General features: G+C 42.1%; 1 protein-coding gene across 3 annotated transcripts; it reads right to left on the bottom strand.

The window, feature by feature from the left end:
• Positions 1–6,808: 6,808 nt before the first annotated feature.
• On the bottom strand, positions 6,809–21,374 carry LOC309601668 (nuclear factor interleukin-3-regulated protein-like). Of its 3 annotated transcripts, XM_082334831.1 has the most exons (3): positions 21,176–21,374; positions 20,599–20,746; positions 6,809–8,724 (listed from the first exon to the last, which is right to left on the bottom strand). In XM_082334831.1, exon 3 carries the CDS (start codon positions 8,537–8,539, stop codon positions 7,163–7,165), a length of 1,377 nt encoding a protein of 458 aa, XP_082190957.1. In that variant the 5' UTR covers positions 8,540–8,724; positions 20,599–20,746; positions 21,176–21,374; the 3' UTR covers positions 6,809–7,162. The 3 variants fall into 3 exon arrangements, with proteins under 3 accessions (XP_082190957.1, XP_082190958.1, XP_082190959.1); XM_082334832.1 differs by lacking the exon at positions 20,599–20,746; XM_082334833.1 differs by lacking the exons at positions 20,599–20,746; positions 21,176–21,374 and adding an exon at positions 15,078–15,209.
• Positions 21,375–67,174: the final 45,800 nt, after the last annotated feature.

The raw sequence follows: 67,174 nt of genomic DNA, 5'->3' as shown, positions 1-67,174 counted from the left end.
GCAGACTTGCAAGGAAGCAAGCTAATGGATGAAAGCATCAGAATAGCAAGTGTCACATGGACAGATTGTAATAGATTAGTTATAAAATGGCTCCTGAAGGCTCTCACACTTTTCTTACTACTCAACTTCATTATATCACTTCATATATATAAAGTAATCTTCTGAGAGCCAGCTGACTTTTTGTACATTCTGACATGCTACTTAACTGTTTATCACATCAAACACAATCATAAATAGATAAGTGAGGAGTTTGTAGCAATTTTTTTTTGAAGGCAGATAAGTCAATTTTGTTCTTGGCCACAATCCTGCACTTGTTTAGAAGATGAGACATTTCTGGCAAAACACAGTGGTTTATAAAGAATTCATACTGCAAATGAGTTAGTGTTCCCTCTGGATGCCATTTCCAGGCTATGCTTACATTTTTCCCATACCTGAAAAGACTAGTACATAGATATTATATAAACCACATACTAGGGATCTAATGCAGACATATAAAGTTCCAGAGGAGCCTCAGATATTTTTGTGTCACCATGACTATATTTATAGGAGGTTCTGATATGACATTTGCTGTTAAATTCTGTTTCTTGTTATTTTAAAAGTTCTCACACCTGCCTATGAGTAGCACGCTTGCACCATTCTAATAAAAGATACAAGGCATGGATTTTTCTTCTGCACTGTTTTGCTAGGATTTACAGTTAAATTTGTTGTTGGTCTAGAAATGGATGTATATTAATGCATCACCTGAGAGACTATTTGTCCCTTCTATGCCTGTTAACACTACCTTGCAATACCATCAAATCAGGATTGTTCATCTTTCTCCCACTTTTCTAGTTTTCACTGTCATAAGTATCTCGTGATAAAAGAAGCCAAAAATCTTCTTTTCAAAGTAATCTCACTATTCTTACAGAAACAATTCCTTCCAGCCCCCTACAATATTTATAGAGAATATATGTTGTCCAACTGTCACAGTCTCTTGTCCAATGTAGCTTTTCTTACATACATATCTTTGATGTTTGTATGTTCACATTTTTAACAGGCTTTTAAAAAAATGTGTCACAAGCCTTTTTTGAGAATGGGAACTAAATACTTCAACCTATGTTAACATGTTGTCCTGGTTTCAGCTGGGATAGAGTTAATTTTCTTCCTAGTAGCTGGTATAGTGCTCTGTTTCGGATTTAGGATGAGAATAATGTTGATAACACACTGATGTTTTAGTTGTTGCTAAGTAGTGCTCACACTGGTCAAGGACTTTTCAGCTTCCCATGCTCTGCCAGGTGCACAAGAAGCTGGAGGGGGCACAGCCAGGGGGCTGACCCAGACTGGCCCAAGGGTTATTCCATACCATATGACATCATGCTCAGTATATAAGCTGAGGGAAGAAGAAGGAAGTGGGAGACTTTCGGCGTGATGGCATTTGTCTTCCCAAGTAACCATTACGCATGATGGAGCCCTGCTTTCCTGGAGATGGCTGAACACTTGCCTGCCAATGGGAAGTAGTGAATGAATTCCTTGTTTTGCTTTGTTTGTGTGCACAGCTTTTGCTTTACCTGTTTAACTGTTCTATTTTATTTTACTTCAATTATTAAACTGTTCTTATCTCAACCCACGAGTTTTCTCCCTTTTACCCTTCCGATTCTCTCCCCATCCCGCCAAGGGGGGAGTGAGCAAGCAGCTGCGTGGTGCTTAGTTGCTAGCTGGGGTTAAACCACGACACGTATATTGTCAAGTACATATGATGTTGACATGTATATTGGGGACTAGTTAAATGTGTACTTTTAATTCATGGATCAGCCCTTGACAGTTGATTACTTTACTTTTGCTCTCCTCCGAAATCCCTCTAGTATTTCTAAATCGTTAATGGGAACAGGGCCCAGAGAAAGGAACACTGTGTTCTGCTACAGTGGTTCTCATCACATTTTATCATCTTTTCAGCTATTTTATATGGTATAGTATTATGCTTTAGTACTTTTTGATTGTTATATGTACCATTAACATCCTGGCTTTCAGGGCCACATAACACAAATCCCATGGAAATCAATGCAATGTGTTCTCAGTGTTATTTATATATAACAGAGAATTTTTAGAGGTCCAAACTGTTAGACAGAGACAGAGGTTTAATGTCATGCCTCAGAAATGTAGATATAATGGATGCTGACTCCAGCACATAGAGATATCAGGACAAATTTAGATTTTTACATATGTAAGTTATTTAGACGCCCATTCAGCCATTTGCACATCCAAGAATCTGAGTAGCATGGAAAGGTATAATAGCTGTCTGACATTTTAAGTTGTGTATACATTTGTGCAGGGCGAAAAGGGAGAGAGGAGGAAAAATTGACCATGGTACCTGAATGTCAGTAGTATTAGATGCACGTATAGCTTCCCCAGAACCTCTTGGGCTGATGCAGGTTTTCTCAGATTAGATCTCTCAGATATAGCAAAGGCAAGAAGGATGCTTACAGATGAAAACCCACATAAAATCATAGCAGAGTTGCAGGCCCTGCATTTGGTCTTGTAATCTTGTGGAGCTCCACAGTGTTTAAAGAGGAGAGATGAGGAGGAGGAATTACCATAACATACTTCATACATTAGGACTGGCACACAGATAATAGCTGGCAGAATCATAAAAAGTGTAGATGTGTTCCTGCAATATTTGGAGTTATAAGAGTAAACGTCTTCTGCTGCTTTCTCTTTCAAGAAAATAAACACTATGCCTTTACTCTGAGCTTTTGCTCATAATTCACCCAGCCCTTTTAGAGCTGACATACATAGAATAAATAATAGTTGAAGACCTGGCTGCCTTCTCTTTCTACATGAGTAAGATTTCTGTAACTCCATTAATATTAATTGACTCACATATCACTATTGTGTCCCAAGAGAGTTAGCCTTAGAGATACTGAAAATCAGTAGAACTCTGTGGCATGAGTGAACAGTAAAGATTATGTCCTGGTAATCTTACTCAGTTTGAGTAAAACCCTTATTCCACTCATTAAAAAGTCCCCTTGAATAAGGAAAGTAGAATCTGACACTAAGTTAAAGGCCTCAGGATTTGGCCTAGTATTTTTAACTTTGAACTTGGCATTCTGTAATGGAACAATATTTGCTACTCATTCTCATGCAATAAATACTAAAAATTATTTTGCTGTATTCTTGTAGTTACCAAGCTTGTATTGTGCAATAAACTGTAAAAGCATTTTAAAAACAATATGGTGTTAATAAAGGCCATATTTTAATTACATTCTCTGTGGGTTTTCTGCTAAATTCATTGTGCATTGCCTATTTTCAAAAGCATATTTGTATACTAGCAAGTAGAAAAGATTTGTAGAATTTGGTATTTTAATATAACTTCAGAAATGTGTTTTGGTGCAATTGTACATTTCTGTTAAGTTCTACAGAAAATGAACACTATGTATTCTCATGAACCACTCACATGGACATAAGGGCCATAATGAAAACATACAAAATAATAAGAGAAGATAAATCAGGTATTGCCATTTACCCATCTCCTATTCATGAACAAGGGGATATTTGGCTATACAGAATAATACTAATAAGATTTAAATATATCACTATCCTGTGCAATACATAAGCTTTACTGAAGGCAGAAGTTTGAAGGGATTCAGAAAAGCATATCTATATTCAGTCTTTATATCTACAAAAATATAGATGCTGATGAAATATGACAATATATTACTGTATTTATAAATAATTGTTAGGCAGATTTAAAAGAGGGACTGACACACGCACTTCACAGTATCAATCAACCACTACCTGATGTCATTAGGAAAAAACTTACCTTGTTAATCAACAGTTATTTTCCATGGGCTTTCTTAAAATTTTCTGTGAAGCCTTTCATACTAACAATTATCAGAGGCAAGATTCAGGACTAATCAAACTTATCTGGCATGATAATTCCTATGTTCCCATAAAAAATGACAATTTCTGTATTGATAAATCAATGGGGTTTCCAGTTTCCATATGTGACCTTTCTTAACATTCTCATTTGAAAGCATACCCTACAGAAATTTTTCAGTCACTATAGTTCTAGTATACGCCTAACTTAACCAAAATAAAAGTATCCCACTTCTCAAGTTTGATTTAAGTGTTTTCCACAGGATTTGACAGAGTATAAGAGCATTCATGTTACATATCCTTTTCCAAAATAAGCATATCTACATACCAAAATCACCACTTATATACACATTTTAAACAGTGAATAATTTACTCCTGGGGATGTAAAGATCCTTATCTGTTTTTTTTAAATATGCTGTATATAAACCCAGACACGTGCAAGGGTAACAATATAAATCTGTGGTGTAAACTTACACATAACCATACCCATCTTTTTAAGTGTTCCTGTGAGATAGGACAGGAAAACATATCCTTACTATTTATATTCTAATTTATTAGTCACTGCTGCTGAAAGCTGGAGTATGGGAGCAGAGTCCCACTGCATTCTCTCCCTCCTACCAAACAGTGGCAATTCTTCCTCTTCCTTGATACAACATGCTGGAGGAAAGCAGGCTAAAGATGGGGCTGGGTGAGGAGGTCAGCTACACCAAATTTATTTTTCAGTTGTCCATTTTAGAGGATGAGACTGTAGACAAAAATCTAGCTTTATATGAACCACCCACACTCCTGCATTTTATAACTTCAGTTTATGGAAGATACTCCAAATTTCAGCCATAGAAGTAATAACTTGGGCATAGAATGATTTGTCATCAACTGCAGAATTGTAGAGATAACACCTACTAACCTACATATTGGACTAATATGATGAACATAATAGAAAATCATGTTGTAATTAGTTCTAGTTTTGAACAAAAGACAAAATATTTCTTTTTTCAAATACTAAAGTATGGGGGGGCATAAATAGCATCTGATTGTGCTCCTAAGTTCCATGCTATAGCTTACTTACAATGACACCCTTCAACAAATTAACTACATCATTGCTTTTAAGTATTAATTACACAAAAGAAATACACAAAATAGTGGAAAATATGAGCTAAAAGGAGGATAATATTCTTCAGTTATGACAAACAGTAAGTAACAATAAATTGAAAAAAAACCCCAAAACACAATAGATCTAGGCTTACACACATAGCAACACTGAATTTTTTAAGTCCTCTCCTAGAACACATTACATGTGATTAATAATATACAAAATATTTAAAGAATTTTGTGGTTGCTTACAAAAGGTATTTAGCAAGCAAAAAGTCAGTAGCAGTCACTGCCTGGTGTCTCATATCCCTGTCATTCAATGTATTTATTTTTTTTTTATGCAATAATCTTGATCTTATTTTCAGTAACACTGAAATGTCATCTATATTAATTACCAAATATATAGAGAGCCTGACTATGGGGTCTATTACCTTATTAAGGCATGAGAAAAGAATAACAGGCAATTTTTGAGAAAGGAATCTCTGTGTGTTATTAACTCTCAATGTCACAAATACAGCTCAGCAATTAAAAGGCTCAAAAAAGTTCAAATTGTACCAGTGATTTCTGTGCCAAGGTCCACCCAGAACATGAATGAATCATCAGTGCCTGAAAAAAATATAGAATAAAATCCTGGCCTTGCTGACATCAGGGAGTTTTGCCATTGCCCTGACTGCTGGACCAAACTTCAGAGCTATCAGAAGAGACTCAGACTCCTTTTCATCCCAAAAATAAATCAACAAATTTCCTCTCACTCTAGTCAAATATGAAATTAAAAATCACTAACTCCATTCTGTTTTCTTAATTAGTATTTTAAGTCTATTAATTTCCATGATCTATAATGGAATATTTCCATAAAGAACTTTTTCAGAAAGTGCTTATTTGTTAATCTGATTTATTAGTACTTTAAGAGAATGGGGAATTATCTTGAGAAGGACTTCTGCCAAATCTATGTTTTATTTATAAATTATTTTTATTTTTTAAATGAAAGACTTTGGTAAGCCCAGCCAAGGGGGTATGATGCAATATAATCTCCATGCTCCAATGGCTCTTCTCAGAAAAGAACACTAAAACCCTGTCCAGTCATCATATGAAGAAGTCCTTGTCTATGCAAATTTTAAGGGGCTAGTACTATCTGGATTGTTCTCCACATATTCTGTTTTATAGTTAAGAATTTCTGGCAAAATGCCTTGTAGTCAGCCAGGGTATTCCAGTTCAGTTACCTAAGCCATTAAAACCAAAGTCATATTGGTTGTAAGCTTTATTTCATACTTACAATTCTGTTATGCCCCACAGTGGGAGCTGAAATAGCAGATTATCTCCTCTAATGCTGCTACTTACTATTGCCAGTCCTTACATAGATTTTGCCAAGTTAAGCTCAGAGTTTACAGATCCAGTAGCCTTTGGCCATACTTCTTTCCATGCCTGTACAGGCATAAGCACAGCCCTTGGCAAAGACGACATTATTCAATTCTGTCACTTCAAGGCTCTTAAAACTTGAAGATGCACAAGTCCAACATAACTAATTTAATCTAAAACACAAAGTTATAATTCTGAAAAAAGTTTGTTATAGTAAGCCATTCGGGAAACCCAATACTCTCTCTCTCATTTGAGACAGGAGAAAAAGTTCCTTGATATTACAATTACTGTGTTAGAATTTGTGTGGCTTTTGGTTAATTTATACTAAGAAGTAAGTTAAAGAAAGCTAAGGCTATGAATTAGATACTGTTTCATTTATAAATATCCACTTTATTTCAATTCTCTTCTAAAAAGAGGTCTTAAGGAAAAAAAATACAATGTAAAATATGTGTAAGTTTGGCTGTAAAAACCAAACGTTGAGCACAGTGTAAGAAACAAGCCTTTTTTTTTTTATTAACAACATATTTACAAGTTCATAAAAATCAATTGAACTGGAGTAGATGTGTTTGTCACCAATATTTTATTGTAACTGGTAACTTGTACGCTTTAGAAGAAGAAAAAGAAAACAAAGGTCACTATATATAGCCTTTGTACCAGCTACTTGACTATACACAAGGCATAATGATCATAACACAGCCTAGACTCCATAATAATTTGTGCACAAAAAGACACCAGACATTATGTGAACGTTACAGTGAAATGACATCACAAGTCCAGTGATAAGTCAGCATAATACAAAACATATTGATCTACTGCAAATGACATTGTTTTAAAAAACAACAATAAGCCTTTATTCAGTAGTAACTTAACCAGAGTCTGATGCAGAGATTTGTTGTGCAGTTATAAGTCTTTTAAGGGAAGCAACCTCTGCAGATAAGTTTGTTATGCCCTGCTTCAAATACAGGTTCTCTGACTCAGAGACATGGAAGATACTGTCTTTTATTTCAACAATTTCACTTTTGCAACCACTCTGAATTCTTACATTGAGTTCCTTTTGATGCCAGAGTTCTGGTTTGAGAGACCAGTCTTGGATATTAGTCACTTGAACTGAGAAAGGAGTGCGAGAAAAATGCACCAAGTTTTGTGCAGCGTGCTTTTCAAGCTCAACATGTCTTCTTGATGACATATCAATAGGTGATGATAGTTTCTGTGCAGCATCATAGTCATTATCTACTGCTTCCACTTTAACTTGCATGGCTTTGGCTTTAATTCGAAGCTTGTGAGGCAAAGCTGAAGAACTCACTTCTGGAACTTTAACTGTTGCATGAATATTTTTATGTTCAACTGGGGAATGGATTGGACCCTTAGGAACCTGCTGTTCATCTTCTCCATCAGATGACTTTCCAACTGCACTTTCATCAGTTTCTGAAGTTCTGGGGGAATTACTGGAGGACCTATTGACTTGGAACAGAGGAGGAGAATGTGAGTACATGTTAAAGGTAGTTCCCATGTAGTGTGGATATATGGATGCTTTCTGGGAACTTCTGTCATCTCTTGGCACTCTCTCTAATTCCATGGGCTCCTGTTTTATAATCCGGAACTTATTTTCAGGACTTCTGCAGCTGTTTTGCATACAACTTGATTGAGTATGCTCTACTGATGATATTTCAGACATATCAGACACGGAGCTTTGAGGAGAATGTTTAATGACAGAAATACAACTGCTACCAACTATAGATGGTTCATGTTCATCCACAAATGAGTTAATATTTGATTTGGAACTTTGATAATCTTGGAAATACGCAGCTGTTGAGCTACTGAGTTTCTGCATCTCTTGGGCATAGGCTGCAGAAGTAATTAAACCAAACTTCAGCTTCAAAGAAAGCAGCTCTGCCTTCAAAGTGGCATTCTCCTCTCCCAGTGCAATTAGTTTGTTCTCTAAGACAAGGTCATTCAGTCGTCGTTTTTCACGAGATCTTTTAGCAGCTTCATTATTTTTCCGCCTTTTCTCCCAATACATAGCATCTTTCTTTTCATCTGGAATGAATTCTCGCTTTCTCCGGCAAGCTGAAGATTTGTTTTTTCCACTACTTGCTTCAGTGAGTAGTATCTCTTCATTTGTAGACAATTCTTCAGACAATTCTGCTAAAGTAGACTTAAGTACCATGATTTTGTCCACATTGCTACTTGTGTCAGCAGGTCCGTGTTCCTTTTTAAGGGTCTGCATTTTTCTCAGCTGCATCAGAAACAATTTGTAATAGATCTACAACGAGCAACAGAGCAAACTATTTCCCCAATACTTCTCATACCACAACTTAATGCAGTACTTTGAAATCCATGCATATTCTTCCTTTTGTTTCATATTCTCAAACGGAAGTGTCTAGATCCAATTTTCTTGGCAGAGGTGATGAGAATCTTCTAAATAACCTTCAATAAATAGAGAATTTGATTAATGTTTAGGAATTGCTGGTTTGAGGCATTCAAAAGTAACTTTCAATAAAAAGCTTAGACTAGCATTTGATTCATTAAGCCTGCTGTAATATGAAGGAAGCTTGACACTGAAACAACTGATATTCTAAGCTTTATGATAACTTTATGATAACTAGGTAGCAGATTTGCTTCTAAAACAAATACAATATGATCCAAGCAAAAAATGAATTAAAAAAATTATATATTTGAATTTTGATCTGACAATAATGTCACAGAACTTCCCATAATATCACTGACCAACTTAAACCTAGCACTTAACACTGCTGAACACCAGACATGTTGATGAGCAGCACTGGAAAGTATCTTGTCCTTCCAAATTAAAACATCTCTTCAGAAAACAGCTGTGGTGTGTGATTTGGCAATGCTATATATTTGGGTCCTCCACAGATTAAAAATAACATAAGCTGATTTAGAGAAGCTAGAGTGCTTTCTATTGTCTTAAAATAACACTGCTATCCATTAAAGTTGTTAAATATTTAACTACTGCTTTTGTATCCTGTAAATATTTATACATATATAAAATGTGTGTTGTGTGCATGTGTGTATGCACACATGCACACAACACACATTTTATATATATATATATAAATATATATACACACACATGCACACGCTTCAAGTTTTAAAATCCCTTTTTGATCAATCATATCAATTCAAACTAGTAAATGCACACATAATTCTGGCAAATACAGAAGCAACATGTTTTCTCTTAAATAAGACTGTTTCAGGACGAGAACTATGTCTTTGTATCTATCTGTATGGTCTCCAGCTCAAAGTGATGCCACTTTGGTGCCTGTCCAACACTACATTTAGGGAAAATATTAGTAATGATAGTAACTGATAATAATAAAGAGCAGAAATGTTTTATCTAAACGCATGCAGACCATGGGCATAGCTCATCAGTATGATCTTCTATTTAATCAATGAAAATGCAATTGCAAGTTCAGTCTTGTGCAGCCAGATACTGGTGTTGACCTACACTTAAAATCCAACAAGCTGCAGAGTTCATGTCCCTTGCTTCACAGGCCTTCTACAGTTTGGGGCATTCAAGGGCAAAATCTGCTTGTTTTAGCACTGGTAACTCCTGGTTTGGCCAGTCTCCCTCCTGTACACATTGTTCCTGGCACAAGTAGAATGAACGTAGAATTGGTAGCTTGTAAGTCTACAGCAAATATGTGTGCATCAAAACAATGGTGGTTTTGCACACAGCATTCAACTCTAATTTCAGCCAGAGTACATCAGTAAAGGAGTCAAGACAAAAGTATAAGCCACATGTTCTGTCAGTCAGACAGCCAGCACGGCTTCATCGAGGGCAAGTCCTGCCTGACCAACCTAGTGGCCTTCTATGATGGAGTGACTACATCAGTGGACAAGGGAAGAGCTACGGATGTCATCTATCTGGACTTCTGTAAGGCCTTTGACATGGTCCCCCACAATATCCTCCTCTCTAAATTGGAAGGATATGGATTTGATGGGCGGACTGTTTGGTGGATCGCAAACTGGCTGGATGGTCGCATGCAGAGGGTAGTGGTCAATGTCTTGATGTCCAGATGGAGAACAGTGACGAGTGGTGTCCCTCAGGGGTCCATACTGGGGCCAGTGCTGTTCAATATCTTCATCAATGACATAGACAGCGGGATCGAGTGCACCCTCAGCAAGTTTGCAGATGACACCAAGCTGAGTGGTGCAGTTGACACGCCTGAGGGACGGGATGCCATCCAGAGGGACCTGGACAAGCTGGAGAAATGGGCCTGTGTGAACCTCATGAGGTTCAACAAGGCCAAGTGCAAGGTCCTGCACCTGGGTCGGGGCAATCCCCGATATCAATACAGGCTTGGGGGATGAAGGGATTGAGAGCAGCCCTGAGGAGAAGGACTTGGGGGTACTGAAAAGCTGGACATGAGCCGGCAATGTGCTCTCGCAGCCCAGAAAGCCAACCATATCCTGGGCTGCATCAAAAGAAGCATGGCCAGCAGGTCGAGGGAGGTGATTCTGCCCCTCTACTCTGCTCTGGTGAGACCCCACCTGGAGTATTGCATCCAGCTCTGGAATCCTCAGTAAAGGAAGGACATGGACCTGTTGTTGGAGTGGGTCCAGAGGAGGGCCACAAAAATGATCAGAGGGATGGAACACCTCTGCTATGAGGAAAGGCTGAGAGAGCTGGGGTTGTTCAGCCTGGAGAAGAGATGGCTCTGGGGAGACCTTATTGCAGCCTTTCAGTACTTAAAGGGGGCTTATAAGAAAGATGGGGACAGTCTTTTTAGCAAGGTCTACTGTGACAGGACAAGGGGTAATGGTTTTAAACTAAAGGAGGGTAGATTTAGACTAAACACAAGAAAAAAATTATTCACTATGAGGGTGGTGAAACACTGGAACAGGTTGCCCAGAGAGGTGGTAGATGCCCCATCCTTGGAAACATTCAAGGACAGGCTGGATGGGGCTCTGAGCAACCTGATCTAGTTGTAGATGTCCCTGCCAATTGTAAGGGGGGGTTGGACTAGATGACCTTTAAAGGTCCCTTCCATCCCAAAGCATTCTATGATTCTATATGATTCTATGATTTATCACCGTCTTTTTAATAAACGAACAACTCAAACCACTATGTAGCAGCTCACATTGATATGTCTGCACATATTTCTAGTTGTTGTTTTCCATGTTCCACATAGGTATCATTAATTATGTTATTGCTAGTATTCTATCAATGGTTATGTATTTTAAAAATTTGTTCACATACCAGGGCTGGCATAGAACCTGCTCATAAATACCCAAACATGACCAGTTTGTACTCTGCACTTTGAAAAATTGAAGAATATATTTTGTACTTTCTATCTACAAAGCATTTTTAAAACATTTGCTAACTACCTCAAGACTTTTATGAGGTACAGAAATAATATTATGCACATACAGGGGAGGAAACTGAGTTTAATTTTAGTTGATGGATACATAGCCTAACTAAACACTGCTTAAACATTTTGGAGCGACCCTACCACTACTGCTTTTCATAGACAAAAAGTATGCCATGAAATTCTGCACCTTTCAGGTCTATAATAACTAAGAAATCCTCTTTAACTGAGGATGTGGCCTCCAAAGCCCAAACCAACCTCTACTGAAATCATCCAACATACTCTTTCTTTCCTTATATCCAGCATCTTCAGTGAAATTCTGTTCCTGCTGAAGAAAAACTTTGATGCCAACTCCACTGGAATGGTGATATTATCCCTAGATTTGTGGGCAAGAGGGTCTAGGCAATGGGGAGCAAATGAAGTTCAAACTTTCTGGAAACACTGGGTAACTAGATGTTATCATAGAATCATAGAATCGTCAAGGTTGGAAAAGACCCTTAAGATCATCGAGTCCAACCGTCAACCTATCACTGCCAAGTCCATTTATACCATGTCTTCGAGCACCACATCTATCCGTTCTTTAAATACCTCCAGGGATGGAGACTCAACCACTTCCCTGGGCAGCCTGTTCCAATGCTTGACCACCCTTTCGGTGAAGAAGTTTTTCCTAATATCTAACCTAAACCTCCCCTGGCGCAACTTGAGGCCGTTTCCTCTCGTTCTATCAGTCGTTACAAGGGAGAAGAGACCGACCCCCACCTCGCTACAACATCCTTTCAGGTAGTTGTAGAGAGCAATAAGGTCTCCCCTCAGCCTCCTCTTCTCCAGGCTAAACAACCCCAGCTCCCTCAGCCGCTCCTCATAAGACTTGTGCTCTAGACCCTTCACCAGCTTCGTTGCCCTCCTCTGGACACGCTCCAGCACCTCGATGTCCTTCTTGTAGTGAGGGGCCCAAAAGTGAACACAGTACTTGAGGTGCGGCCTCACCAATGCCGAGTACAGGGGCACTATCACCTCCCTGGTCCTGCTGGCCACACTGTTCTTGATACAGGCCAGGATGCCATTGGCCCTCTTGGCCACCTGGGCACACTGCTGGCTCATGTTCAGGCGGCTGTCAACCAACACCCCCAGGTCCTTTTCCGCCAGGCAGAAAGGTATTATAAGTTATCCAAGGTCAAAGAAGGAAACAAAATTTACAATACCAATGTTACCACCAATTACTGCTGAATCCATTACAACAACATGGAGAAATACAGAACTATTGCTCCTGCATTAGGGTTCCCTTTTCTTATAACCGAATAGGCATTTTAAGTGTTTATGGTTCCAGGATCAACATGTAATTAGATCAGTGGAGCACTAATGATGATGCTTCATATAAGATAAAGCATTTTTGATAAAATGTTGATTTTCTTTGTCTTGTTGAAATAAAATCATGGTAGGTGTCTACACAATATAATTTATGCAAACATCAAGAATCATTCATTTATTATGACACTTTTCAACCAAATAAAAAAAAAAAAAAGAATAAGCTCATCATGGCACTTGGAATACTATTGCACTTTCATATTATCCCAACTCCATGTTGTATCCAGAAAGTTGATGTCATATGTAATTTATATAAAAGACACTCATTGTTAGGAAAATTAATTAAGTTACTGTTTATCCGAATAACTACAAATTAACTCATAAAAGTATAGTTTTCTTCCCAAAGGTAAAATACACAAATGATGAAAGTAAAATTATTATTTGGAGAGATCTAAACACATGTTAAAAATATCTGTTGCTCAGAAGGATCAGTTAAGGTGCAAATTCAACGTATATTTTCTTCCGTTTTCTTAGAAAGTCAGTATAATTCTAACGGACCTGTTCAATTTGTCCAAAACCAGGAAAAACTTTAAATATTTGTATAAAGTAATATATAAATTAACTTTGCTTTTCTGAGTTTTAATTATACATATATATCATGCCATTTTATTTAAATATCACATCACTTGACAGTAGGAGAAACTAGATTGCACAAAGCAATAACTTAAGAGTAACAATGTTCTGCAAATAAAACCTCAGCATCCCTAATTTCAAATACTGAAATTCATTATTTTGTTTTATTGTTTTCCCCTAATTAAAGGGCCACAAAACAAAAATACAAAATCAAATGTTAATTATTCTGACAAATAGCTTTCTATTATTGAACTCTTTCACATGAGTACCAATGATGTTGCAACAAGAAATCCAAGGTCAATCAAAAGAGACTTCAGGGCCCTGGGAAGAATGCTAAACGATTCAGGAGCACAGGTAGTGTTTTCCTCAATCCTCCCAGTAATGGGGGGAGACTTTGGAAGAAACAGGCAAGCCCAGGACATCAATACCTGGCTCCAGGACTGGTACCTGCACCAAAACTTTGGGTTTTTAAACCATGGAAGAGCCTTTGAGGCACAAGATATGCTGGGGCCTGACGGGATCCACCTGTCCCAATGTGGGAAACGCTTCTTTGCTCATAAGCTGGCAGGACTGATTGAGAGGGCTTTAAACTAGAATCGATGGGGGAAGGGGATACCAACGGGATTGCAGTAGGTAAGCCAAGGGTTGGCATGGCATCGTCTGAGGTTGGCAATGCTAGTGGGAACATTTACACTGCTCCAGGGAGCACATCTGAAATGCTTGTACACCAATGCACGCAGTATGAGAAACAAACAGGATGAGCTGGAAGCGTTGGTCAGCTCCCAGAGCTACGATATCATTGCTATTAGTGAGACTTGGTAGAATGAGTCCCATGACTAGAGTGCTGGGATGGAGGGCTACAGGCTGTTCAGGAGGGATAGGCAGGGCAGGCGAGGTGTAGGTGTCACACTATACATAAGGGAGAGGTTTGATCATACAGCCTTTACAGTTGGGGATGATGTGGTTGAGAGCCTCTGGGTGAGGATTAGGGGGGTGGAAAACAAAGGAGATGGCGTTGTGGGAGTCTACTACCGATTGCCCAGCCAGGATGATAGCACTGATGAGTTATTCTATAGGCAATTAGGAGAAATCTCTAGATCGGTAGACCTTGTCCTTATGGGAGATTTCAACTTCCCAGGCATCAACTGGGAATATAATATTGATGAGACAAGAATGTCTGGGAAATTCTTGAAGTTTGCAGCAGATAGCTTCTTGTCACAGGTACTCAGTGAGCCAACTAGGAAAGAAGCCCTCCTAGACTTGTTGTTTGTGAATAGAGAAGGAATCGTGGGAGATGTGATGGTAGGTGGCTGTCTTGGCCACAGTGATCATGAAATGGTCGAGTTTAAAATTTTCAGTGTAATGAGAAAAAAGGTCAGCAGAATTGCTACCCTGGGCTTCAGGAGAGCAAACTTTAAGCTATTCAGGCAGATACTTAGCAGAGTACACTGAGAATCTGCTTTTGAGGGCTTAGGAGTCCACGAGTGCTTGTCAGTTTTTAAGAATCACCTTTCAGAAGCACAGGAGCAGGCAATCCCATTGTGTCATAAGTCAAGCAAGTGGGGCAGAAGACCAGCTTGGCTGAAGAGGGAACTCCCCGTGGAGCTCAAGAGGAAAAAGAAATTGTGTGACCTCTGGAAGTGACGTCAGGCTTCACAGGAAGATTACAAAGACATGGTTCATCTATGCAGGGAGAAGACACAAAAGGCCAAAGCTCAATTAGAGTTGAAACTGGCCGGTGTTGTGTCACAAAACAAGAAGGGCTTTTTTAAGTATGTTAATAGCAAGAAGAAGTCTAAAGAAAACATTGGACCAATACTTGTTGAAGATGGTCATCTGACAAATAGGGATGAAGAAAAAGCGGAGGCATTCAATGTGTTTTTTGCCTCAGTCTTTACTAATATTGATAGACCTTGGGCTGCCCGGTCCCCTCAGTCAGAGGACTACAAGTGTGGGTACACAGACTTTCTATTTGTGGACACTGAAATTGTAAGGGACCAGCTGTACCAGCTGAACGTTCATAAGTCCAAGGGGCCTGATGGGATTCATCCCAGAGTACCTGGAGGAGCTAGCAGATGTTATGGCAGGACCCTTCTCGATCATCTACCAAAGGTCTTGGGAGTCTGGGGAGGTCCCTGCTGACTGGAAGCTAGCCAATGTTATTCCAGTTTAAAAGAAGGGCGTGAGGGAAGACCCAGGAAACTACAGACCTGTTAGTCTAACCTCAGTTCCAGGAAAAATTATGGAGAAGATCATACTGAATACCACTGAAAGGCATTTAAAGGACAATGCAATCCTCAGGCACAGTCAACATGGGTTCACGAAGGGAAAGTCCTGTTTAGCTAATTTAATATCCTGGTCACCTGCCTAGTGGATGAAGGGAAGGCGATGGATGTAGTTTTTCTGGATTTTAGGAAGGCTTTTGATACTGTCCCTCACAGCATCCTTCTGGACAAGTTGTCCAACTGTGGGATGAGCAGGTACACGGTGTGCTGGGTGAAGAACTGGCTGAAGGGCAGGGCTCAAATTGTTGTAGTGAATGGGGCTGCATCTGGCTGGTGACCGGTCACTAGCGGTGTTGCTCAGGGCTCAATCCTAGGGCCAGTTCTGTTCAATATTTTTATCAATGATCTGGATGCAGGAGTTGAATGCACCCTTAGCAAGTTTGCTGATGCTACCAAACTGGGAGGTGCTGGTGACTCTCTCGAGGGACAAGAGGCCTTGCAGAAGGATCGAGATAGATTGGAGCATTGGCCAATCATGAATGGGATGAAATTTAACAAGAACAAATGCTGGATTCTGCACCTGGGAGTGGCTGGAGACCAGCCCTGCAGAAAGGGATCTGGGGGGGCTGGTTGACAGCAGGCTCAATAGGAGTCAGCAGCATGCCCTGGCAGCCAAGAGGGCAAACCACATCCTGGGGTGCATCAAACACAGTATAACCAGCTGGTCCAAATAGGTGATTATCCCTCTGTATTTAGTGGTGGTGCGGCCTCACCTTAAGTACTATGTGCAGTTCTGGGCCCCACAATTTAAGAAGGATGTTAAGGGACTTGAATGCATCCGGAGGAGGGCAACAAAACTGGTGAAAGGGCTGGAAGGCATGTCCTATGAGGAGCAGCTAAGGACTTTGGGTTTATCTAGTTTGAAGAAAAGGAGGCTGAGGGGTGACCTCATTGCTCTCTACAGCTTCCTGAGGAGGGGAAGTGGAGCGGGAGGTGCTGATCTCTTCTCCCTGGTATCCAGTGACAGGACGCGTGGGAATGGTTCAAAGCTGCGCCAGGGGAGGTTCAGACTTGACATTAGGAAGCATTTCTTTACCGAGAGGGTGGTCAAACCCTGGAACAGGCTTCCTAGAGAGGTGGTCGATGCCCCATGCCTGTCAGTGTTTAAGAGGCATTTGGACAATGCCCTTAATAACATGCTTTAACTGTAGTCTTACAAATGTCAAGCATGGACCAGACCTTCAGTTGATCTAAATTTATATAACTCTATTAAAAGGCAGTAGAATTATGTCAGTAAATCCAAGCTGATGCTCTAAACTTGCATCTTATTATATAAAAACTTTAGTGTAAATATATATAATAAACATTGCCTGTAAAAATCTTGGTCTCTATCACTCACTGCAAATGAAACGGAGAAATAGCAATCTTTAGAGCTCTAATCCAGCAAGATAGTCCAGTAGGGAAAACTACTGCACACACAAAGCCTCATTTTCTTTATTGAGAGTTGAAGTGATCAGTTCTAATCATAAAAGGAGGTCTTGCAGGACTTGCATCTATATTGCTAACCACTGTGAAGCCATCTCTATGGCCAAAACTTGTTTATTATTTAAATACTTTGGGACAGAACTGAAAGCTACACCAAGATGTGGCAACTTACAAAAAAAGGAAAAATATTTTAAATAATGCTTTCTTTCCAACAGAAAAGAATGATTTATATAATATCTGTGACCAGATTCAGTCTCAGAGTGTGCTAACTTGGACATGGATCAATTCAACATGTGAATTAGAAAAAAAAAAAAAGGATATTTAACAAGGTCCCAATACTAATCCATTTCAGGTATACCTTTAACACCAAAAAGTTTTCAGAAACATTGCTTCTATTACATTTTGAATCACATCCAAGTATTCCCTTGTTTACACAATCTTATTTTTGACAGTCATCACCATCAGTATTAGACAGTTACAAATATCTTGTTTGAAATTCCTCCCCCCCAAACACTGTAAAATACTAACACTGAAATCAACTGTCATTTTGTCATAGAATGGGCCACAGGAGCTTGCATTTTTTTTTCCTATTACACATCCTAAGCACATTTATATCTGACTGTAATAATTATGACAAGGTCACCTAGAAAAGTCAATTAAACTGAGGAGTCAGATACATTGCTTAACAGGGTGTAATAAGACTCAATTGTACACGTTATTGCATCATAGTGATGTTATAACAGCAGCAAGATTGCTGTCTGGAAAAGGAAACTATTGCATAAACATAGTTTGGACAACTATTTGTTAAAATAAGTCATTTTAGAATGAGCTAAAGGTTTATTTTATTTATGAGCTTTATTTCACGATAAAGGATTGAAAAAAGCAACAGAGTACTGATATCTTTTCTAGACTGTGCATTCCTTTTATTGTAATAGATAGAATGCACATATGTTCTACAAGTTTCAGCCAAAGCATGGAAAACACTGTTCCTTCTTAGGATAAGATAAGCTGTGAAGGGGTTGTGTAAGTTCCTATTGCTCGTGGGAAGACTCCAAGCTTTTTGACACCTTTCAAATCAGGTCCTTTAAAATAAATAAATAAATTCCAAAAGAAACTTGAAGCCTTGAAGTCAAATTCAGGAAGCTGGATATTTTGAAAGCTACTTAACAGTCCTTTAGAGAATGAGTTAAAAATAGAAAATAAATAAGAATGAAAAATAAAGGCAAATAATTTTACAAACTGTTAATACTTCAACAGTCAAATAAAGACATCTGCAATGTGAGAACTCATAATGATATATTTGGTAGTGCCAATGATATTAAGGATCTTCAATCAGTAATCCTTGATTTGGTTGGTTTAAATCAGGTCTTTGGACCAAAACCTGAAGCCTTATTCATTCAAATTTCTTATGTAAGTCAACATTTTAATTGAATAAGGATGGTAAAACTAATGCCCATAGCAATATTTTAAACTAGGCTCTGGACTGAATTAATTACTGATGAGAACAAAGATGACTCAGAATAGGTTACATACATACTAGTGAACACAATGAAACTGAGTGCAATCATTCAAATTATAAGGACAAGGAAAAAAATATCTTTTTTTAAAAATAACACAGTAACTCCAAACAGCTTTACTATGGCAAAACTGTACTTGACCCCAACAATCAAGTAGCAGAAAAGTTTGTGCATGTTATAAAAAAATATCACCTTTAAAAAAAAAAAAACATTACTGTTACTACCTACAACAGTTATACTGAACATACCACCATGGTTGTGATACTAAATTTCCACCTTGGAGGGTTTAGTCAAAAATACAGTAATTTTGGTTTTGTCTACTTATAAGACTGTTTTAGGTGCATGTGCACACACACATACATACAAATTGCCTCATATTTAAAGACAAATTATCATCGGCAACTTTCAAGGTAGCCTTCTGTCAAGGACAGAGCACAAGATGACCCCAGAACATGGGTCTTCCAGCCACAGCTTTTGCCATTGAAATGTCGAAATGACTTGCCAACAACAGAACTGGGCAATGGACAGTTTTCATTGTTTGTGACTTAAGGAGAAATCCTAAATATTCAGATGGGGGGGGAGGATTTCTACTGCCTATCTGTGAGCCGTACCCTTCCTACAGTGGCACCCAACCTGTGGCAGCGGGGCACGGCGGGAGGGGTGCCCCTGGGCCGCCGGGCGGGTAGTGGGAGGGGACACCTGCCCACGGGCAGGCAGCTCGGGGCTCTCTTTGTCTGATTCACCCCGACTGAAAGCGGCGGTCAGACATGACATCCGCCCCGCCGCTACCCGCCCTGCAGTCCTGTCGCGCTGCGGCTCACCGACGCCCCCACAAGGGGGAGACGGGCGGGCGGGGCGCGGCGTCGAGGCGCCCCCCTACGTGACCGGCGGTGCATGGCGCCCGGCCCGCTCTGTTCAAAGCGGCCCCGCACTATCACCCCTCCTGACCTCACAAGCCTCTGCCGCCGTGCCTGCCCCAGCCCCAGAACGGCGGGGCGCGGCAGTGCCCTCAGCCCTCGCCCGCTGCCGCGCGGATGTTGGAAAGGTCCCAGCCCGCCGCCATCCCCAGCAGAAGGACACAGGAACCTCGGCGCCCCATGTTGTCCAAGTCCTCGGGGAGGTCGGAGCCGTCGGGGCGCAGGATCGGGACCCTCACCTCATACCAGCACTGCTGCGATACTCCCTTCGGTAGCATTCCCCGTGACCCACAGCGCACGCATTCCAGTCGTGATCACACACCAACTAACCGAAGATTAGCGCTACCGAGAACGTCATACTGACCTACTTCTGCTTTTGTGGTGTACCATACTAAAATGCCCGATTTCATGGGACTGGGGTACTCCTCTACCCCTGGGCCTAGCGTTACTTCTTCACCTGAGCCCACTGCAGCTGTCACACGGGCAGGCCATCTCACTTCTTCAGCACTGTTGACATTTTCTTAAGTTTATTCCTCTCTTAAATTACACGTTCCCCTCTTTTAAAAGTGTGACAAGTAAAAGCCAGTACCAAAGAAATTGTTTAGTGTCTAGGTAAAATGCCTTCCTAAAAATACAGCCTTATCAAAAGAGCTCTGAAAGCATAGAGTTAAAAATCCAAGCAAATGGCCTTGAACGTCTATATGCACAGCTCTGGAGAAAAGACCAGAAAGCCACAATTGCTAAAATGTGATAGGGCTATATATAGATTAGCACAAATTTCATTTTAAGGTACACAACACATGGTTAGCAAGCATGAGTTACCTCCCCACTTACCCAGTTGTCTACTTTCCTTATTAAATGTACTTTAACAAAATCTGTTAGTTACATTTTTAAGCGCGATGGTCCCAGTTTCTTCGTAGCAAGATTATAACGTCGTATAATTAGCTCTTTCTTCCTAGCCTGACTGCCAGCAAATTCTGTGGTTACATAATGCAACATTTCCAGGAACTATTATGTGATCGGTCCCGTAGAGTCTGAAAAACAGCGACAAAAGTGACGAAAAAGGCTTAGGCAAACACAGCCTAGCAAAACACGGGGGCTGTGGGGCAGACTGCTACCATTAATTCAGTTTGCCCACAAACAACATCCCTCAACACCGTGTGAAAATGGGATCTCTCCGGCGGCCTCTGACAATCCATCGGCACAAAACTCCGATTTTTCTCGTAAACGCACAAAAGGGTTGTAATTAACGACCTAATCCTTAACTCTGCACCGAAATTACAATGCCCTTTCATATTCACGCACACATCGTGCCTGCTACCTTCAGGCGCCGAGCCCCGGCACTGACACGCCAGCAAAACGTTATACACACACGCACACAGCAAACAGCTCCGCACCCACACGCAAGCCCCCCACCCCTCCAGGATCCCGCACATGACGCCACTCCGAGCGCGCATTCCTACCTTCAGCGCAGCGTGGTAAGCGGAGCATCCCCTGCACCTGGCCGAGGCGAGGCGGGTAAGGACGGGCAAGCAACAGTGTCTCACTCGTCCAGGAGCAGAGCAACCCGGAGTGAGTGAGGGAGCGTGTGGCAACACGAAAGGATGTATGTTAGTAGGTCAGAACTACGCACGCACGCACGCACACACGCACTCTCATGGCCGGCCGGCCGGCCTGTCAGTCAGCTGCAAGTGACAGCAGCAACACCCCAATCCACGCCGATCATTCTCGGGGGATGGCCAATGGAGGCTGCCGGAGGGCGGGGCTGGACACCCCACCCCTTGCGCCGCTGGGGCCGTGTATGGTACAGTAGGTCTATGTGCTGGGTATTGCATAACCCTCCAGGCGGGGGGCAGCGCGCGGAAGGGGGGCGGGACTGACATTTACGTAATCGCCCCTGGCTAGCTGGGGCAGCGTGGAAGGGGGTGCTCTTTCCAACGTTCTGCGGGAGCGGTGGGGCGTGCGTGCGTGCGTGCGTGCATGGAGAGGGCCTCTGCCCTTATTCCGAGGAAGATTTATGTAGAGGTTTGAGTGCTGTTGGTTTTATTGTCAGGGAAAAATAATTGAGCTGTAGCTCTCACAGCCTTACCGTTTACTTGGTATATAGTGTAATTATATTGTATCTGACCAGAGTGTAAAAATAAAAACCTTTGATCTGGCAGAAGCATTATCATTTCAAAATAATTGCACAAGACTGAAAAACTGTTTCTAAGGCACATATCTGCCATCTAGCCATGGCATATGGGTAATCCTCCAATTAATTATACTTAATCTTTGACTCGCAAACAAAAAAAAAATAAAAGAAAGAGAAAAAAAGAAAAAAGAGCTTGCTGAAGATACGCTGGCTCAGTGTTGGGGTGTGTTCCCTGCTGTTACGCCACTTGACATTTTGTGCTATGAGCTACAAAGCTTATACTGTATGCATCAGAGAGTACAGCCAGTGTTTTCTTTTACTGATCCTCAAGGATGAAGGGTTTTACTATATTTCTTCCACTGACTTCATCGCTGCTCTCATCCCAGTGCTGAAATGCTCAGAAGTGGCGAAATATTTTGGAGAACCCATTTACATTGCTTCTAATCCCACTTGCCATAACAAGGTAATTCCTTGATAGGGACTGAGTGCTTGCCTGCAGTTCAACATCTCCCAAACCCTCAAACCATACTTCTCTTTGCAGAGTATTAGAAAAAAGGAAGATTAAATAGAAGAGTCTGGTGTTGGTTTGACCCTTGTTTAACCTCCATTTTAGAAAATTACACATGGCCAGCAAGAAATCCAACTCTCTCAGAATATGTTTGAATGTATACACATTTGATTTTGTGATATGTTTTCTTCATTTTTTTTCTTCACAGGTTTATCACTCCCTTTTTTTTCTTCCACAAATAAAATATCTGAAGACAACAGAAAAATTTTCTTTATTAAATTCTAGTTCCAGAACAGAAATGATTCCTGATTTCATCCTGTTAAACGCTCTTACCAAAATAGCACAGTCCTCACTAAGATAGCTCTGTTATATTACTCTGTCATCCTGTATTTATATGTTGATGGAGATAGCACTCTGGAGCAAAGTATTTGGGCTGACAGGAACTTCATGAAGTTCAACATGGAGAAGTACAAAGTCCTGGGGAGGAACAACCCCATGCACCAGTATATGCTGGAGGCTGACCGGCTGGAAAGCAGCTTGGCAGAAAAGGACCTGGGGGTCCTGGTGGGCACCAAGTTGAACATGAGCCAGCAATGTGCCCTTGCCGCAAAGAAGGCTAATGGTATCCTGGGCTGCATTAGGAGGAGTGTTGCCAGCAGGTCAAAGGAGGTTATTCTTACCCTTTGCTCAGCACTGGTGAGGCCACACCTGGAGTCCTGTGTCCAGTTCTGGGCTCTCCAGTACAAGAGAGACATGGACATACTGGAGAGAGTCCAGCAAAGGGCCACAAAGATGATTAACGGACTAGAGCATCTCTCCTATAAGGAAACGCTTAGAGAGCTGGGACTGTTTAGCCTAGGGAAGAGAAGGCTCAGGGGAGATCTCATCAGTGTATATAAATACCTGAAGGGAGGGTGTAAAGATGATGGAGCCAGGCTCTTTTCAGTGGTGTCCAGTGACAGAATGTGAGGCAATGGACACAAACTGAAATGCAGGAGGTTGTTTTGTCTGAGCATCAGGAAACACTATTTTTACTGTGAGGGTGACTGAGTACTGGAATAGGTTGCCCAGAGAAGTTGTGGCATCTCCCTCCTTCAAGATATTCAAAAGCCTCCTGGACATGGTCCTGTGCAACTGACTCTAGGTGTCCGTGCTTGAGCAAGGAGGTAGGACCAGATGACCTCCAGAGGTCCCTTCCAACCTCAACCATTCTGTGATTCTGTATGATTCTGTGATTCCTTCCTAACAGAAGGCAAATTCAGAAACCAGACGAGTTCATTGAATACTTTTCAGTTTATCTGTCCCTGATCTTTTATCATACTTATCTATACCTTCCTTCCACAATAAATCTATGAATTCATTTATATTTATGTCCTCGAGTTATTCATTGTACAAGTCTAATAACCTTTACTCACATTGATTTTCCCCTCTCCACTCCTAATCTTCTAATATGTAGAATATAGAGCCTTGATAATGGTAACAGACTACAGAGCCCACCATTACTAGAAAGGGGATTCATCAGCAGCCCAAGTCAGAGAGATGAACTGTTGCCTCCCTTTGGGGGCTGCATGATCAATTTGCTTGCCAGTGGACACATGAGGACAACTGACATGCTATTGGAAATTTTGTAAGTGAGTGCTAGCAATGAGCTTGAAGATCTGTTTGCTCATTAATATTGGTGGTCTATTTAAGTCGAGTCTTAGGCAACTTGCCCTGCACACATTATTTCACATACTATACATGTTGTATTTAATATAATGCAGTGAGAGTCCCCAGGACTGACAAAAATTAAAGCAAACCTCAAAATTGCAGACAATTTTTTTTAATTGAAAAGTACATTCTGTTTTTACTATGGAAAATATTTTTGATGAATCCTGGGCATATACTTTTAGCAACTTAAAATCTCATTTCTAGAAAGAATAAATGCAATTGCCTCAAATCTGCCTTCATAACTTAGATTATTGAAATATAGAAAGAAGTATCCAAGGCAATAATATCCTTCCTATGTGAGTGTATAGTCCTAGAAATAATACTCCAGATGTTTGCTCACCTATTTGCTTATACTTTCATCACTAATTATAATCAGCTGTAAATCTGGACCTGATCTTTTTCCCAGATTCACAACAAAGACATGTTACCTCTACTCTACAGAAGTAAAGAGAGTCAACACCTTCTACAGAAAAATCTGCTCTTATCCTCCAAACCCTATGGTGGGTGCTTGGTAAATCCAAGGGTAAGGTGAGATAGAGGGCAGAATGCTGATGTGGCTGAAGGAACATATTTGTCATTTTTCCTACTCTCCTGAGGTACAGAAAAAATAGCACATCTGAGAGCTGTAGTTAGCATTCTGCACAGATTCTAAGGACTTAGGGAAAACTCTAAAAAGAGAATCTTTCTGTGATTATCTACTTCTGGATTTTCCTACTGGAGGGATGAAGTAGTTCATGGAGATCTTTAACTAAATTCTCAGCTGACTCTAGCATGGTAGAATTTATACTTGCTTTTGGACAACACTATTAACTTCAACTCCTTTAGACTCATCTGTATTTATTAGCACGTGACTTAAACCCTCTTAACACTATCTCTGATTTTGGCTTTGTATAACTGAGCCTGTACTGAGTCACAGTACTAAATGGAGGGTCTGGAAAAGGGGCATTTGAAAAGTATTTAACAAAAATATAACAGGAAGTAATGTCTGTCATCTCTAACATCCTTTGACTCCTTTACATTCACTTGTGTCCACACATCTTGGGCCTTATGTAATGTAAGCTCTGAATCTGATCCAGTCTGAAATTCAGAATCAGTTGAAGTCAATAGTAGAAGTCCCAGTCACAGGGAAAAGGCTCTAATTCCTTGCCTTTAATATAGCCCACATACAGTACAAAATAATATTCCAAATAACATACAGTTTGGAGGGAAACAAGAATAAAATAGTTTTTAAGATCATGATATATGAAATGTATTTTAATGAATTTATACATACACACTCTGGAATTAACTGGAGATATGGTGACTTCTAGTATTATCCTTGGTTTCCTTGCATTACATTCTTTATATCCATAGGTTATTTAGTACATAACAATGTAGTCAGAGAAAACTATATTCACCAATCATTTTATATATTTAATGTGTAAAGTACTCAAAAATGTTTAATACTAACCAAGTCCTTCAGGGCTTCCTGCTCAAGATGAGTAGTAGTGAAAGTTCTATAAAATACGTGATACTGTGATTTTATAAATATCTAAGCTGGAAATAAAATACAGTAAAGAAAGAGGCAGGTCATTTGACTGCAGTTCAAAGTATTAATCAAAATATTTCCATGCATATGGGAACATTTGTGGAAACTAGCACGTTACCCTACTTAGATTCAAAGAGAATCTAGAGAACAGAAAAATCATTAGGACTGAAGTAAATATTTGATTTCACCTGAATATTTTGAACACAATACAGATGAGAAGTATTTTCAAAAAGGTTCTTTTAATTAATGAGCACATGTGCTGCTAATGTAAATAACACTGCAGTTACTGAAACTCTGAGGTAATGCTGCCAATACTGTGGAAAGTAGAAACATGTATCACCATTCATTTTTAAGATTAGACTGAAAAATCACTGGAAAGCCCTCAAGAATGTAAAAATGTGCCATTTTATGAAGTGCATATTAAGTATATAGACAGTAGAACTGCTATGAATATCCCTGCAACAACAACAAGAAAAAAAATCACTGCTAGCATCCCTCTACACGTGACTGAGCAGGAGAAATGATGAGTGGGAAATTTGGAGCACACTACATAAAAGTACTGGAGAAGGGAAAGCAATAGGCACCCTGCAATGTTCAAGAAGGAATGGCACACATTATGCTTGAACATGATTGAAAGAAGGTAGATCACACACAGGTACACAGCAATCAGCAATTTCTCATGGCCAACAGCACAGAAGGGAGAAAACCGACTTTACAATGTCATCAGGAACACCCATTTTCAGCTCTTGGCAAAAAGAGCTCATCAGACAGTGTGCTAAGTTCCAGTTTCCCTATACCTTGTTCAGAAGTTTCCAAGGACCAGGGAGATTTGAAATTTTTAGTTACTCAGAGTTGCCTTATTGATGATATTTGAATAATTTTAATAAAATGAGGCCAATAATTTGCAGGATTTGTGATGTGAAATGATTTCTTGAGAAGAAGAAAGACCATTTCTGCTACAGAGGGCCTGAAAGTCCCTAGTAACTAGAGGCTTTCCTGGTCTACAGCAACTGAAGCAATTACTGACAGCAGTTTTAGTCTAAAGCCTCAGCAAATTAAGCTTTCTGACACTGAAGCAGAAAAAAAACACTTTCACATTTTTCCCTTTAAGATACTGTTTTCTGTCCCCATGGATATGAGCGATCTTATCTTCAAAACAACATGAAATTGTCTTGCATGAAAGTTACTGAAATGACAGCATTAACACATGCCTGATTTAGTCATCTATATGGGATTATGCAAAAATGATGACACAGGCCAAAAACTTCACTTCCTGGTATCCTGCTAAGCCATGACAAGGGAAAGGAAAATCTTAGATACAATTTTTTAGATATGGCTAGTCATCTACTTTCCCACTTCACTTGTCATACTCCAAATGAGAGATGTGTAAAGAAAGCCAATGAGATGGTTTTTGCGGTAATTTCTTACATACATTTGAGATGTGACCGTGCCATTTAATCTTTGACATTAGTCTTCCCATTGTCTTTTATGGTATTACATTTGTGAGTAATCCTTACGCAAGTGATAGTACAAAATCTATAATAAATATATCTCACTTGATTTTCACCAAAATGTTTGGAAGCCTATTATGCTTGACCACTGAAGACAGACAGACACTGAGGACAGACATTTTCCTATGACATTGTGCTTTGAGGAATGATGCTGAGAGCAAATATCACGTGATGTACAGCCACCATAACAACTAAGAATAGTAAAATATGTATTAAAATATTGAGCAATTGGCTCTTCTATGACACTAATTATCAATGAGTCATTTGTTGAAGCCTCTATGATTTGCAAAATACTTTGTAAGTAAGTGTGCTCTACTGAAGTGAAAATTAAGTAGTAAACTTAAAGACATTAATAAAAAGATTGTCACACAGCAATGATTAGCAGAAAGACAAGAAGTCATCTTTGTTCCGTGCAGGAGATCTTTCTGTGACTTTTTTATGGTTATTGTATGTTGAAGCGGTGCATGCACTGTTGGCAGGCTAATTATAGCCTTGTGAAAGAACTGAGTCTAATTCTCAATGTTAGACTCTCACTCTCAAGGACTGTAGACAGCTTAGAAAACACCCTTAGCAGGTGTAGTGATCCTGACTGGAAGACCATTGTACATGATCTAACAGGAGTGAGTCTTCGGGCCGGTGTTGTGTTGCACAAATGCCTTGGCCACAGGATAAACTCAGCCAGCTCGTTGTAACAGAGGAGCCTGCAGACAGCTCCCACTTGGTACCACGATTACGCCACCTGCGTGCCCTTGCCTTTATCTAAAAATGCAGCAAGAAGTTCTGGTGTGAACATCCTTTATGAATAGAGGGGTTTTTTCTTGTAAGAAAAATTATATAATAGCTCGAATGACTGAAATGGGAGAACCTCTTCTATGGACAGGGTCTGCCCGGCGTGCTGCATGTGGATTGGAGGCCCATTCGATGCTACACCACTCGGGGATCCTAGCAACTAAAGGGACATAAGATTATGTATACTATTCTCTCCTTATAGTATTAGCTCTAATAAACAGCATTTTAAATGATACCTTACAGAGTCTGAATGCCTTTCTTACTGGGATCATAACAGACCAGCACCTCCTGGTGAAAAACAAGAAGGATGTACAACTGCAATTGCATGACGTGATTTGGAAAAATGCACAGTGGCAGTCAGAAGAATAGGTGGCTAGAGAAGAGACATGGGATGACGACATCCTTATCCACTTGGCAGTGGAGCTTGGCTGGCATGGGAAGAACAACCCAGACCCTTACATAAAGCATATAAGCTCTCTATATGGTGCATGCAGAGAAATAGGCATTTGAAAGAGCAGCACAAAGAAAATCACAGTCTTATTCCTGAGTAAGGAGCTTCCTAGAATTAACAGGAAGGTTTGCAAAAAGCAAGATGCTGAAAATCCTGGCCATACAAGGACCCAAGGCATGCAATTCAAGGGTCCAGTTCTGTCCCCTTCAGATCCATAGTTCAGGATTGTTCCTGGAGTCAAGAGAAAAACACGTATTCAGAAAGGACTCATTAGTTTCTTAAAACAGTGCTGGAAGAGGAGGAAGATGGTAGTTGTGCTTGCCTTAAGTATAATAGACTAGTGATTGCACTATTCACCTAGGAAACAGAAGAGTTACTTGCCCTCCTCAGCCTGAGGTTGTTAAAAACCATATCAACTCTCTCCTAGGAAAGTGCTCTCAGCACCAGGCTAGCAGTGAAGCTGGCTTGAGGCAGTCCCCACTCTTCCTGTGTAAGCTTTTCTGCCGCAAAGCAAGAACAAGGAACAAGAGAGATATATTATAAAAGGTAATGTGACTTGTTGTCAATGGTTAGGTGAGCTTTAAGAGTGTTCACTGTATTGTGCATCTCTCAGGGGGCTCAGACAGAAATACAGTTTGTTCGTGAATCCCTATCTGTTTGTTTAGCACCTAAGTTTGGCATCAAAAAGACAAGGGCAGTTCTGGGCATTCAGAGAGTTGCCACTGTAGGTACTGTGGGAATGCAGGAATCAGACAAGGCATTGAGCATCTCCAGGCTTAGGTGACAGCTGAGCTTGGGAACTTCAGAGATGAAAACTGAAATCCAAGTGGGGGTGTCTCGGTTCTGTCTCAGTCCTGGCTTAGGCCTATAAAAATAGCCTCAGTGGGCCAGCTAACTGATGTAATCCTGAAAGACGGCATCAACTGTTAGTCAACTGTCTTCTGCAGAGAATGCTTAATCCTGCTCTTGTCATCCTCATTCTTGCAAGATCTCTTGGTATAATCAAGGATAAATTTTCCTGTGTGAAGATGTCAGGACTGGGCTCTGTAATTAAATGAGCTGTCTACCTGAATCCAGTTTATATTCTGTTGATAACTTGATGCTGCATTATACAGAATGCTATAATGCAAGGGATTTCAGCATTTGATTGATTGTTCTCTGAATCTTTGTTAAAAACTAGCCATTTATGTCCTGATTTAGAGTCTAGTCCATATTCTACATTCCTTCTGCATAACTCATGCAGAGGATGTAGCACTGCAAAGACTAATTTTTTCTCTATTATGTTGACTCACTACTTGTTGTTCTACGAAACAGGCTTCTTAAATCACGGCTCCCTCTTATGGTGTTTTTTTTCTTCTTTTTATTTTTCCCCTTTTCATATTTCCTATTTATCAGTTTGTGCAGATGAGAGACTTTTACATTTTTCATATAAATTTTCCTCCAGTATCTTCCCTTAAGTATTGTCTGTACAATTTTTACCTCCTACATGAAGATTTAAGAAAAGATTATTCAAGTGTCTAACACAATGAGTAATTTATCATTTGAAAGACATTCTCTCAGTGCTACAATTAAAGTACAGCTGCTCCTTACAATTATACGTAAAGAAAATTTCTATCTATCTAACCCCATTGATTAATCATGTCTTCCTTTTTTTACTGTGATTAGCCGTCTAATGTTACATGCCTTTCGCAATTACCTTAAGCACAGACCCCCAAACTTCTGCTGTTGTAGCTGCCTATAGCTAATTAATGGTAGAACAAACAGGTAGGTGTTGGACCTTTGGTAAAATACAGATAATTTATTTCTCTATTTAATATTACCTTTAGCCAGGCATGCTGCTGAGATGTTTCAGTTTGCAGATTTTGCTTCTTTTTAAGATCCTGCAGTTTTTCTCCATTTTATGGTACACAAAGAATTTTACTGTGTATTAAGCCACTGTAATAAAATTATTGTATCAATAAACAGTAAACAATAAGCAATAGGATTCCTTTGAAAACACCATCCAGCAGTAAATTCTTGTGGCACACACTTCAGGCAGCAGTGAGCTCACCTGCGGGAGATGTGCCCAAGTAAAGGAGCTGCTCAGCCTGGTGACAGAGCTTCGAGAGGAGGTGTCCAGGCTGAGGAGTATCAGGGAGTCAGAGAAGGAGATTGACTGGTGGAATCATTATCTACCATCCCTGAGACAGATGCACCAGCCAGCTGCAGCACAAGAGACAAAGGACCCCCTACCCTCTCGCCACCAGGCAGAAGGAGGAGACCCAGGAGACGGGCGAGAATGGAAGCAGGTTACTGCTTGGGGCGGCAGGCGAATCTGCTCTCAGCCTGCCTCACCTTCCCAGGTGCCTGTACACAACAGGTATGAGGGCCTGGAATCGGATGGGCAGACAAGCAATGATGTGGACGTAGGACCTTCTGGGATAGAGGGGTCGTCTAGGCAGCCTCCCCCCCGCATCACAACCATTCATGTTAAGAAAAAAAGAAGGGTAGTTGTCATAGGTGACTCCCTTCTGAGGGGAACGGAGGGCCCCATATGCCGACCGGACCCAACCCACAGGGAAGTCTGCTGCCTCCCCGGGGCAAGGATAAGAGATGTCACCAGAAAACTCCCTAGTCTGGTAAGGTCCTCAGACTATTACCCGCTATTAGTTCTTCATGTCAGCAGCGAAGAGGTAACAAAGAGAAGTCCTAAGGCAATCAAAAGGGATTTCGGAGCCTTGGGGCGGTTGGTTGAAGGATCAGGTGTTCAGGTAGTGTTTTCTTTGATCCTTTCAGTAGCAGGGAAGAATATTGAATGGAACAGTCAGACCCAGATAATCAACACGTGGCTACGAGGCTGGTGTCATTGGCGGAACTTTGGGTTTTTCGATCATGGGATGGTCTATTCATCCCCAGGTCTACTGACATCTGATGGGATGCACCTTTCTCAGAAGGGGAAAAGGGTTTTTGCCCAGGAGCTAGCAGGGCTGATTGATAGAGCTTTAAACTAGATTGGAAGGGGGAAAAGGACAATACCTGGCTAGTCAGCGATGAGCAATGGGATGGCACGCCAAAGGTTGAGGAGCTGTGAGATTCCTCAGGCTGCTCCACGAGGCAACGGGCACAATGAACCGCACTTGAAGTGTTTTTACACAAATGCACGCAGCATGAGGAACAAGCAAGAGGAGCTAGATGCCTTGGCCCAGTCCCAGAGATATGATGTCATAGGCATAAGCGAAACCTGGTGGGATGAGTCCTGTGACTGGTGTGCCGTGATGGATGGTTACAGGCTCTTCAGGAGGGATAGGCAGGGCAGGCGAGGCGGCGGGGTGGCATTGTATGTAGTGGAGGGGCTGGAATGCACGGAGCTAGCAGTTGGCGATGGCACAGTTGAGAGCCTTTGGGTAAGGATTAAGGGACAGACAAATAAAGCGGATGTCGTCGTGGGAGTCTACTATAGGCCACCCAGCCAGGATGACGACACGGATGAGTTATTCTTTAAGGAACTAAGGGATGCTTCCAAGTCATCTGCCCTTGTCCTTATGGGGGACTTCAACTTGCCAGATGTCAACTGGGAATACCACGTGGCTGGTACAAGCAGGTCCAGAAGATTCTTAAAGCGTCTGGATGATACCTTATTGATACAAGTACTAAGAGAACCAACCAGGAAAGGTGCCTTCCTCGATTTGCTGCTTACTAACAGAGAGGGTCTCATGGGCGAAGTGGCAATTGGTGGCTGCCTTGGCCACAGTGACCACGAAGCAGTCACGTTTAAAATCTATGGTAACAGGAGGAAAACTGCCAGCAGGACCTCAACTCTGGATATGAGGAGAGCTGACTTGAGGCTGCTCAGGGAACTACTTAGTAAGGTCCCCTGGGAAAAAGCTTTTGAAGGTGCTGGGGTCCATTGGTGCTGGTCACTTTTTAAGTGCCACCTCCTAAGAGCCCAGGAGCAGGCAATTCCAAAATGTCGGAAGTCAAGCAGGCGAGGTAGAAGGCCAGCTTGGCTGAGTAGGGATCTTATGCTAGAACTAAGACAAAAAAAGAAAATGTATGGCCAGTGGAAGCAAGGTCAGGCGACATGGGAGGACTACAGGGATGCTGTTCGCCACTGTAGGGAGGAAACACGCATGGCCAAAGCTCAACTAGAGCTGAAGCTGGCCAGTACTGTGAAGGACAATAAAAAGGGCCTTTAAAATATGTAAATAGCAAAAGGCAGGCCAGAAATAACATTGGCCCATTACTTGACAAGCACAGTCACCTCACAAACAGGGACATAGACAAAGCAGAGACGTTTAATGATTTCTTCGCCTCGGTCTTCAACACCGATGATGGGCTCTGGGCTAGAGAACCATGACTGCGAGAACGACAAACTCCCAACCAACCCCGAACTTGTGCGGGATTTGCTGCTCCAGCTGGATCCCTATAAGTCAATGGGGCCCGATGGGATTCATCCGAGGGTACTTAAAGAGCTGGCTGATGTCATAGCGAGACCTCTCTCAATGATTTTTCAATGCTTTTGGGAATCTGGGGAGGTCCCAGTTGACTGGAAGCTGGCAAACGTTGTCCCAGTCTTCAAGAAGGGCAACAGGGATGACCCTGGTAACTACAGGCCTGTCAGTCTCACCTCTGTGCCTGGCAAAATCATGGAGAAGATTATTCTGGGAGTTATTGAAAAACACCTGAAAGACAACGCAGTCATTGGCCCCAGCCAGCACGGATTCACGAGGGGAAAGTCCTGCTTGACAAACTTGATTTCCTTCTATGGCAAGGTTACCCACCTAGTTGACCAAGGGAAGACAGTCGATGTAATCTTTTTGGACTTCAGTAAAGCCTTCGATACTGTCTCTCACAGTATCCTCCTGGACAAAATGTCCAGCATACAGCTGGATAAACACAGAATGCAATGGGTGTGCAATTGGCTGATGGGTCGGGCTCAAAGGGTAAATGGGGTTACATCAGGCTGGCGACCAGTCGCTAGCGGGGTTCCGCAGGGATCCATCTTGGGGCCAGTGCTCTTCAATATCTTCATAAATGACTTAGTAATCCTTCGAGTCCTGCATCTATCTAAGTTTGCCGATGACACAAAATTGGGAGGAGCTGTTGACGCTCTCGAGGGCAGAGAGGCCCTGCAGAGAGATCCGGACAAATTAGAGCGCTGTGCAATCACCAACCGTATGAAGTTTAACAAGGGCAAGTGCCGGGTTTTGCACCTGGGACATGGCAACCCTGGATGTACATACGGATTGGGGAACGAGAGGCTGGAGAGCAGCCCCGCAGAGAGGGATCTGGGGGTTCTGGTTGATGGCAAGTTGAACATGAGCCAACAGTGTGCCCTGGCAGCCAAGAGTTGTGTCCTGGGGTGCATCAAGCACTGTATTGCTAGCCGGTCGAGGGAGGTGATTGTCCTGCTCTACTCTGCACTGGTGCGGCCTCATCTTGAGTACTGTATGCAGTTTTGGGCCCCACAGTACAAAAAGGATACAAAGCTACTAGAGAGTGTCCAGAGGAGAGCCACGAAGATGGTGAAGGGTTTAGAGGGGAAGCCGTATGAGGAGCGGCTGAAGTCACTTGGTCTGTTCAGCCTGGAGAAGAGGAGACTGAGGGGAGACCTCATCAAGGTCTACAGCTTCCTCACAAGGGAAGGAGGAGGGGCAGGCGCTGATCTCTTCTCCCTGATGTCCAATGATAGGACCCGAGGGAACGGCAGGAAGATATGCCAGGGGAGGTTTAGGTTGGATATTAGGAAAAGGTTCTTCACCCAGAGGGTGGTGGAGCACTGGAACAAGCTCCCCCAGGAGGCAGTCATGGCACCAAGCCTGACAATATTCAAGAAGCATTTGGACAACGCCCTCAGACATGGTGTGAATTTTGGGGCTGTCCTATGCAGGGACAGGAGTTGGACTCAATGATCCTTGTGGGTCCCTTCCAACTCAGGACATTCTATGATTCTATGAAAGGACCCATGCTGGAGCAGTTCTTGAAGAACTGCAGCCCATGGGAAAGACCCATGTTGGAGAAGGTTGTGAAGGACTGTCTCCTCTGGAAGGGACCCCACGCTGGAGCAGGAGAAGAGCATGAGGAGGAAGGCGCATCAGAGACAAAGCGTTATGAACTGACTGCAACCCCCATTCCCCATCTTCCCTGTGCCGCTTGGGGGAAGGAGGTAGGAGAGTCAGGAGTGAAGTTAAGCCTGGGAAGAAGGGAGGGGTGGGGGGAGGTGTTTTCAGTTTTGTTTTATTTCTCACTATACTACTCTATTACAATTAATTGGTACTAAATTAAATTAATTTCCCCAAGTCAAGTCTGTTTTGCCTGTGACGGTAATTGGTAAGCAATCTCCCTGTCCTTATCTCAATCCATGAGCTTTTCATCATATTTTCTCCCCCTGTCCAGTTGAGAAGGGGGAGTGATAGAGTGGGTTGGTGAGCATCTGGCAGCCAGCCAAGGTCAAACCACCACAAGGAGTTGGAGAGGCAATAATTTTGTAATTAATAGGTTTTTGAATGCCTCCAATAAAAGTTCAGATAAAATCTTTCTTGCACACAGAAAAAGGCTCTAGTTACATCTACTGCCTCTCTATTATCCAGTTTCTGCATTGTGGAAATTTTAATCAGCTGTGGCCTTCTTTGAACCAACAGTAATGAAAGGGGATTCAGGGTGGAGGTAGGGGTGGACAAGCAAGAGGTGAGGAAAGTTCAGGGAGTGGAGGCACCTTTTAGATTCAGATGTCATTGATTCAGTCTCTAAAGATTACCACCTACCTGGGAACATCACGCTACCCATGAATTTTAGGCATACGTGTGGCATCTCTGGATCTTCTAGATTTGCAATACAATTTCTAGGTATCACATGAAAGCAGTGAGTCTTCTTTTTTCTGATTAAAAAAAAAATTCCCCTTCCTGTCACTGATGAGGAACAATAAATCAAATTCTAAATGTATCTCTTCAGTGTATTGATGGGACAGGGGCCAAAAGAAATAAATAGAATTTCTCCTGTTCTGAAAAATAAGATCCACTCTGCACTGGAACAAAAATCTTTCCACTTTCCAAAGTATACAGCCAGAGCTTCTGAGCAGCCCATATGCCTAATTCTTCTCCAGTATGCCCAGGCCCCTCCATCTGGAGGATCAAAACTCCCATGACTGGAGTGCCACAATGGATGGCTATAAGCTCTTCAGAATGGATAGGCAAGGAAGGAGAGGTGGTGGGGTAGCTCTATATGTTAGAGAGTATTTTGATTGTTTAGAGCTCAATGATGGTAATGATAAGGTTGAGTGCTTATGGGTAAAGATCAGGGGGAAGGCCAACAAGGCAGATATCATGGTGGGAGTCTATTATAGACCACCTAACCAGGATGAAGAAACAGATGAAGTATTCTGTAAGCAGCTGGGGGAAATCTCACAATCGCTAGCCCTTGTTCTCATGGGAGACTTCAACTTGCCAGATATCTGCTGGAAATACAACACAGCAGAGAGGAAGCAGTCTCGGAGGTTCCTGGAGTGTGTGGGAGATGATAGATGACTTCCTGACACAGATGGTAAGCGAGCCAACCAGCAGAGGTGCCCTGCTGGACCTGCTGTTTATGAACAGAGAAGGCCTGGTGGGTGATGTGACAGTTGGACGCTGTCTTGGGCATAGTGATCATGAAATGATAGAGTTTTTGATTCTTGGAGAAGTAAGGAAGGGGGTCGGCAGAACTGCCACCTTGGACTTCTGGAGGGCAGACTTTGGCCTGTTCAGGAGCCTGGCTGAGAGCCCCTTGGGAGGCAGTCCTGAAGGGCAAAGGAGTCCAGGAAGGCTGGACATTCTTCAAGGAGGAAATCTTAAAGGCACAGGAGCAGGCTGTCCCCATGCGCCGAAAGACGAGCAGGAGGGGAAGAACACTGGCCTGGCTGAACAGAGAGCTTTGGCTGGAACTCAGAAAAAAAAAGAGTTTACCATCTTTGGAAGAAGGGGCAGGCAACTCAGAAGGACTACAAGGCTATTGTTAGGTTATGCAGGGAGAAAATTAGAAGGGCCAAAACCCAGCTAGAACTTAAACTGGCCACTGCGGTTAAAGATAAAAAATGTTTTTACAAATATATCAGCAACAAAAGGAGGGCCAAGGCGAATCTCCATCCTTTATTGGATGCAGAGGCAAACATCGCCACAAAGGATGAGGAGAAGGCTGAGGTACTTAATGCCTTCTTTGCCTCAGTCTTTAATAGTCAGACTAGTTATCCTCAGGTACATATATAAATGACCCCCTTAGTGGATGAGGGAAAGGCTGTGGATGTTGTCTACCTGACTTTAGTAAGGCCTTTGACATGCATTCTCCTGGAGAAGCTGGCTGCTCATGGCTTGGATAAGTGCACTCTGTGCTGGGTAAAAAACTGTCTGAATGGCTGAGCCCAGAGAGTGGTGGTGAATGGAGTTAAATCCAGTTGGCAGCCAGTCACAAGTGGTGTTCCACAGGGCTCAGTAGTGGGGCCAGTTTTGTTTAATATCTTTATCAATGATCTGGACAAGGGGATCGAGTGCACCCTCAGTAAGTTTGCAGATGACACCAAGTTGGGTGGGAGTGTTGATCTCCTGGAGGGTAGGAAGGCCCTACAGAGGGATCTGGACAGGCTAGATCGATGGGCCGGGGCCAACTGTATGAGGTTCAACAAGGCTAAATGCCGGGTCCTGCACTTGGGTCACAACAACCCCATGCAACGCTACAGGCTTGGGGAAGAGTGACTGGAGAACTGCCTGGCAGAAAAGGACCTGGGGGTGTTGGTTGACATCTGGCTGAACATGAGCCAGCAGTGTGCCCAGTGGCCAAGAGGGCCAATGGCATCCTGGCTTCCATCAGAAATAGTGTGGCCAGCAGGACTAGGGAAGTGATTGTCCCCCTGTACTCGGCACTGGTGAGGCTGCACCTTGAGTACTGTGTTCATTTTTGGGCCCCTCACTACAAGAAAGACATTGAGGTGCTGGAGCATGTCCAAAGAAGGACAATGAAGCTGGTGAAGGCTCTAGAGAACAAGTCTTATGAGGAGCGGCTGAGGGAGCTGGGGTTGTTTAGTCTGGAGAAGAGGAGGCTGAGGGGAGACCTTATTGCTCTCTACAACTACCTGAAAGGAGGCTGTACCAAGGTGGGGGTTGGTCTCTTCTCCCAAGTAACAAGCAATAGGACCAGAGGAAATGGCCTCAAGTTGCATCAGGGGAGGTTTAGATTGGATATTAGGCAAAACTTCTTCACTGAAAGGGTAGTCAGGCACTGGAACAGGTTGGCCTGGCTGAGCCCCCATCCCTAGAGGTATTTAAAAGATGGGTAGATGTAATGCATGGTTTAGTAGTGGACTTGGCAGTGCTGGGTTAGTGGTTGGAATTGATGATCTTGGAGGTCTTTTCCAACCTAAACAATTCTATGATTCCATACATGGACAGGTTTTTAAAATCAGTTTCTGGTGCTCTGCCCCTTCTCTCCAAATGCAAGCAGAAATGCAAATACAAAGGATGAAGTACATGTGCACTCGTTTTTTATCTTAGAATCAGAATATCTTGAGTTGGAAGGGACCCATGAGCAGTCCAACTCTTGACTCCACACAGGGTGACCTAAACGTTAAACCATATATCTAAGAGCATTGTCCAAACACTTCTTGAACACCGACAGGCTTGGGGCCATGACCACTTCCCTGGGGAGCTTGTTCCAGTGCTTGACCATCCTCTCAGTGGAGAACTTTTTCCTAATATCCAGTCTGAACTTCCCCGGATGCAGCTTTAAGCATTCCCTCATGTCCTATCACTGGACAACAGAGAGAAGAGGTCAGCACCTCTCCTCTCCCCCTCATGAGGAAGTTGTTGACAGCAATGTCTCCTCTTTTCTAAGCTGAACAAACTTAGTATCCTCATCCACTCCTCATAAGTCATGCCCTCAAGGCCTTTCACCATCTTTGTTGCCCTCCTTTGGCCATATTCTAATATTTTTATATCCTTCTTATATTGTGGATCCCCAAACTGCACACAGTACTCGAGGTGAGGCCACATCAATGCTAAGTATAGTGGGACAATCACTTCTTTCAGTCAATTAGCTATACTGTACCTAATGCACCCCAGGGCACAGTCGGCCCTTTTGGCTGCCAGGGCACACTGCTGACTTATACCAAGCTTACCATCAACCAAAACCCCAGATCCCTTTCTGCAGGGCTGCACTCCAGCCTCTTGTCCCCCCAGTCTATACGTACATCCAGGATTACACTGTCCCAGGTGCAGAATCTGGCATTTGTACTTGTTAAACTTCATACTGTTGGTGATTTCCCAGCACTCTAATCTATCAAGATCTCCCTGTATCGTGGTTTAACCCCAGCCAGCAACTAAGCACCACGCAGCCGCTTGCTCACTCCCCCACCGGTTGGATGGGGGAGAGAATCAGAAGGGTGAAAAGGAGAAAACTCGTGGGTTGAGATAAGAACAGTTTAATAATTGAAGTAAAATAAATTAGAACAGTTAAATAGGCAAAGCAAAAAAACCGTGCACGCAAACAAAGCAAAACAAGGAATTCATTCACTACTTCCCATCGGCAGGCAGGTGTTCAGCCATCCCCAGGAAAGCAGGGCTCATCACGCGTAACGGTTACTTGGGAAAACAAACGCCATCACGCCGAATGTCCCTCCCTTCCTTCTTTTTCCCCCAGCTTATATACTGAGCATGATGTCATATGGTATGGAATAACCCTTTGGCCAGTCTGGGTCAGCACCCCCTCTGGCTATGTTCCCTCCCAGCTTCTTGTGCACCCGACAGAGCAGGGGAAGCTGAAAAGTCCCTGACCGGTGTGAGCGCCACTTAGCAACTATTTAGCAACAGCTTAGCGCTACTTAGCAAGAACCAAAACATCAGTGTATCATCGACATTGTTCTCATCCTAAACCCAAAATACAGCCCCATACCGGCTACCAAAATGAAAATTAACTCTATTCCAGCTGAAACCAGGACACCCTGTAAGGCCTCTCTACCCTTGAGGGTATCAATGGCTTCTCCTAATTTAGTAGCATTGTCAAACTTACTTAGTGTGCACTCAACTCCTGTATTCAGGTCATTGATCAAAACATTGAAGAGAACTGAACTTGAGCCCTGGGGAACACCACTAGTGACTGGCCTCCAGCCAGATATTACCCCATTTAGTACAACTCTTTGAGCCTGACCCTTCAACCAATTGTTCTCCCATCATATTGTGTACATGTCTAGCTGTGTGCTGGACATTTTGTCCAGAAGGATAGTGTGAGAGTATCAAAAGCTTTGCTAAAATAAAACAAACAAACAAACAAACAAACATCCACTGCCTTCCCTTCATCCACTAGGTGGGTAACCTTGTCATAAAAGGATATTAAGTTAGTAAGTTATGGCTTTCTCTTCATGAACCCATGTTGGCTTTGACTGATGACTGCAGTCTTTCAGGTGTTTTTCAGTAACTCCCAGAATAATCTTCTCCATAATTTTACCAGGCACCAAAGTGAGACTGACAGGCCTGTAATTACCAGGGTCTTCTTTCTGGCCCTTCTTGAAAATTGGAATGACATTTGCTAGCTTCCAGTCAACTGGGACGTCTCCAGACTCCCAAGACCATTGATAAATAACTGAGAGAGGTCTCGCAGTAACATTGGCCAACTCTTTCAGTATCCTGGAATGAATCCCATTGGGCCCCATACACTTATGTGCCTTCAGTTGCAGCAGCAAATCCCATACAAGTTCAAAGTTGACTGGAAGCTTATCACTCCCCTAGTCACAGTCCCCCAACCCAGGGCTCTGGGAGCCCCAGGGCCCATCATTGGTGTTGAAGACAGAGGTGAAGGCAGCATTAAATGTCTCTGCTTTATCTTCATCCCTATTTGTGAGGTGACCAACCTCATCAAGTAATGGATCAGTGTTTTATTTAGTCCTCCTTTTGCTGTTAACATAGTTTAAAAAAGCCTTTTTTGTTATCCACCGTAGTACGTGCTGGCCAGCTTCAACTCCAATTGAGCTTTGGCTGTACTAATTTTCTCCCTACAGTGGCGAACAGCATCTCTGTAGTCCTCCCGCATCGCCTGTCCTTGCTTCCAATGTCCGTACACTTTCCTTTTCTGCCTAAGTTCTAGAAGAAGATCCCTGCTCAGCCAAGCCAGCCTTCTGCCCTGCTTGCTTGACTTCTGACACATTGGAATTGCCTGCTCCTGCTCTCTTAAAAGATGGCTCTTAAAAAGCGACCAGCATTCATGGACCCCAACACCTTCAAAAGCAGATTCCCAGGGGACCTTACTAACTAGCTCCTTCAGCAGCCTAAAGTCTGCTCTTCCAAAATCCAGGGTAGTAGCTCCGCTGACACGTTTTCTCATATTAAAGATGACTATTACTAAATAATACATGAATTTCTATTTAATTTGTTAATAACATTTACAAACGATAAATTTTTCAAAGTGCAGTCAGGTTCGTTTTCAAAACTGACTTCTAACTCTGCTCATTTTAATTTGGAGTTGCCTCTGCTGTAGAAACAGCATGACCAGAATCTATAATTTGGAGTGGCTAGAGCCAGCGCCCCCAAGTCCATATTTAGGCATCCAAAGAAATGGTCTGATTTCTAAAACTGCTGAGCATCCAGCAAATGGAGTCCATAGGAACTGTTGGATGTTCAGCACATTTGAAAAAGCAGGTCACTTATGTAAGTAACTAATTGTTTCTGTAAGAGCCCAACTTTGGCACCTAGTTTTATAACAGGTCGATGTCGCTTTGCCCAGAAATCTTTCAAAGAGAGGCATCTGGCTTGCACTCATCATTAACCAGAGTGGAGGCCCTGACTGCTATTTGTGTCTTGGAAACTCTCTCTTGAGGGCTGAGATTCACCCCATCTATCTTTTTAAGACACTTCAGTGAGGTGCCCAAGTTGGGGCTGCAGGGTCCATAGCTGCTGTCTGTGATTCGGGAGGGAGCACTCCCTCCTGACTGCAGTTATTGCTCTGAGAGTCGCCCGCTCCTGAGCCACGTCCCTGGCCCCATTGGTCTCCTCTGAGTGACCTGGGCCACCAGACACCACCTAAAGAGCCCCAACTGAGCGTCTGATGAGAGAGGGGATGTTCCTAAGTGTTCGCCATCAAGTACTCCCATTTAAAAAGCATTCTTGGAAACTTTGAGGCTTTATTCTGTTCCCATTTAAAACCTGTGGAAAGAGACCCCATTCTTGGCTAGAACATCATTTCCTTTATGTCAGTGATGATCAGCCTTCAGCTCAGCACAGTGTACCACTTTCTGAAAAGTACAAGTACAGGTACAGTGCCATGAACTATTTTCGTGCTAAAAATGAACTTGATGTATCATAGAATCATAGAATAGCCCAGGTTGGAAGGGACCTCGAAAGATCATCTGGTCCAACCTTTTGTGGGAAAGGGAGCCTAGATGAGATTATCTAGCACCCTGTCCAATGGCATCTTGAAAACCTCCAGCGATGGGGACTCCACCACATCCCTGAAGAGGTTGTTCCAGTGAATGATTGTTCTCACTGTAAAAAATTTCTTTCTTATGTTGAGATGAAACCTCTCCCGGTGCAACTTGTACCCGTTGCCCCTTGTCTTCTCCATGTATCTCCTTGCGAAGAGAGAGCCTCCGTCCTCTTTGTAGCCACCCTTTAAGTACTGGAATACTGTGATGAGATCCCCCTGAGCCTTCTCTTCTCCAGGGAGAAAAGACCCAACTGCTTCAGTCTTTCCTCATAGGGCAGGATCTCCAGCCCTTTGATCATCTTCGTGGCCCTCCTTGGGACCCTCTCCGGTCTGTCTGTGTCTCTTTTTGTATTGTGAGGACCAGAACTGGACACAGTACTCCAGGTGTGGCCTGACAAGTGCTGAGTAGAGTGGGATGATCACATCTATCTCTGCTAGTAATGCCCCTGCGGATGCAGCCCAGGATCTGATTTGCCTTCCTTGCTGCAGTGTGCACTGCTGTCTCATGTTCAGCTTGTTGTCCACCAGGACCCCCAGATCCCTTTCAGCAAGGCTGCTTCCCAGCCACAGAGATCCTAGCCTGTACTGGGCTCTTTGGTTATGTCGTCCCAGGTTGTCGCAGTTTAAAACCCCAGTGAGCAACTAAGCAACACAGCTGTTTGCTCACTCCCTCACAGTGGGATGGGGGAGAGGATCAGAAGAGTAAAAGTGAGAAACCTCATGGGTTGAGATAAGAACAGTTTAATAGGTAAAGCAAAAGCTGCGCATGCAAGCAAAGCAAAATAAGGAATTCATTCATTACTTCCCATCAGCAGGCAGATGGTTAGCCATCTCCAGAAAAGCAGGGCTTCATTATGCATAACAGTTACTTGGGAAGACAAACACCATAACTCCAAACGTTCTCCCTTCCTCCTTCTTCCTCCCAGCTTTTATTGTTGAGCATGATGTCATATGGTATGGAATATCCCTTTGGCCAGTTGGGGTCAGCTGTCCCAGCTGTGTCCCCTCCCAACTTCTTGTGCACCCCCAGCCTACTCACTGTGGGGGCAGTGTGAGAAGCAAAAGCCTTGACACTGTGTAAGCACTGCTCAGCGATAACTGAAACATCGATGTATCAACACTGTTTTCAGCACAAATCCAAAACATAGCCCCATACAAGCTACTATGAAGAAAATTAACTCTATCCCAGCCAAAACCAGTACACAGGTGCAGGACTTTGCACTTGTCTTTGTTAAACTTCACACTGTTCTTGCTAGCCCACTCTTCCAGCCTGCCCAGGTCTCTCTGTAAGATGGCTCTCCCTTCTGACATGTCCACCTCACCACCCAGTTTGGTGAGGGTGCTTTCAGTTCCATCATCCAGATGTTGAACAGCGTGGGGCCCAGTATCGATCCCCGGAGGACCCCACTTGTGACAGGCTGCCAGCCTGAGTAAAACCCATTGATCACCACCCTCTGAGTGCAGCCTGTTAGCCAATTTCCTATCCATCTCACAGACCACCTATCCAATCTGTATCTTGCCAGTTTGTCTAGGAGAAGGCAGTGGGAAAACAGTGTCAAACACTTTGCTGAAGTCCAGGTAAACAATATCCACTGCTCTCCCCATATCAACAGAAGAAGTTACTTTGTTGTAGAAGGTGATCAGGTTAGTCTGGCATGATTTGCCCTTGGTAAATCTGTTCTGGCTTTTCCCAATCACCTGCTTCATTTGGTTTGTGATAGTTTCTAGGAGGACTCATTCCATTACTTTCCCAGGGACTGAAGTAAGATTAATGGGCCTATAGTTTCCTGGGTCCTCTTTTGGGCCCTTCTTGTAGATGGGTATGACATTTGCCCTCTTCCAGTCATCAGGGATATCCCCTGATCTCCACGACTTTCCAAAGATTATAGACAGTGGCCTTGCAACAATGTCAGCCACTTCTCTTAACACCCTGGGGTGGATTTATGTGGATTGAGCCCTTGCAAGAAGCTGCAGACCAGCCCTTCCTCCACTACTGGTGGGTTGACACATGCATTGTCATAGCTACTTGATCCTGTGATCTGGGGTCCAGCTATGCTGGTAAAGTCAGAGGCAAAGAAGGTATTGAGAACCTCTGCCTCATCAGCATTATTAGCAACTAGTTTCCCTGCTCTGTTTATATTGATAATTATATGGATATATCAATATATTAATATTGTTATATTGATGGGTCTGTTGTTATATTGATGGGCCTATGTCTTCCCTCTGCTTCTGCTTACTGCTCACGTACCTGATGAACCCTTTCTTGTTGTTCTTTACACCTTTGGCCAACTTCAGTTCTAGCTGAGCCTTAGCCTTCCTGACTGCATCTCTGCATGCCCTAGTGAGGTTCTTGTAGTCCTTGATGGCTATTTGGCTGCCTTTCCATAGCTGGTATGCTTCTTTTTTTGCTTTTAAGCACACCCAAAAGCTCATTGTTAAGCCAGGGTGGTATCTTGTTCTGCCTTCTTCCTTCCCCTTTGTAGGAGATGGACTGTTCTTGTGCTTCCAGGAAGCTCTTCTTGAATAACTCCCAGCACTTGCGAGCGCCTTTGCCCTCCATGGATGCTTCCCATGGAATCCCTCGCAGCTGGGCTCAGAGCATATTGAAGTTGGCTCTTCTAAAATCCAGGGTCTTTGTCCTACTACTGGTCCTTCAGTGTGCTGAGCAGGATCTTAAACTCCACAATGTTGTGGTTGCTGTATCCAAGGCTACCACTGAGCTACACTCAAATTTCTCTTTTACGTAAAGTGCAACTCCACCTCCTCTTCTTCCCTTCCTATCTTTCTGAAAGAGTTTGTAGCCATCCATTGTGGTCTTCCAGTCATGTGAGTTTTCCCACCAAGTTTCTGTGAGTCCTATGACATCATAACTCTCAGACTGGGGACAGAGCTCCAGTTCCTCCTGTTTGCTGCCCAGACTACGTGCATTGGTATACATGCACTTGAGGTGGCTGGACTTAGGGTTCTTGCCTTTGGAAAGGGTTGGGGAGCATTCCTCGCTACTCTTGTAGGTGTGCTCATCCACTCTGTTGCTTATGAATATATAGGTGTGTCATGGTGTGTCGTGGTTAAACCCCAGTCAGCAACCAAGCACCACACAGCCGCTCGCTCACCCTCCTCCCCAGTGGGATGGGGGAGAGAATCAGAAGAGCAAAAATAAGAAAACTCATGGGTTGAGATAAGAACAGTTTAATAATTGAAATATTATTATTATTATTAATAATAATAATGTAATGAAAAGGAAAACAACAAGAGAGAAAGAGAAACAAAACCCAGGAAAAACAAGTGATGCAATCACTCACCACCTGCTGACCAATGCCCAGCCAGTCCCCAAGCAGCAATCACTGCCCCTTAGCCAACTTCCCTCAGTTTATATACTGAGCATGATGTCATATGCTATGGAATATCCCTTTGGCCAGTTTGGATCACCTGTCTTGGCTATGCTCCCTCCCAGCTTCTTGTGCACCTGGCACAGCATGGGAAGCTGAAAAGTCCTTGACCAGTGTAAGCACTACTTAGCAACAACTAAAACATCAGTGTGTTATCAACATTCTTATACTAAATCCAAAGCACAGCACTATACCAGCTACTAGGAAGAAAATTAACTCTATCCCACCTGAAACCAGGACAAGGTGTCACAGCTGTGGACCCTACCCCTCATGTAGTAAACAAGGAAAGGCTTAAGTTAATTTAGTGCCTAAGAGTATATGTTTGCAGGTGGTCTTCTAAATCCTTATTGCACAGCAGGCTCAGTGTAACTTTCATCCTAAAGTAATAGATATTCTTAAATGTTGTTAAACATGTCTTAGTCTGATTTTCCACATCAGTAAAGATCAGTGCAGAGTGTTTTCCTCTTCATTCTTATGTTTAAAATAGTACACAACAAATCTAAGGAAGTTTCTTAACTCATGGGTAGGGTCTGGTTTCTTAACTCCTGGTATTGGGGCAAGTTCTAATCTCAGCCACACAGCATGCACAATCATGCATCTCCACAGATATTTCCAGGTACATGGTATTGCTTGTAATTCACCCAAGATTACAGTCTGACCTGCAAAGAACATTATGAACTTGGAGAATACAGGACAAACAAGTAGTGTGAAGGAACAAAAGCAGAAGCATTCCTCAGAGGCCTGCACCTCACAAGCCCTGAGTTCTGCTCACAATAACAGACCTTGAGTGACTATTGGCAATTTTTAAAAATAATGCCTTTATGAAGACATTTTAGTATTATGAAATATTTGCATCCCTTTCATTATAGCATCCCCACAAGCTTTAGAAAGTATGGCAGGCTGATAGGAAACATTCAAAGAAAAGCCTTGCTGGTTGTAACATCAACACCATCACTTTTAAAATACAAAATTAGCTGTCTTTTTTTAACTTAACTTATCAGGGGTTGGAAGTCAGCCCCACAGATGCAAGCCAGCTCTTTGGCTTTAGATGAGGTTCAGGGTGAACTGCAGCTAGCCCATGGCTCCTCAACATGCTCTGCCATTGTCTTTCAGCCCAGCTCTGCACTGACCTCCTTCAGGATCTAATTGGAGGACAACCCTTAATCTCTTTGTGTTACTTCTGAGAAAGTGCAAGTTACAGTTAATAACAACACTTAGTATTTTCTATTGCTCCACATATCTTCAAAGCGCTCCGTAATGTGTTGCATTAACATTACACATTGCCTTTCTGTGCAAAAATACTGGGACAAATTCAGTCTTTGCTGTAAGCAAACACCTGTGGTGTGGTACCTACCTGCTTACACCCATTTAGCCCACAAAAATATGTTTAAATTACATTAAGTGATTAAGAAGGGATTATTTAAACTGATCTAAACGAAGGAAATTCAGTATTAGGGCCAACAGCATAATCTTAGCTTGCATTGCTGAGGCTTGGGTGTTAATAGAGGAAAAAAGTGCCAGTCTGAACTCAGCAAGATAAAGGGCAGAGCAACATGCACAGGAACTGGACCCTTTTCCAGCCGAAGACTCCCCTGAGTTGCCAGACTATGAGAGAAGATCCCAGTTCCCCTTCAGCTGATGTTACCTTTCCCAACAGCACCCAGAAGGGAGAGCATATGTAACTTCTTTTTAAGGAGTTCAAAGTATGTTACCAAACGTACACGCCCTCTCACCCTCCTCCCCCCTAGCAGCTGCTCTCACCCATCCTCCCTCCAGCCTGATGGGCTATAGACTCTTTCCTTGTAGCTGTATCTGGCTTAATGAAGCCAAGATTGGATTTCACCCTTCTTGTTGTTTATTTCCAGCCTTGTTTTGTACTATAGCAGGTTTTTCCTTAAAATGTGGTTTTCTTAGACCAGATAAAAACATTATAATGGAAAATAATGTGGCAAGTCAGGAGGGCTGCAAACTGGTTAAACCTGAATGTAAGGTGTTCTGTAATGAATATTGCTGGTATGTGGGCAATAACCCTGAATAATTGCATTCATTAGTTATATGCCAGTAACTGTTTTTAAAGGGTACATTATTTATACTGTAGGCAGCTTAACATGTGATTACATGCTAAAGATGTGTGCTATTTTATAGTCGTGAACTCTGTGAATGCAGGACAAAATATACATTGTAAAAGCAGGTGATCTGATTATTTTACAGCTACGACTCAAGTTTTTCAGAATCTCTTAGCATTAAGATGCATGTTTTTTGTTTGAAGTTTCTTGTATGTCCAACACAACAAACCTTTTCTATGTATATTTCCTGCAATATTTTTGAGTTAAGCTATACAACATTGTACTGCTTAACAATACTATATATATTTACAGTTCACATGTAAGTTCACTATAAAGAAAGCATATGAAAAAGAATTCCTTTAAACCTGTAGAAATATTCATGCTACTACAGCTGTTGGTATTTTAAGGCTAACTCTTGTTTATTGCAAGCTGTCACTACTTGTTGCATTAGAGATCATTTGGATGACCTTACTGTGAATTTCTATTAGTGTAGATTGAACTTTAAATGTTAAGGATTTCTAATATTTGAGGGATAATTGCAATATTCTTGTAATATTCTTGTAATGCTTATTTTGTCTATGTTTTTAATCTATCTTAACTCTATTGTTAATATAGTTTTGGCCTGAGAATACTATACAGTAGGTATAATGAAGTAACCAGTTGATAGCTTTGCATTAAGATTATGTATTGCAATTTGATGTCTGCACTGTGAGAGCTAATGGCAGCTCTGGAGCTGGAATTGCTAATATCATGCTGAGCACACCTTGGGTATGTATTTGCACAGCAAGTGCCAAAATGTGTTGATATTGGCTTTCAGAATGAATGAAGAGACAGAATAAGGGACACAATGAAAATTAACATAGGAAAGGAAGAAGGATTAAACAGGATGACAAGAAGGAACACTATCTGAGACCTAGGGTTTGTGGGATATTTTTAAAGAGCTCCAAAGGGAGAAGCTGAGGCAGCAGATAGTCTCAGCGCCAGCTGAAGAAAATCTCTGCTACATTCATCTTGGTTTATTTTTTATTACATAGAATATGCTGTAGGACATTCAGTTCACATTGGCTGTAACCATTTGTACTGGGATGTTATCACCACTCCGGTATCCTCCCAGGCAAGCTTTCCATCTAGGTTGGATTGTGATGCCCTTTCTCACCGAGGAGTATATCACAGCCTGGTCCCTCATCAAACCTGCTAGTTGTTGTGAGCCTCATATGACACTCACATTTTATTAGTGAGTTTTAATTCTTCTGCAAGTGGTAATCAGTCACTTTTTGCTGAGAGAGGGCTCTTTGCACACTCTTTCTGTAACTTAGAGGAAAAGTTAATGAGATACAAGCTAAGAAACTATAGCTTTTAAAGACAACCTCTTGTGTTCTTGTGCACAATGAACCCAACTCCAAATTCAGGGAACCAGCAACTGTTCATCTATTTTACAGGCAAAGATGGGGGGAGTTGGAATGTTATTTCTTAAGTACTGTAGGCTTCATTCTCCCCCACTTTGCCATGCTGCATCTCAGAGTAAGGAGCCAAGCACATGATGCAGGATGGGTCTTTATCCCTGCATTGTTTAGATGATTCATAGTGGTTTATAAATCTCCATTTTAACGTGTACAATCTTTTATCTCAAATGATAGGATCTATAGATCGAAAAGAGTTCTTCTGAATTTAACTTCTTACAGTCAAACTGAACAATAATTTCTCTAACCCCTAAATTATAATTTACTCTTGGAGCCAGGGAAAGAACCTAAGAAATCCTGAAACCTGACATTCGAACTCACAAAGGGCATTGCACTTGGAGGGCTGCTCTCCAGCAGATAACAGAATTAATTACTTTCTTCACCACTTCCTTTGCTGGCAGAATACAGGAGGCCTATGCAATACATTTCTAGGCTGTCAATCCAAAGCCATATTGAAGAAAAAACTGTGTAAAAGTCAGGATCCTAAAAGACTCCTTGAAATAATGCTGTGATATAAATATTGCATTAGAGAGGTGAATTTGCAAATATAATTTGTTGCTGTTGGTATTTGGTTGATGAGAGCTGCCTTTTTAGGAACTGAGTGGGGTAGAGTGACTGAAATAAGGTGTGCCTGCAAAGGGGTGGCTCAGCCATCACTTCCACAGAAAAAAATGTCCTAAAAATATCCCACCAAATCATAGAATCATAGCATCATAGAATATCTCAAGTTGGAAGGGACCCACAAGGATCATCGAGTCCAACTCCCTGCTCCTCGCAGGACTACCTAAAACTAAACCATATGACTAAGAGCATCGTCCAGATGCTCCTTGAACTCTGACAGGCTTGGTGCCGTGACCACTTCCCTGGGGAGCTTGTTCCAGTGGCCGACCACCCTCTCAGTAAAGAACCTTTTCCTAAGGTCCAATCTGAACTTCCCCTGATGCAGCTTCATTCCATTTCCTCGTGTCCTATCGCTGGTCACCAGAGAGAGGAGATCAGCATATCTTGAAGATATGCTACTAGTGTTCTATTAGGGTACTAAATTCCCAAGAACATTGTTGATAATAATCTTTTGGCTGTAGGTTACCAATGTAAATCCCACCTGGATCTGTAGAGTTAAAAGCTGTTCACGTATAATAGATGTTTTGTGGCTGCTATAGGGGACAAGACTTTGTCGCTGGGGGCAAGAAGCAGGATGGCACTGGCAAGGACTCTCAGTTCTAGCCCTTAAGTCACAAATTTACTGCCATCATATTTAGCAACTAGAAGGTACAGTATAGTTCACAGGGACAGGACTACAGAAACATGAATGGCTATGAAAACCTCCACTGGCTACTACTTATTAGTTAATCTGAGAGTTTTGTTCAGGAGGGCTGCTTTCCACCCCTATAACAGTAGTGCAGACATTCAAAAAGGAAGTTGGTTATATGCAAATTAGATGCAAGTACCTAATAAACTCATTAAATAATTGACATAGAATATCACACATGCTGCAGCATCAAACTTGGCAGCTATGATCATCCCTGCTGTACTGATAGTGCTTCACTGGTGCTAAACTGGTTTATACCAGCTGTGGATCTGACCTATGTAGCATATGGATTTTCCTAAATAAGCTACTACTCTCTGTCATAGTTAATCACTGATAAATATAGGCCAGATTTATATTGTATGTATATGCTGAATTTATTGGATGATCTTTATCATTCTGCCATCAGTTCAAGCAGTCCATTAAAACAGTTGTTGCAAATGTACTGTGTGCTGGAGTCAGAGCTGATCACATGCTGGCATTTGGTTTTCTTGATAAAGAACAGAGGAAATAATGTAATCAAGTATGCTTGATTACTTCCCCACCCCTGTCCATCCATTTCTGAATCATGTTGGATTAACAATACATTTGAGACAGATACTGAATTTTATTAGCATTACTTGCTCAGTGGTGTCATTATTAAATGCTACATTATTAGCTACCTGGATATAGCATACATTCTTCCTGTATCATTCCTCAGAAAATAACCAAACCCAAATTGTTTTGTGCCATACTGAAATCAGAGCTGACTATGCAGTAGATGTTCATCTAGCCACACATGTAGATGATTTCATAGATGGGGCAAGTGTTCCCACCAATCACACACATTGCTTTTTTTTCTCCAGCACTGAATCATCATCTCTCCTTGACTGTATTTTTTTTTAAATGGAGAAAGTAGAGCACTGTTTAAGAAACACAGATACCTAGAAATATTGAGCAGCTTGCGGTGCTGAAGGTCAAAATTGCTATGTTCCTTGTTGTGAAGATGGGAGAACACACTGTGTCTAGTACACTGTGATATTGTGCTATCATGAAAAGATACTTTCTACAGTCCTAAATTTCAGGCCTCATCTCTGTCATCTTATGGTGCTTTCCCTCACTACAGTTATTACAGAGGTGTATAAAAATGGCACTTTAACATTGCAGGGAGTTCCTAAATCACTCATGCTATTATACCAGTAGCCGCCCACTGAAACTGTCTCTAAAATATTGGTTATTAACATGGTGGTTAGATTTGCAGAAAATAAAATCAACTTAAACAGGCCGTGGCTTGTGCATGTTCAAAGCTCCTTTGTATTGATATGAACTACTTCACAAGTTTGCTATAGGCCAAACTGTGAACAGAACCAGGGGAGTTTGTATATATGTAATATATATATATATGGTCAAGCAAGGCTTGGTTTGGACAGGGTGTGTTGGCTGTGCAGCCAGATGTAGAAATCTATTTCTACCATCGCAGCTGTTTCTTTTCTCCAACTTCTTCCCTCTGGTATGGACTACATGCTGGCTTTTTCCAGCTAAGCATTTCCTTGCAGTGCTTCATTCCTAGTTGGCTGTGCCTTATTAAAAAATAAAGCCGTGTTGAGGATGCTGCTTGGCAGCATCACATCTCACTGCATGTCCGATGTGCCACTTCCAAGCCACAGTGTGGCACTCAGCAGGAAGTCCCATGACCCGCAGTACTGCACACCATTCAAAATCTGTAATTGTTCAGGCTTTAAAAAATAAAAATCTTCTGGCTAGTGCTCCTTGCACATGCCAAACAGCTTAGGCCTCCTCATAAAATTGTGTCCAGGACAATGTTCAGTTTTGTCTGCGCAGTAGCAGCTCTCTGCTCCATAACAGCAGCATGTTGCTCTGAAAGTGAATCCATTATGATTTTAGGAAACATATGTCAGTCTGTCCTGGTTTCAGCTGGGATAGAGTTAATTCTCTTCTTGGTAGCCAGTATGGGGCTGTGTTTTGGGTTTAGGATGAGAACAATGTCGATGATTGATAGGCTGATGTTTTGGTTCTTGCTAAGTAGCGCTAAGCTGTTGGTAAGTAGTTGCTAAGTAGTGCTCACACTGGTCAAGGACTTTTCAGCTTCCCATGCTCTGCTGGGTGCACAAGAAGCTGGGAGGGAGCACAGCCAGGGGGGCTGACCCAGACTGGCCAAAGGGCTATTCCATACCATATGACATCATGCTCAGTATATAAGCTGGGGGAAGAAGAAGGAAGGGAGGGACATTCAGCGTGATGGCGTTTGTTTTCCCAAGTAACCGTTACGCGTGATGAGCCCTGCTTTCCTGGGGATGGCTGAACACCTGCCTGCCGGTGGGAAGTAGTGAATGAATTCCTTGTTTTGTTTTGTTTGCGTGCACGGTTTTTGCTTTACCTATTTAACTGTTCTAATTTATTTTACTTCAATTATTAAACTGTTCTTATCCCAACCCATGAGTTTTCTCCCTTTTACCCTTCTGATTCTCTCCCCCATCCCACCAAGGGGGGAGTGAGCAAGCGGCTGCGTGGTGCTTAGTTGCTAGCTGGGGTTAAACCATGACACAGTCCTTGACAAAGAGGAGCGTGTTTCTTGGAGACTTTTTTTTGCCCAGCAATGCGCAATTGTGTATAGCACAAGTTACTGCAGCTTCAACAGCAAACACAGATGGATAGTAATGCCCAGTACATTGGTCTGAGCATTTTACAAAAGGAAATAGAAACCTCTGGCATCTGTGCATAGGTGATAATCAGATATTTAAATAGAACCACCCACCTGAATATAAACACCCACCTGATATTACCCTAAAGAGTGTATAAAATTTTTTAATTCAAAAGTTTAAAACTATGTTATTCAGAGCTATGCATGTATTGTACAAAGGGACAGGATGTAGAAATATGTCAGGCAAACAAGCTCCCAGGGAACTTGTGCTGCTGGCCTCAAGTGCTATGGAGGTTTTTCTAGCTGTGTATTGGAGGCTAATCTGCTGCCTCTTGAAGTCAAGGGGTGACTTGCAGATTGCAGCCTTTGTGAGGTTTGCTGTGAATCTGCTAGGAAGCTGTATACAAGTGACTGCCTCAGATCTGGAGCAATATATAGATATTTACATGATAACTGGCTAAGTTTCATGTCTCTGACAGTCCCTTTCCCTGAAAGCCCTGCTAGTGAGCCATGACAATAACTACATATAGATCACCTTCAGACATGCCTAAAAGATGAGTACGTATGTGTTGAATTTGCAGTGAGGGATATCAGGAACAGAAATACAGAAATGTACTTCTTAAGAAGAAAGTACGAACACCAAATTGGCTTGGCTCCAAAGTTCAGTCTACAATAAATAAGAATACCAACAACTTCACCAGCAGTGAGGTAAGAGTAATCAAGAACTAGTTTATGGCTGCCCAACCCATGGAGTGTCTGCTCTAATAAGCCCATAATTGTGAAGCCTGGGCTTCACAATAGAAAATTGGAACTCATTCTGTTCAAATGTGAAACACTCACTGGTTCAGCCCACAGCAAGTATTAAACACGCATGATTTTCAAGTGGATGAGGCCTGGTCCTCTGCATAGATCATGACCATTTCAAATACTAATATAGAGCACCTCTGCTGCAACAGTTAATACTTGCATCTAATATAGTCCAGATGAGTAGAAAACAGGTTGTTCTGACACAGTGTTCACTATGTAAATCCCTATGAACAGTTAAAGTATGAAAACTAGCAATATTCTACAGACATGATCACCACAGGGATATGTACGGAGTGCAACTAAAACCACATCTCATCGACATGAAGTTAGTATTCACAGAGTTTATTAGACTGAGATCTAAAGAGAGGTATACAATCTTGAAAAGATTATTCTTTGCTTTTCAACCATCAAGTGTCCTTGAAGTTAAACCCTGATATATGATATGATACAGAGGACCCTGATTTCAGTTCTTCCACTGAGAAAGTGTGGCCTTTGCTCTTTAGAGTCCAGGAATGAAGTAAAAGTTATTCACAAGTATGTGTGTTGAACAGTAGCAGAGCGCATTCCCGGCTAACAGGTGATGAGTCAGTCGTAGGGGGACCCGTGGATACCCCTCATCAAAAGATTTTACCTGTTGTAATAATGAAATTACCTGTAATGCGTATTTCAGAGTTACTGAATTCTGAAAAGAGAAACATAAGCCCTTGTTTCTTTCTGCTGCACCCTGTATAGCATAAGGCACATAAAAAAGACTCCATATGAACAGTCAGTTAAATATTGGTTTGGTTTGTAGATTCAGTCAGGGCACAAGCTTTGACGGAGTTTGTTTAGCTTGTTATGGAAAACTGTTCTGTGACAAACATTTGACTTTTATTTATTAAGATAGATTTATTCTTATTTGTTGCAAATAGAGAAAGAAAGAAGGAGATGGAACAGAACATGAGGAAAAAATCCTTTTATGCTGCTGTTAATCTGTAATTTTCACTAGAATAATACAGAAAATGGTATTTCTACATCTGGTGATATGGTTTATTGAAGGGAATGAGACACGGACTCCGCATATGAGTTCAGGCGAAGACAAGCAAAGACCCTTTATTTTTACAATCTATCCCTTTTATAATATGATTTAGTGTTCACAAGCAAGCAAAACCCATTTCATTGGCTACTGTCTTTTGTCCACATGTCTCTTCAGCGTTACTTATTGGTTCTTCAAGCTGGTGCACGCGAATTCCTCCTTCAGGGATGTATCCAATCTCATCCTTATTTTTCTGCCTCTGAGTTTCACAGACTTGTTTGTAACAAGCCTGAAGGCCACAGCTGCATTCCTGCAAACCTGTAACAAGCCTCAAGGGCACAGCTGCATCTCGTCAAAGTAAAACACAATCTCACTTATTCCTACAGTTTATTACTAATGGTGGTTTTTTTTTTTCAGAATGCCTATGGCTAATTCTTTTCAAATTACAGAAGGATATGGGCAAGACTTATGATTAGAATAAACTGAGTGAATTTGAGCCATGAAGCACAGCTAAGAAAAGTGCATATGCAAAGGATATCCCAATTCCATGCTGAGAAAATTTAACTGAAAACTAGATTATCTTGTCCCATCATCTGAGGTCAGTTTGTATGGTAAACACCCCCAGTGCTCATCTGCCCACCACTTGGTGGCATATGGATCTCCTATACACTGTCTTTGATATTTTTGCTCCAGGCTCTTCCTGCACTCCAAAGACTAAAATGGTTCTCACAGTTAACTTCTCTGTCTTCCATAACTTGCCCAAAGTAGTGGCATTATTCAGTCTCATTTAGTCCAGCCCCGTTAATCTGTGTGTCCAGTTTCCTTCTGGCACCTTTGCTGACCTTCATAATCTCTGTTTACTCATGCTCCTCCTATGCCTGTTTCCTTGTTTTACTACCATCAATTTGCTACTTCCTCTACTTTTTTTTTTTTAATTACCTCTTGGCCATGTCCTCTTCATGCAGGAGTTCCTGCCCTCCTTTTCCCATTAGATTCTTCTGTTGTGGGCTGTCAGTATACCGACCATAATAGCCTACAGTGTGATCTTTTAGATCAAAGAGGCTATGTTTCTATTTGCATCACTATTTGCGGATCTACATAATGCATTTACTAGAGACACCTGTCTTTAGATCCTTCATAGTTCCCCATCATCTTAGTGACCTTAATAATGTCACCTCTCGCTAATAAAAATCGTGAAATTAACTAGTTGGTACTTCTCTATTAATACTAAATGACAAACATAACATCTTTCAAAAATGGACTCGCAGACGTGTGGTTTTTGAGAGTAATGATTGGAGAAGATATTACAGAGCAATACCCAGATATGAAATAAAAAGGGTGAAGAGCTAGCAGAACTTGCACATTATATGATGACTTAGGATTCTACCCTCTTGTTAAGTCCCGGTCTGATTGTCAGGCTCGGGGAAGGTTTGTAATGATCCCAAGAGTGAAATTAAGACACAAACGAGGTCATATGCCGCCAATCAGACGTTTTATTGGGTAAATATAAAAGAGTAAAGCGATAGGAAAGGCAGGAAATATTAGGAGGAAATTAAGCAAGCATCCAGAGAGAGAGAAGCAAAGGATAGTTACCACCATGGATCCAGCGGCGTCCCGTTGGTCCTGTCTTCAGTTTTTCGGTGGTGGATGGCCACACTCAGGTTTCGTTGTGCCGTCTTTTATGTGGTGTTGGAGAGGGAGTTTGCCCTCTCGTTTCCGTTTGGTTACCCAGGGCAACATCACGTACCCAACACATGCACATCTACTGGTGGGGCAAGCGGCCTGACCAGATACCAGTTGGTGTCCTATTCTTGGTGGTGCCCGATAAGCCAAAGAATGGCCTGCTGCTTCAGCAAGTTTGCACAGGTTTCCTTGCAAGACGGTGCTACCTGATAAGCCAAAGAGTGGTCTGCCCTCGGGTCTTGTCAGACAAAAGAGTGGTCTACTGTCCGGTCTTATCAGATAAACACACAAGCAAGCTTTGAGACAATTGTTCTTAACACTTCAGTCTCTTACACCTCTTGCTGCACAAAACAACAAAACTAGAGGAAAACAGAGGAAAATCAGCCTTTGATGAAGTTGGAGCCTGATTCACAAATTAACCAAATGCTGAAATTGGCATTAAAAGCTGAGTGGAAGCCATAGAAGGAACTTGAATGATAGCTTAATTTGATTATCTTGGCCTGAGTCAGAGAGAGGGTGGGCAGCCATGATAGGTGTTAGAGCCCAAACACTATCTTCATATTACAGTGATCCAGCATAGAAATTACTACAGTAAGAATCTCCTGATGGACAGGTTTCTCACAAACAGAAAGGGATAACATTTTTTAGCACACTGAATTTGGAAGAAGGCATCTTTGGGGTCCTTGTGTGGTATGCAGAATGCCAGGGTCTCCCACTATTTTGATTAAGAGGGCTGCATGCCTTTCAGCTCAACCTCCTCCAAAGTATTTCTCCTGTCTGATTCAGCTCACATCAGTTGTTCTTCAGCCAAGACCTGATTTGCTGTAGGCAGAATAATGTTTTAGATGTGGTCATGGTTAAATTAGTAGAAAAATATATAGGTGGGCACTAAATCCATGCCACTCATATGAATATTGCGAGATGATATACAGAGGTAGAACTTCAAAAGGAAGGACTTTTCAAGAGAGAAAGTTACCCTTGCTGCTCTCCCAGTATTGCTGGAGAGAAAACATCAGAGTGACCCTGGTGTAGGGGTATCTACTTCCACTGCATCTTGCAGCTGTATCAAATTCAGCCCATGCAATGATACAGCTGTGCACATCTGGACAATACTGATCTCAAAGACCAAGATTAATTTGAGAATTAGGAACAAAATGTCCTCTGTTATCTTGCTTGATGAGGAAGAGATGAGGAAAGCCTCAATTCTGACAGTCTTCAGAAACACAAACAACTCTCTTCATTGTGACAGCCATTTTTGTCATAAATGTTTCATTTCAAATACATCTTTTCATTGACAAACTCTAAAAACTTCTTCTCTCCCCAACAAAAGATTTCTGACCTGAAAAAAGAAGAGCCTGAAAATCCTGAGTCCTGCACTCCATTAGGGATTTTGTTATTGCCACTGATGTTACTTGGGAGGTACTCAGATACTAGTGATAAGCAGCAATACAAATAACTAGTTAGCCATGGATGACTGCAAGTGTGGGAGATTTTATTACCGTCAAGTGGAAGATTTCTGTTCCCCCCCCATGCCCCAGAAGAGAGACAATGTAACAGTTATCACTTTTTCATTCATTTTTCCAATCACAGCTAAAACAATCAGTAAGGTAAAATCAAAAGTGGTAAGAGTGGAAGGAAAGGGAGAGAGAAATGTGTCAAATTACTTAGCTAGAAACTGAATCCTTTTACATTCCTGAGATGGTCCAAATCCAAAACCTCAAATCTGAACTCCCTCAGACCTTGGAAAAATAAGAATCTGTATGTGAACTTTGTGGCTTAGCCCTTCTCTAACACTCAGCCTACCTCATGAGTCACAGATGCAAGAAAGTGCAGTAGAATCATAACATTGCCTACAATATCTTAAAAGAAAATAAATTAATCAGTTAAACTAAAAAGAAAAACAGGTGTGACAGTTTTATTCTCTTCTAGGTTTCCTCTGTGTCAAATCTTGCTTTGAAATAAAGGGCATGAGAATAAGTTCAGTTTGTCAGAGCAAGCAGAACCTTGTTGTTATTCTCAAAAAGACAAGGATGCAAACACATAACACTTTTAAAAAATTTATAGCAAATACCTTTTGGGGGAGTGGGTTATTTTTCAATAAGAAACAAGAGCAAAGAAAGCAAAGCACAGAATGCTGAGAGTTTCATTTCTTTAACCTGCATAATGTTTTCCATGACCTTATTTTCCTAATTCAAGAGTTCTGGTGCCCATAATTCATAACATTAAATAACAAACTGAGGGCAGGTTTGTGTGAGATGAACTAACTTGAGCAACATAACTCATAATTATGAATATTTATGAGGTACTTTAATGCATGGAAAGGCCCTATTCTCTCTGCCTGCAAAGTATTCCTCTAATGTCAAATGGCCCAGGCCTGAAGTCTTTGCCCATATTATACACTGTCCTTATTCATGACGAGCACAATGGAGCTTAGCATTCCTGCAGGGAAAGAGTCAGTCTCTCGTCAACGCAAGCATTTTGAGTGGGAAGTACTAAACGATCATTGACGATATTGCAACGGGGTGTGCTGTAAATGTGCAGCTTATTGTCAGTGGAGCTGGTCAGAAATTTTCTAGTGGAACATTATCTCCAGGCTGAAATGCTGATTAATCAAAATCAGAACATTCTGTGGGAATGTGTCTGTTTTAACAAATCTTCTGACAAAACATAGGCATGTTTCCAAACTTGCCTGCCAGGAAGGTTTCAGTCAAAAGCCTGCCTGGTTTCATGCCAGCTTGACAACCTAGCTCTTCAGCAGTCTGCTGAGGAGGCAAAATGCCAGGCCTTCAGACTTTCCATTGCTGGGGCAGTCTACTGCTTCAGCACTGGGGGACCCTGGACTTCCAGGCACTTCATCACAAAACTGAACTTGTTATCAGCCTCAAGGGCAGGCAAGACCAGAGTTGCTACAAAGGAAGGGTAAGAAAGATGGTTGCCTGGGACCTCTGTAAGGGAAGCATTAAATAGGGGGTGAGGAGAAGACTTCAAGAAGGACAGAATAATGTCCATTTCCTTTTGCCCTGGTTAGTCCTAGTACGAACCCTATTTTAGGGGAGTTTCAGTTCTGGATCTAATATGTAGTGGGGAGGGGAACACTAAATTGGCTCAATTATCTGAAGACTCCTATCCATCAAAATGTCTGGGTATGCATAGAAGTGTTTCAACTTTTTTTTCTAGACTCAGTTTAACTTCTTTCTGTGCTGGGGAGCCCCTTTTCTGTCACATGGTGAACTTGTACCATGCCCAGTTTACTCTGTGTGTATTGGAGAGTGGCTGTATTGCATGTGGATAGTAGATCAAGTTCTTCCTAGAAGCAGTGGGCTCACTGAGCACCTGCTACACTACAAAGGTCTGCGATTGCCCCAGGAAACAGCATGAGTGTTGGTGACAATTCAAACAACCTGTTCCTAGCAGTCTTTTTTCTCCAAAGGACAACTCAAGAATATACAAGGGAATAGGATGTATATTGGGTGAGACATTCTGGAAGTGGTAGTCTAACCTTATTTGCAACTTTGGGGCCTCCTTCATTGTGTAATGGATGTGTTTTTGTCATGTAACAGAAGAGAACCTGAAGAAACTCCACAAAAGCTGGTGGGTAGAAGTGGGCTTCTGTCAGTGCTTTAACTATTCACCTCCCCATCACCTGCTGCCAGCTTGTTCCCAAGTTGTCCCCAGGAAAGAGACTCTCTGGGAATACACCACCACAAATTGTGCTAGCAGGTCGTATGTGGCCTGGGGAAGGAATGAAGGCTGAATACCTGAGACTTAGAAAATAGTCCTGCTAAACACTTTTTGACCTTTCTTTTTAGCAGGTTTTGTTGGGTTTTTTTCTATTCTGTAAGGGAACAGATTTTATTCTAACAATAATATCTGAGGAACAAGTACACAAAAATTATAATTTGGGGATTTGGATGAAAAGTGCTCTTAATTATTTTATTGTATTCCTGCTATTGGCCACTAACTAACACCAGTTCACCTCCATGAGAATGGTTGACAGAAATCCAAAATGTTTTTTAGTAGGGAATAATATCTAACTCTGGAAGGAATTATCTATGCCAATTCTCCTAACACTCGATAACTTTCTCATACAGCTAATTAGCCCAAGCAGAGTTTAGCTCAAGTATGCTAGTAGGACTACAGCTGCACCCACTACTACTTAGTATCAAAACTGTCTTCATAAGATAGCTCATATAGCTCAAGATGGTGTGTGTTGTGATTTCTAGACATATCCTCAGTTTTAATGGGAAAAGGTTCATGCTTGAGAAGATTATCTGTACCAATGAAATAACATTTTTCTTCTCACACATGCTTTGAGCCAAACACAAGTAAAAACATGGGGCCTTGCCCTTAGAACTCGCAGGGACTATGGAGCCAAATTCTAGACTTATTTATACTAATTGCAAGGAAAGCATTTGAGATTTGGCCTAGTAAAGAGAAACAATCTCTTATTCTTTCCATGTTTATTCACTGTTAAATGTTCTCAGGGAATCTTTCTTCACCCATCCCTTATTTTCCTCAGATTTTTCCTATGGGTATTTGACAGAATATTCAATTTCTGGATCTCTTTTGTACTACTGATCACCAGCAGTGAAAACCTGGTCCCCTTGACCTAATTCTGGACCACAGTTCTCTCGTTGCTCTAAGAAGTTTGCAGTCAGAGTTTCATACCTCAGACACAATCCCATGCAGCCAACTCCCCTCAACTCTGTCCTCCTTATCTGATTTCCCCTTCTCTGTTTGAACATGAGGAGAGGCACCTCAGAAGTTAATTTAACAAATCTCAAGAATATATAGGATGTGTCATCACTAGTAGAGATAAGGGACAGATTCAGTTATGCTCTGAAGGGAGGCTGGGTGGCTTGCAAGGGTATGTGCCATGTGCAGGCAGTAATAATGGGGTAACAGGGAAAAAGCCTCAGTCCCTTTAGTTTGTTACCCCATTCCTCCTTGTCAGCTTTCAGAGTTAATCCAAATAATCTCTCAAGTTTTTCTAACATAAAATTATTTCACTGGAATATTGGATGACTAGCAACACTAGGTAAAGCTAGCTTGCCACTAATGCTACAGGCTTTTTAAACCATCATTTGACATAATGTACTATTTCAAACTTTTGCTCTGTGTTTTGGCCAGCTCAATTTAAGAATGAGATTACAAGTCAAACAATGTTTTTCTGTGTTGCTATGACTTGTGTTAGCAGCAGCTCTGGAGAGAAGATACTTGTAACTCTTTAAGTGTTACAACCACATAGATATATGGAACAATCAGGATTTCCTTTTCTCTAGTTCCACTTGAATTTCCTAATAGATTTTATCCATGCTTACCTGTTTTAACGTAAGAGATTTGTACTGAATATTGTTTAGGAACTGGTGTTTATGCATGAAGAATATGAGTCTGGTAGTCAAAATAGATTAACTTACTAGACTTCCATCTTACATCTGAAAGAAGGGCATAGGCATTAACAATTAGGATACCTCTAAAATAGCTTTGTTTGCAGACTACTGATACTGACTGGCTTCATTGGACTACATATTCTCCAATTCCACTCTCTTACTACATTCGGATCTTTTTTGCATTTGATATGTTTCTTACATGAAAGGCAATGAAGAAAACAGTTACTGTGTAAGTCTCCATAATACTTATTTTTAAGGAACTATTTTTGAGCTAGCTAATAAGCACCTTTTTACATGTGATGCTGTATGAGGGAATCAGGGTTGATCAGGACAGAATGAATACAATGTGTTTGCACAAATTCACAACAGCTATCTATTCAACTCAGATAAGACAGAATGTTCTTTAGGGTTGGGTCCAGTCTTCTCAATGCATAAACTATCTTTGAAGTAGTGAAACACAGATGCCCTGATCGCTTAGATATATAAGGCAGGCTCGCTTTTGCTCTTTGTTTCTGATCTGGTGACTTTTTAATGCTTTTTCTGCATATTAAGTCACTTTCTACGCATCCTCTTGACACATGTCAATTTTAGAACTTTGTAGCCCAAGAGTTAGGAAGCCTCCAGTGCAATGAGAGTTTGTACCAATAGGTAGTTGGTAGAAATATTTCAAAATGTCTATCAGATAAGTCCAGCTTAGGACTCAGGTAGAGGAATGTTGCATTTCTAGGGCCTGCTTGGACTTATCTGCAAGAAGGGCACATCCCTGCTGCATGTACAGCAGAAAAACTTTGATTGTCTGAGCATGTTATGGGAAAAAAAGAATGGTAGCAATACTATTTCTGAACCTCTGAGGTTGCCAAGTAGCTGAGCAGAGAATTTCAGGAGCACAAGTTTGAATTAAGCCATCTACATGACTTTAAATGATGAAGTCCATGTGAAAATTGCTGTTGAACAACCAGAAGCATGCTTTTCTGCTTCCCTACTGTTTTTGTATATATTATGTATACATAATCTTATGTCCCTTTAGTTGCTAGGATCCCCGAGTGGTGTAGCATCGAATGGGCCTCCAATCCACATGCAGCACGCCGGGCAGACCCTGTCCATAGAAGAGGTTCTCCCATTTCAGTCATTCGAGCTATTATATAATTTTTCTTACAAGAAAAAACCCTCTATTCATAAAGGATGTTCACACCAGAACTTCTTGCTGCATTTTTAGATAAAGGCAAGGGCACGCAGGTGGCGTAATCGCGGTACCAAGTGGGAGCTGTCTGCAGGCTCCTCTGTTACAACAAGCTGGCTGAGTTTATCCTGTGGCCAAGGCATTTGTGCAACACAACACCGGCCCGAAGACTAAGCTGTACATGCAGCACAGCGAAGCACAGCACAGGCCTGGGCCTACTGTTATGTGGATCACTAACTCCCTGATGTACAATGGTCTTCCAGTCAGGATCACTACATTCCACCCCTTGATCCACATACAGTTTATCTTTCTTAAAGATGCTACAAATTACCGATTACGTTAGTAAGCTGTTCAGCTAATATAAAGTTTCTTATATACAAAGTGGTCACTGTGAAGAATAGTAGTACAAGAATAATGACAAGTAAAACAAATATTGGTTGTGAAAATAAATGTAGAACAGTAATGATATTAGGGCTAAGACCACTGAAGATGTCCTGCCATTGGACTCCACACCTCATCCCACGTCCCGTAAGACAATGGTGGTGCAAATTTCATCAAACGTTCCAGTTGCTTGTGTGATGTAGTAGACAGGAAGGAACTTCAGTTCAGCCAACAAGCAGGGGTATCTGACACTTGGGAAAACACAGCTTTGTGACTGTTATGGATTTATGCACGCCGGCCACCATAACAGGGTCCGACCGTAGGATCCTGCTGAAAAATTTAAAGTCCGAGTGAAGGTTTCCAATTCCTCTTTTATTAGTTCTCAGGTTACAGCTTGAGCTGGGTGCCTCCTGAGAGGGACCCCTACCCCAGATCATGCCCCTCAATTATACCCATACCACCCAACACCCAATCCCCAAGTCCAATCACTTAATTCTGGTCAGTGGTCTCTTGATTTCTTATTGGTTTTCTTTGTCGCTTGGCTGGCCTTCTTCTGAAGTTACCTCATTCTCTCGGAATTGTTTCCTTGGTGCTTATCTTCTTCATTCCACTCACATCTGCCGGATTCAGCTAGTTCTGTGTTAGCAGCATTAGTTTTATCAAAAAGTTTACTCTCCGTCAGCTATTGTGGCCTAAGGCTTCAACTACTTTAGGTACTAGTGCTAAGCTACTAATGCTAAATGAGACTATTCAGAGAGAAGAATACAGTTAATCAATCAATCATCAAACTTATTCTATAAAGGTGACTGAGAACTAGAACAAATTTGGCTACCAGGTAAGATAAGCAAGTATAAACATTCATATTTGACAAACTGTCTGGAAGCCCATTTACTAAAAACTGTCACCATCTTTATGTTGACTTCCCAAACACAAGGTTACAAAAAGTCTGTTGGGTAGGTTTGAGTTCATGCATCAAATCTAGACAGCATACAGAGTGCAAACACAAAGTGCTCATCATGTACATATGTTTGCTAGGCATTATAAAAAAGCAAGCCACCATTAAATCTACTGGGGAATTCACACCATAAAGGGACTACTTCAAGCCTTGTTATAATAAGTAAGACCCAAAAAGATAGTAACTTAGTTTCTTAATAATAAATCTAAATTTTTCCATTTATATTCTGCATTTTCTGGGTGGCAGTACACAACCCAATTTCAATAAACATCAACAATATGATTTTTAATTGCTATGCTTAGAGGTTTACTTCTTCGGCTTGTTACCTTCTTGGATTTCATAGAAGGGAGGATGCTCAGGAAACACTTGACTTATGTAAAAAAAACCACCATGGAGGTCCTGGACAGACATCAGAGGTCAGACCAGAAACAGTGTAAAGGTAGGATCTAGGCTTGTGTTTTTGGAATTATGCTGCTGAAACTAAATGTAAACATATATAATTACATTTTAATCATAAAAATCATCTTAATCAAAATTGCGACCATCTCAGGAAACCAGCTGATCTTACAATTTCTGCCATCTTTTATAAAAAATCAAACTGTCTTAAAGATATTCCACTGCTGTGAATATTGTTATACGTGTATACAGTATGCACAATCATAGAATCATGGAATATCTCAAGTTGGAAGGGACCCATAAGGATTATCAAGTCCAACTCCCTGCTCCTCGCAGGACTACCTAAAACTAAACCATATAAGAGCATCATCCAGATGCTCCTTGAACTCTGACAGGTTTGGTGCTGCGACCACTTCCCTGGGGAGCCCGTTCCAGTGACCGACCACCCTCTCAGTGAAGAACCTTTTCCTAAGGTCCAATCTGAACTTCCCCTGATGCAGCTTCATTCCATTTCCTCGTGCCCTATCCCTGGTCACCAGAGAGAGATCAGCACCTCCCCCTCCACTGCCCTCTTTGAGGAAGTTGTAGACTACAATGAGATCACCCCTCAGCCTTCTCCAAGCTGAACAAGCCAAGTGACCTCAGCCACTCCTCATAAGTCTTGCCCTCGAGACCTTTGACCATCTTGGTTGCCCTCCTCTGGACACACTCTGATAGTTTGATGTCCTTCTTATATTGAGGCACCCAGAACTGCACACAGTACTCGAGGTGAGGCCGCACCAGTGCAGTGTGGAGTGGGACAATCACCTCCCTCGAGCTGGCTAGCTATGCTGTGCTTGAGGCACCCCAGGACACGGTTGGCCCTTTTGGCTGCCAGGGCACACTGTTGACTCATATTCAACTTGCCATCAACCCAAACTCCCAGATCTCTTTCCACGGGGCTGCTCTCCAGCCTCTCATCCCCCAGTTTGTATGCATAACCAGGACTACCCTGTCCCAGGTGCAGAATCCAGCACTTGCTCTTGTTACATTTCATACGGTTGGTGATTGCCCAGCTCTCTAGCCTATCCAGGCCTCTCTACCCTCGAGGGAGTCCACAGCTCCTTCTAGTTTAGTATCACCGGCAAACTTACTTAATGTACATTTGACTCCTGCATCCAGATCATTTATAAAAACATTAAAGAGCACCGGCCCTAAAATTGAGCCCTGGGGAATCCCACTGGTGACTGGCCACCAGCCTGATGTAACCCCATTTACTATAACCCTTTGAGCCCGACTCAGCCAATTGCTCACCCAATGTATTATGGACTTGTCTAGCTGCGTGCTGGACATTTTGTCCAGAATGATAGTGTGAGAGACAGTATCAAAAGCTTTGGTAAAATCCCTAAAACAACACATCTACTGGCTTCCCTTGGTCAACTAGATGGGTGACCTTGTCATAAAAGGAAATTAAGTTGGTTAAACAGGACTTTCCCCTCATGAACCTGTGCTGGCTATGACCAATGACTGCATTGTCTCTCAAGTGTTTTTCAGTAACTCCCAGAATAACCTTCTCCATAATTTTACCAGGCGCTGAAGTGAGACTGACAGGCCTGTAATTACCAGGGTCTTCTTTTTTACCCTTCTTGAAAATTGGAACAACATTTGCCAGCTTCCAGTCGACTGGGACCTCCCCAGACTCCCAAAGACCATTGAAAAATAATGGAGAGAGCTCCTGCAATAACATCGGCCAGCTCTTTCAGTACCCTGGGATGAATCCCATCGGGCCCCATAGACTTATGTGCATCCAGCTGGAGCAGCAAGTCTCAAACAACTTCAGAGTCAGATGGGAGTTTTTCATCCTCCCAGTCACGGTCTTCCAATACAGGGCTCTGGGGGTCCCAAGGCCCATCATCAGTGTTGAAGACAGAGGCGAAGAAGGCATTAAACGTCTCCGCTTTGTCTTCATCTACTATTTGTGAGGTGACTGACCCCGTCAAGCTATGGACCAATGCTATCTCTGAGTCTCCTTTTTCTGTTAACATATTTTAAAAAGCCCTTTTTGTTGTCCTTCACAGTACTGGACAGCTCGAACTCTAATCAAGCTTTGGCTGCATGAATTTTCTCCCTACAGTGGGGAACAGCATCTCTATAGTCCTCCCGTGTCGCCTGTCCTTGCTTCCAATGTCCATACACTTTCCTTTTCTGCCTAAGTTCTAGAAGAAGATCCCTGCTCAGCCAAGCCGGCCTTCTGCCCTGCTTGCTTGACTTCCGACACTTTGGAATTGCCTGCTCCTGCGCTCTTAAGAGATGGCTCTTAAAAAGTGACCAGCATTCATGGACCCCAAAACCTTCAAAAGCAGATTCCCAGGGGACCTTACTAACTAGCTCCTTCAGCAGCCTAAAGCCTTCTCTCCCGATATCCAGGGTTGAAGTTTTGCTGACAGTTTTTCTCCTATTACCAACAATTTGAAACTCAACTACTTTGTGGTCACTGTGACCAAGACAGCCACCAATCACCACTTTGCCCATGAGTCCCTCTCTGTTTACAAACAACAAATCTAGGAGGGCACCTTTCCTAGTCGGCTCCCTTAGTACCTGCACCGAGAAGTTATCCATCTTCAGTGTGCTTCAGGAATTTCCTGGACCTGTTTGTGTCTGCTGTATGATATTCCCAGTTGACGTCTGGGAAGTTGAAATCTCCCATAAGGACAAGGGCGGTTGATCCAGCGATATCCCTTAATTCCTTGTAGAATAATTCATCGGT

Source organism: Platalea leucorodia (genome assembly GCF_965183815.1).
Source record: "Platalea leucorodia genome assembly, chromosome: W".
Classification (NCBI taxonomy): Eukaryota; Metazoa; Chordata; class Aves; order Pelecaniformes; family Threskiornithidae; genus Platalea; species Platalea leucorodia.
The sequence above is the reverse complement of the archived record's forward strand: the minus strand, read 5'-3'. Positions and strand labels throughout refer to the sequence as shown.

Excerpts from the sequence above, each read along its gene's own strand:
- LOC309601668 (XM_082334831.1), bottom strand. The coding sequence starts at position 8,539 with ATGCAGCTGAGAAAAATGCAGACCCTTAAAAAGGAACACGGACCTGCT.